The 72,089-nt window shown below is 44.2% G+C and overlaps 2 protein-coding genes across 3 annotated transcripts in view; both read left to right on the top strand.

Moving 5' to 3' along the window:
* LOC103637816 (protease Do-like 9) overlaps nt 1-7,401 on the top strand; it is a 12,594-nt gene extending 5,193 nt beyond the window's left edge. The window contains exons 2-6 of the mRNA XM_008660857.1: nt 5,150-5,382; nt 6,129-6,230; nt 6,337-6,387; nt 7,110-7,214; nt 7,303-7,401. Coding sequence (XP_008659079.1) covers nt 5,150-5,382; nt 6,129-6,230; nt 6,337-6,387; nt 7,110-7,214; nt 7,303-7,401 — 590 coding nt within the window. The remainder of the gene's footprint in view (nt 1-5,149; nt 5,383-6,128; nt 6,231-6,336; nt 6,388-7,109; nt 7,215-7,302) is intronic.
* Nucleotides 7,402-38,378: 30,977 nt separating this feature from the next.
* LOC542758 (Rho-related protein from plants 5) lies at nt 38,379-54,873 on the top strand. Of its 2 annotated transcripts, NM_001112267.1 has the most exons (8): nt 38,581-38,694; nt 39,064-39,151; nt 39,353-39,462; nt 39,610-39,673; nt 50,272-50,336; nt 50,483-50,548; nt 54,051-54,154; nt 54,570-54,873. In NM_001112267.1, the coding sequence occupies exons 1-8, from the start codon at nt 38,590-38,592 to the stop codon at nt 54,613-54,615; spliced, it is 648 nt and encodes a 215-aa protein (NP_001105737.1). In that variant the 5' UTR covers nt 38,581-38,589; the 3' UTR covers nt 54,616-54,873. The 2 variants fall into 2 exon arrangements, with proteins under 2 accessions (XP_020399447.1, NP_001105737.1); XM_020543858.3 differs by lacking the exon at nt 54,570-54,873 and having other exon boundaries at nt 38,379-38,694; nt 53,965-54,051.
* The last annotated feature ends 17,216 nt before the right edge of the window (nt 54,874-72,089 follow it).

Raw genomic sequence — 72,089 nt, 5'->3', positions numbered from 1 at the left:
GTCTGGGGCAATGGGCGAGCTCACCGCAGTAGCGCCGCCGTGAGGTGCGCACGGCGCCGCCGTCTCTGGTCGGGGTTGGGGTAGGCGTCGCGAGGACCGTTGATCCCTCACGCAACGGCCAGGATTAGAACTCCGTATACCCTTTCGACTTAAGCGATTTGGACCGCTGATCTGTAGATGGTCGCTGGGGATCGGGTGTAGGCGTGGCCGCTTCCGGGAGCGTTTGATCGCGATCCGACGATTGCGGGCGATAAGTCAATTCATAAAAACTCGGATCTAATCTATGTCGTTAGTTTGTGATCGATCGGTCCACGGGGACCGATACCCCTTCGGTCTATTCAATTAACAAATAGGCCCCTGTATTTCTGTTAAAACAACCCGCGATCCACTAGGTGTGTCGCCTGAGTCTGGAGTCTTTTGCGCGATAGCCCCTGTACTTTACAGAAAATGATGCGTAGTCCAGGGGGAAATAAAAATAGAGAATTAAATGAATTAAATATGGAAATTGATTTTTAATGCAAAAGAAATTCCCGAAACTTGTATAATTCGTATAAAATTCATTTTTGCTCCAAATTGAGTCATTCCAGAGACATTAATTTTGTTTTAATATTATTTATCACTTAGTAAATTTGTTTATTCACATGAATTATGCTATTCCAAGTACTTAATAACTTTAAAAATTCATAACTTAAAATCTATAACTCCAAATTTAATGATTCCAGTTCCAATGATCTTATTTTAATATCTAGATTGTTACTGTGTATTTTATTTACATGTTTGGTGTGATGTTAATTTTTGCTATACTATGTATGTATTGTGTTGATGCGAGTAGACGAGCAAGCCACTGGGAATCCTGAGGTTCAGCTGGTAGAGACTGCTGAGCAGGAGCTCGTTGAAGGCAAGTTGTGCCCTTGATCACTTCTTTTACCTATTCATGTTCTTATTAATCATAATGATCTGCATAGGTTAATTTTGATGGGACCCAATAGGATACCCTAGATTTTGACTATCTTTATACCTTGTTTCACCACTGGTTTTACTACTAAATTTTTGGGTAGTACATGCTATTGCTTTATATGGATTTGGGTATAAAGTTATTCATCACTCATTATTATACTTTTTATTATCTGTTTATTATTATTATTCATGATAAGATCATTATGTTAATGGGAACATGGAGAACCACCCGGGAAAACAGTGCTACCACAAGGGTTTATGGGACGCCCTTGGCTGATTAACTAGGAAAGCTAGTGGATGACTACCTTACCCGAAAGGGGCAAGGGCAGTAGGGGAGTGGTCAGTGTAGGGAGGTCCTTGGGTTGATTTTGCTGCGATGGCGGTCAGGCGAGGGATTCCTGCACTGGAGCTTCCTATAAACTGTAGCGGGTAGTCTGAAGCTAGTGGAACTTTGTAAAGGCCTCGTAGTGGTACCCTGCCTCGCTTCCTTGGTAGAGGTGTATGGAGTCTGATCAACTCCGTGGCAAATGGGTAACACGACTTGTGGGTAAAGATGCGCGACCTCTGCAGAGTGTAAAACTGGTATACTAGCCGTGCTCACGGTCATGAGCGGCTCGGACACTCACATGATTAATTTATGGAACTTAAACTTAATCTGTCATTTCATTGCATTTGTGATTATTTTATTATTACTTTTACTTATTATTATAATGGTTTGGTATTTACTTGCACTTAGTAATTGCTAATAAAATTTTGACCAACTTAAAAGCAATGCTCAGCTTCAGCCTTATATCATTGATCAGCCTTACACTTCATGAACTCCCACCTTTGGTGAGTTCATGCCACATTATTCCCCACAACTTGTTGAGCGATGAACATGTGTGAGCTCACTCTTGCTGTCTCACACCCCCCCCCCCACAGGAGAAGAGCAGGTGGTCGAAGAGGAGCCACCTAACACTGAGGCTTTCGACTTGATCTAGGTGGCGTCTCCCAGTCAGCTTTCTGGCGCCAAGGATAGATTTTAGTTCCTGCTATATTCATCTCTTATTTTGTAAGACTTCCGCTATGTAATAAAGTACTCTGATTATATTGTGACATTTATCTCTATACACTCTGTTATTATATATGTTGTCTCCTTTGGCGCATGTATGAGATGCACCCAGCTTTGTTCCTTAAAGCTCGGGTGTGACACTTTGGACATCTCCTATTGTGAGTGTGTCGGGCTACAAATATTATCTTGTCATTTTAGATGATTGCTCTCACTACATTTGGACTTTTCCGCTTCGCCTAAAATCCGACATGTTTGCTACTCTCTCTCACTTTTTTGCTTATGTCCGCACGCAGTTTGGCACCACCATCAAAAGCATCCAATGCGACAATGGCCGTGAATTTGATAATTCCTCGGCCCGCACGTTCTTTCTTTCCAACGGTGTTGCCCTTCCCTTGTCGTGCCCTTATACATCCCAGCAAAATGGCAAAGCTGAGCGCTCTCTTCGTACCATTAATAACATCTTGCGCTCACTCTTATTTCAGGCGAGTCTTCCTCCGGTCTACTGGGTTGAGGCACTCCACACTGCCACATACCTTGTCAACCGGCTCCCCACCAAAACCCTCGCCTCCTCCACCCCTTTCTTCCTCCTTCACACCACTACACCTTCCTATGAACACCTCAAAGTTTTTGGTTGTGCTTGTTACCCAAACATGTTCTCCACTACATCCCATAAACTCGCTCCTCGTTCATCTCTATGCGTCTTCCTCGGCTACTCCTCAGAGCACAAAGGTTATCGGTGTCTCGAGCTAGAGTCCAATCGCATTCTCACCTCTAGACATGTTGTTTTTGACGAATCCTCCTTTCCTTTCGCCAACATGTCTACCTCACCCCTGGCATCCTCTGCCTTGGATTTTCTTCTTGATGACAGTGATCTCACAGCTCCTCTTCCTGGAGCAACGTTTGCCCGTGCAGGTACTGATGACAGGGCGGCTGAGGCTCCCACGCCCCCTCACTCACCGCCGAACGCTCCTCCTACGCCTCCTCGCTCGCCACCGAGCGCTGCCCCGCGGTCACCACATCCGCGTGCTGGGCATGGGGCGCCCACCCTCGTCGGGCCATCCACCAGTGCTGCCCCCCGCAGCGCACCCCCTGTGCCCCCGGCCGGTGCTGCTGCCCCTGTGCCCCCTGCACAGGCCGTTGCCAGCAGCGCCACGGCCATCGGGCGCACGGTCTTCACCAGGCCGGTCTCCATCGCCTCCATCGTCAACGAGCACTTCATGCGCACCCGTGGCAAATCCGGCATTACACAGCCTGTGGATCGTCTCAACCTCCACGCTGTGCCAATGTCGCCATTGCCTCGCTCCGTTCGGGATGCCCTTGCGGATCCAAATTGGCGCTCAGCTATGCAAGCTGAATATGATGCCCTCATGGCTAATGACACCTGGAGTTTGGTACCACGTCCTCGTGGCGTCAATCTGGTTACTGGCAAGTGGATTTTCCGGCACAAACTTCATGCAGATGGGTCTCTCGATCGCTACAAGGCTCGTTGGGTTCTTCGGGGGTTTACACAACGACCTGGTCTTGATTATGATGAGACATTCAGCCCGGTTGTCAAGCCAGCGACGGTTCGCGTTGTTCTCTCTCTGGCTCTCTCTCAGGACTGGCCCATCCATCAGTTAGATGTGAAAAATGCATTCCTACATGGCACCCTCACCGAGACAGTGTATTGTGTGCAGCCTTTCGGGTTTGTGGACTCCTCTCACTCAGATTTGGTTTGTCGGCTAAATAAATCTCTGTATGGACTGAAGCAGGCTCCTCGTGCATGGCATCACAGGTTCGCCTCATATCTCTCCTCCATTGGGTTTATTGAAACCAAGTCGGATAGTTCTTTGTTTATTTGTCGCCGAGGGTCCGACACTGCTTATTTTTTGCTCTACGTGGACGACATCATCCTCACTGCCTCCTCTGCCGGGTTTCTTCGTCATGTTATTGGGGCTCTCCAGCATGAGTTTGCAATGACAGACATGGGTCAGCTTCACCATTTCTTGGGCATCTCTGTCACACGCTCAGCACATGGCCTGTTTCTTTCTCAGCGGCAGTACACTCAGGATATTTTGGAGCGCGCCGGGATGAGTGCATGCACTCCAAACTATCTGCAGATGGACCTCCTGTTGATGATGCTACTCAGTACCGCAGTCTGGCAGGAGCCCTTCAGTACCTGACCTTTACACGTCCTGACATTGCTTTTGCAGTTCAGCAGATTTGCCTCTATATGCATGATCCCAGGGAGCCTCACCTTGCTGCTCTTAAACGCATTCTGAGATATCTTCAAGGCACCACGGATTTTGGTTTGACTATGCGCCGTTCTCCCCCGTCGGAGCTGGTCGTCTACACGGATGCCGACTCGGCTAGATGTCCCGACACACGACGATCGACTTCTGGCCATGCAGTGTTCCTTGGAGACAACCTGGTATCATGGTCCTCCAAGCGACAGCACACGGTCTCACGGTCCAGCGCCGAGGCCGAGTACCGCGCTGTTGCAAACGGTGTCGCTGACGCGACGTGGCTACGACAGTTGCTTCTCGAGCTTCAGCACCCTCCCCGCCGTGCTACTTTGGTCTATTGTGACAACATTAGTGCTGTATATCTCTCTAGCAACCTTGTGCAGCATCAGCGGACAAAACATGTTGAGATCGATCTCCACTTCGTTCGAGAGAAGGTCGCCCTCGGTCACGTTCGAGTTCTCCATGTCCCTACGACATCTCAGTACGCCGATGTCTTCACCAAGGGTCTTCCTACTTCTGTGTTCCAGGAGTTTCGGTCCAGTCTAACAGTTAGCGATGCTCCAGATTAGACTGCGGGGAGTGTTAGCATGATGTAATTAGGCCTTGATTTGTGGATGTGATTGCGTCATCTATGGTAGGCTTGCATGCCTCCTATGCGCGTATATATGTACTCCAGTTCACCCTCTTGGAATACAATCAATCATTCACATATTTACAGTACACTCAGAGAACTTGAGTAATGGTTTCTTTTGTGCAAAAGACACAAGACTTGTTTCCTTTCCAATAGTGTTTTTGAGGCTGTCTTTGGTTTGAATGGCATTCTTAACAAGAAGCCACATGAAGATTTTAAATTTAAGAGGGAATTAGCCTCCAGATTTGGTTTTTGAGGCTGTCTTTGGTTTGCTTGGTCATCCAGTTCCTTTCAGGCGTGGTGAGCGCATTGGATTCAGCTACCTTGTTTCTCAAAAGTATACAGGTGAGAAGGCACGTGTGAAAGTACTTCCCAACTCAAATGTCCATGAATTTAACATAAAACTGGCAATCAACAAAAGACTCATTCCAGCTCATATCAAGGGAAGGCCACCGTCATATTACATTGTTGCTGGCTTTGTTTTTATGGTTGTGTCTGTTCCATATCTTCGGTCTGAGGTATGATGTCCTTCTTCTCCTCTGTTGTTTAGGTTAAGTATGGAATAACCGAGGCAGTAAATCTTTCCATATCTGTTTTCTTGCTTGCTCACTTCTGACTTTGTTGTAATCCTGGAAATCTTCATCTGGACTTCCAGTATCATGTGCATTTTTTTTATCTTAATGATATTTACTCCCTCCAAAAAGAAGTCGTTTTGGACAAGGGCTGAGTCAAACATATAAAATTTTGACTACTAATAACTGTTTTGTTATCTAGTTTTGAAATCTAATAGTCATATATAAAGATTTATCTTTAAAAGTACTTTTAGAAAATTATAAATATATTAAGAGTTTATTTGTATTTTAACAAAAAAATATTGGTTAAAGCTATATTTTGGAGACCGTGTTGATGTCCTAAACGACATGTATTTTGAAACGGAGGGAGTAAAAAACAACTCAATAGCTGCTACAGAAGCCATCTATAACCATTCACTTTAAGGGGAAGTTATTTCTATGTTGCACTTTGAAGTTCTTTTCTATCCTGGAGATTTTCTATTTGTGAAGCAGCTGTGTACATTGTTCCAAACTTATTCAATTCTTTATCATGGAGTAACCAACCCCTGTTCTGTTTGTCATACATTGGAATCATGCTTTGGCAATATGCCAATATCCACTGTGAATTGTTGCAGTTTCTTTTTTCAATTTAAATTTGTGGTGTATAAATTTTGTTCTATTGAACATTGACTAACTAGAGTGCTATCTGTCAGTATGGAAAAGACTACGAATATGATGCCCCGGTCAAGCTGTTGGACAAGCATTTGCATGCAATGGCGCAATCATCTGATGAGCAGCTTGTGGTGGTGTCACAGGTCTCTTTTTATATGATGGGTCATGGAAAACACAGCTTTGCATGTCTATCTGCTCTGTAGCTTATTGTACAATTAACACCAGATTTATTTGTTCATGAATCTTCAGGTGCTTGTGGCAGATATAAACATTGGTTATGAAGATATAGTCAACATTCAGGTAATAATAGCATCTATAACAGAACTTTAGTAAAACAAAATGCCATACTTAACTGTTCCATCTGCATCGCATGGTTATGTAATACTTTTGTTCGCATGCCAATTTGACATGAAAATTTGAAAATGTATATATTTTGTTAAGATAAAACAAGAACAAAGGACATAAACATGTCTGCGAATAAGTTCACAATAATATATTTTTTCTTGTGCAAGATACCAAAAATCAGCATTTAAAATAATTACATGTGATTGCATCAACTAAATAGAATTTCTTTTTTACTGGTGGGGGTTATATTTCAGCAGTGATACGAGTGCCTGTATGAAGTGTATGGTTATATAAACTTCTTACTGATGTTTGTGATTCTTAATGACATGAACCTTAAGGGCTAGTTAGTGAGTCCAAAAACCGGAGGGGATTAGAGGGGCTAAAATCCTCTTCTTATTCAAAATTGAATAAGGAGGGGATTTTAGCCCCTCCAATCCCCTCCGGTTTTGTGGCTCCCAAACTAGCTCTAATTGATATTTTGGAACTGGGAGGATTTTATCTCAGCAGTGATACCAGTTCCTTTATGAAGCTCAGTATGGTTATATAAACATTCTTGGTGTCATTTGTGATTAATTGATTATTAATGACATGAAGCTTACCCGATATTTTCTGTTGTTGGAGGTGTGCAGTGTAAATGCCCTTTTTAAATATACAATCGTATTTTTTTGTGTGTATAGGTTCTTGCCTTCAATGGCACACCAGTTACAAACTTGAAGCACCTAGCGACCATGGTAGAAGAGTGCAACGAGGCATTCTTGAAGTTTGATCTGGACCACGATCAGGTATCTGGCGCGCAAACAAAAGCCAGTTCTGTTTGCCTCCTGATCCATTGTCGAATTTGACGTTCTTACTGTTTATTGGATCTTACAGGTGGTTGTCCTGGAGACGAAAACTGCAAAGGCTGCCACTCAAGATATTGTGACAACACATTGTATACCTTCGGCTGTCTCAGAAGACCTGAGGAGCTGATGAAAGCTAGGTGCTGGCCGGCTGTCGGCTGGTAGAGCCAAAAGATCCTACAATCCTTCTGGGGCTGGGACTAGGGCGCTCGATTTTATTGATGAATGAATGCATCTCCCGTTCCACAAGGAGTGCCAGTTTAATTGCAGGTGAGGTTCTGCACGTCGAAGAGTGGAAGGTTGCACCAAAAGAAAGCCTACAAAGCATTACATACACTCAAAAGAAAGCATTACAAAGCATTACATACACTCAAAAAGAATAGTTCAAAAAAAACCAAAAAACAAAGTTTTGCCCGTATTGTATTTTCCAAGTTAGACAGCAGGGAAATCATCATGCGTATCCCCATTTGCCTTGGTTGGTCTGATGATTCTTTCGCTTTAGACGTGTGTGGTCCGGTTGTCAAGAGTATACTTTTGTGTATCATCATTTCTTTGTTGTGCGGAGTACTCAGTTCACCATCGAGGGAAAATCGTATCTGGGTGGCTTTTTTTGCGCCAGTTTTCTGTGTCGTTGGACGTTCTCGATTTCTTGAGGCTCGGTTGTTATGATGTCAGTTGCATCTAATAAAAGGGGGGACCTGGCTTCGATATCACGGGAAGTGGATTTGCTTGGTCCCTGGTGGCGTCTCTTTTGCCTGCCTGGTGTTGCTGTATCCCTTCGTTTGCAAGCAAATCCGCCATGACTTGTTGTCCCTTGTTTGGCATGATCCTGGTTGGTCGAATGTGATTCCCGCGCCCCCTTTCGCCCTCGTCCTCGTCCTCGTGCGTGCCCATCCAAATAGTACGGCCGCTGACAGGACATGAAATGCTTGCTATCTACGTAGCCTTTCTGCGTGCTACTCTCGCTCGAACTAGCAATGTGGGCAGCGGTAGCATTCGAGCTCTCGGAGAGGGCAAAGCTCATGAATTAGGTGCAGGCTAGCAAATATAACATTTGTTTCTATAGTTTTTTCATGGCTAGGAATGTTTAGGTTACCGGGCTAAAGTTTAGTGCACTATATGTGGACTAATTATTTTTTCTAATTAATTCTTGGCTTCGTACTTATTGACACCTTTTTAGGGCGTCAATCACTCAACAAGAACCAGCAGCGGTGCTCTCTTGTCAGACGCGGATGGTCCGCGACCTGACACGAGGCTAGAGTTTCCTGCCTAACGACCGAACGGTCCGCGCCCTAGGGCCGGACGGTCCGCGCCCTAGGGCCGGACGGTCCGCGCCCTAGGGCCGGACGGTCCGTGCGTGTGCAGGAGCGGCGGAGGATCGCCGGCGGCGCCTGGATCTCGCTCCCGGGAGGAACCCCGTCGGGGAGTAGAGATCCTAGGTGATGTCTAGGCTCGGGCAGGCCGACCTAGACTCCTCTAATCGACGTAGAGTCGAAGAGAAGCGGAGAATTTGGGGATCGAGAGGCTAAACTAGAACTAGACTAGAACTACTCCTAATTGTACTGGAAATAAATGCGAAATAGAAGTGTTATTGATTCGATTGATGATTACAAATCGGTCGTATACCTCTCTATTTATAGAGGAGGGGGTTGGACCCTTTACAAACTAATTTCCGAGTTATTTCCACGAATCTAGCTAACAACTGTAACACAAAACTCGGAACCCTAAACTGCTCTGCGCACGCGCGGACCGTCCGGCCCACAGGCACGGACCGTCCGGACTGTCCGCCGGCTCAAAGTGGCGCTCAACATATGCCCCCTGCCTTTTGGTGGAGCTGAGCAAACCAAAAGCAACTAACTCGATGTGATTACATCAGTTCTCTTAGGCATCTTGCCATATACTAGGATGGTACTGTTTGAGGAAACGCTCATTCAAAGCCTTGGGTAAATCCTTGTCTTGTAATGTTTGCAATAAATAGGCGTTACCAGACATTACCTGTTTTACTTTATAAGGACCCTCCCAGCTTGGCGACCATTTTCCAAACTTCCGGTCTTTATTCCTTAGAGGCAGGATGGTCTTCCACACTAGGTCCCCTACTTGAAATGACTTTGCTTTGACCTTCTTGTTGTAGGCCCTAGCTACCATGACCTTGTCCTTTTCTATTGCTCCCAAAGCTATCACCCTCTTGTCGGTCACCTCATCAATATTATCCATCATTGAATTGTAATAATTAGTGATGGTTAGATCATTTTGTCTGGCGAACCTGACAGCATTCAAACTTATTTCCACAGGCAACACTGCTTACTGCCTATAGACAAGCTCAAAAGGAGACATTTTAGTAGCACTATGTTTAGATATTCTGTGAGCCCATAAAGCTTCGGACAAAATCTTATGCCATTGCTTAGGATTATCAGATATCTTCTTTTTTATCAAGTTAATCAATGTCCTATTACTAGACTCGGCCTATCCATTGGCCTGAGCATAATATGAAGATGAATTAAGCAACTTAATTCTATATAATTCAGCAAATTCACGTACCTCCTTTGACATAAAAGAAGTCCCTTGATCTGTAGTCAAGGTCTAGGGAATGCCGAATCTATGAATAATATGCTCAGTTATGAACTCAATTACCTCCTTGTGTGTCATGTTCTTCAGAGCAACGGCTTCAGTCCATTTGGTAAAGTAGTCAGTGGCAACTGACACGAACCGATGCCCCTTTGATGATGAAAGATGAATTTCCCCAATAAAGTTTAATCCCCATCCTCTGAAAGGCTAAGGCTTGATAATAGGATGTAATTCGGCTGCAGGGACCAACTGTAGGTCGCTGAATTTTTGACACACTTGGCAACCCTTGTAGTACTTGAAACAATTAGCTATCATATCAGGCCAATAAAAACCAGACCTTCGCAACAGCCACTTCATCTTTGGAGCTGATTGATGGGTACCAAAAATTCCTTCATGTACTTCGACCATGGCTAATATAGCATCATCTGGGCCCAAGCACTTAAGCAGGACGTCGTTGACTGTTCGGCGGTAGAGTTCATCACTCATCAAAACATACTTGAAAGCTATACGTCGAATGTTCTTATCTGTCCTGACATTGGGATTTCGTAAATAATTAGTTATGGGCATCCTCCAATCACTTGCATCGGCTTCATTATCAACCGAATCGATTAGGAGAACTTCCTTGGTAACCCCGGACGGTCCGGCGTCTTCACGCGGATGGTCCGCGACCTGGGGATTTGGCCCTGCACTGGTTATCAGATTTTCAATGTTGTGAAATTTCTCTCGCTTTATCCGATAACCTGATGCATCTTGTGCCAAATTGTTAGCTCTATGATTCTCAACTCTAGAGATATGCCGAATACTGAATTCGTCAAAAGAATGGATTATGCTCCAACATTTTTCAAGGTAGCTATTTAGAGTACCATCAAAACATTGATATTCTTCTAACACCTGTTGGACGACCAGCTGAGAATCACCAAATGCCTTTACATGTTTTACTCCCATACAATTTAAAAGTTCCAAGCCAAACAAAAGGGCTTCATATTCGGCTTGATTGTTAGTGCAATAAGTTTTCAATCGGCTAGAGAAGTCGAAGGAGACATTACTTGGTGAAACAAGCACAATGCCAATCCCTTGCCCTTCATTGCAAACCGATCCATCAAAATATAAAGTCCAAGGAGTAATAGTGAGATATGACATGTCTAGTTTATGAGTATCATTAATCCGATGTTCTATAATAAAATCCGTTACGACCTGGCCTCTCAGAGATTTCAATGGTTTATAGGCCAAGTCATATTCTATGAGTGCATAAGCCCACTTACCAATTCTACCACTCATAATTGGGTTATGCAACATGTATTTAATTAGACAGTAAATAACATCTACACTTGGTGCATGCATAAAACAAGCATAAGCATAACTTCTCAATAAAAGTGTACCTCGTTTCAGCATCCACCAACCTCCGACTTAGATATGTCACCACATGCTCTTTTCCTTCAGTTTCTTCTGTCAGAACAGCACCAATGACCTTATCTTCAGCTGTAATGTATAATCGGAATGGTACTCCTGCTCGTGGTGCTTTTAATATGGGAGCTGAAGACAAGTATTTTTTAATGAGATAATGCTTCCTGCTGCTCTGCCCCCAAGCAAATTCGGCATCATTCTTAAGCCGAAGGATAGGGGTGAAGGCATCAATCTTCCCAGCTAGGTTAGAAATAAACCTTCGTAAATAATTCACCTTGCCGAGAAACTTCTGCACTTCGACCTTACAGGTCGGAGGTCCCACATTCCGAATAGACTTAATTCAGTCAGGGTCTATCTCTATGCCATGTTCATGGATGACAAATCCTAAAAACTTACCAGCCGACACCCCAAATGCACATTTACGTGGGTTCATTTTTAAACCATACCGACACATTTTATCAAAGGCTTTGCGCAAATCAGCTATATGAGAACTAAACTCGGCCGATTTGACTACAATATCATCAATGTAGACTTCCACAGTGTTTCCTAACAACTCATGGAAAATCAAATTCATAGCCCTCTGATAAGTAGCACCAGCATTTTTAATACCAAATGTCATGACAACCCATTCAAATAAATCAATGAAGCCTGGACATATAAAGGCCATTTTAGACGCATCCTCTTCGGCCATGAAGATCTGGTTATATCCGTCATTATCATCAAGAAAGCTAATAATTCTATTTTCTGATGCATTATTGATTAATGTGTCGGCTATGGGCATGGGATACTCATCTTTAGGGGTTGCTCTATTTAAATTGCGAAAATCAATGCATACTCTAAGCTTACCTGACTCCTTCTCTACCAGCACAACATTGGAGACCCATTCTGCGTATCTGCAAGGTCTAATAAACTTAGCTTCTAGCAGCCGGTGATTTCGTCCTTGATTTGTGGGAGAAGATCTGGACGAAATGTTCTAGCTTTCTGCTTGAAAGGTCTGAAACCGGACTTAATAGGCAGCCAATGCTCTACGATCTCTCGGCTTAATCGAGGCATCTCAGTGTAATTCTAAGCAAAGCAATCTGAATATTCCTTCAATAGACCGATCATCTCATTTCTAGGATCGGTCTCCAGGGTCTTGTTTACAAAAGTCAGCCTTGGAGTTTTACCATCTCCTATGTCAATCTCCTCCAAAGGATCAGCCGATGTAAACCCCTGTCCTAGTTTATCAAGATCTCTGAATTCCTCTATCATGTCCCCCACAGAGGAATCATATGATCTTTGTGTGATGGCGGACTTTCCGGTCTCGGGGATATGATTATCCGTAATACCGTCTTTACGCTACGGTAGATGTTCGGTCTTAAAGTCCGAACTGTTTTGTGAAAGACCAGACCATCCGGCCTTAAAAGCCGAACTGTTCGTGATCAAAGACTCATGAACTTTGTGTGTACTCATCATTTAAACTTTATTTAGGATTTAGCCGATTCTCCATCGGCTCTAGCATTACAGGAATAAAACCTTTCTTATCTATACTTATGAACTGATAATCAGAAAAATCTACTCCTGTGAGACATGTAGCAGTTTCATAAGTCCAGAGTATAGGGGGCATCGACCACAGCGATACAGGCCGATACATCAGCATGTACTTGTTCTACATCATCGCCTACCCATTGTATTAACATTTGATGTAATGTAGAAGGTATACATTGATTGGCATGAATCCAATCTCTGCCTAGGATTAAACTGTAATTTCCTTCTACATCAGCGACGAAGAATGCAGCAGCAAGGGTCTTAGTCCCGATGGTTAATTCAACGGACGTGACTCCCCTGGCTTTGATCGAACTATCAGTTCCAACACCGCTGAGGGTCATGTTGGTCTTGACAAGTTCGTCATCTTGTTTACCTAATTTTTTGTATAATGAATAAGGCATTACATTTACAGCCGTCCCTCCATCTACCAACATTTTAGCAATCGGTATCCCATCAATGTGACCGCGCACGAAGAGCGGCTTTAAATGATTTACCGATTCCTTTGGTTTAGTAAAGGCGGCTTCTTTAGGACCAAAATCAAACTGGGCAACAACAGGTTCATCGTCGCCGATAATAGTACAATCGGCGGAAAATGTAATAACATTTACATCCATACCTGGGCGCTCTGGAGAAGCCTCGTAGTCGACCAGGTCTTCTCCCAGTAGGTTGTCTTCTTCCATTGATGTTGGCATGTCGTTGGAGGCTTCCTGGTGTGGTGCGGACGGTCCGGACTCCGAGGGCAGACGGTCCGCGCCTGGTGCAGATTGTCTGGCCTTGTTGGCCAAGCTATCTGCCATACCTGCAGGGTGCTGCACAAGTGTTGTTTTATTTTCTATTTTCATGGTCGTTTGTTTTTCTTCAACGTCCTTTGGTCTCCATTTCTTTTGTGGTGGCGGGTACTGTGGATGTGTGTCATTGAATATCTTTTCCGCCTCCTTCTCCTGGCTCTCCTTTGCTCTTAGGCGCTGTAATTTTCGCTTTTGGGACCGTGTCAATCCCGCTGGCCACCATCGAGGCATGGAGTATTTTGGATCGGCTGTTTTGATGGTAGCCGTATCTTCTTTTTTGGTTGTGTTGGCCGATTCACCAAAAATCATCGACCCTTTACTATCTTCCTGTATGACAACATCTGCAGTACCTATTTTGATGATGTCCTTTTTTGTTGTTCTTTCAGTTGCTGCAGGCATATGCCCCCCTGCCGGATTGATCGGCCTTGGAGGCCGAGTAGTCCGGCAATCTTGTTGGGTATGTGCTTGGTGACCGGATTGAGCAGCGTTCAATCGGTCTTGTACTGGTGGTGCCAACCTGTTGAATACGGATGTTTGGGGTGCCCCCCAAGCGGGGTACTGTGGCAACCCAAACGAATATGGTGCCATGCCCCACATTTGATTTGGAACATATGGTGGAGGCATGTATGTGTATGGGTATGGCATAGGTGGATATGGAGGTGGAGGTGTCCATGCTGGTATGTTAGGTCTCAATTGCACAATATGACCTTTCATTTCTTTCGATTGGTGAGGTGGTCCAATCGGCCTTACCTGACGTTTCTCATGAACAGGTGAGCGGGTTCGCTTTGCTGGCCGGTCCCTGGGGCCGGCCCTCTTTTTCACGTACTTAGACAATAATTGATCGAAGGTCGGGCCGGTTTTGACCAACCGACCAACTGCCTTGAATGTATTTGTTTTCTACGTACCTATCTCTGGTCATCATGGTTTGAAGGTACGTGGCCGTTGCGAGTCTTGAGTGGGGCCGGACCGTCCGCTGGAATCCTCCGGACCGTCCGCGCCTGTGTGTCGGACCGTCCGAGATACGCAGCACGGGTTCTTGCTCCTTGGTCCGTGCCTGCCCTCCAGTGCCGGAGGTCGTGATGGTCACCTTAAGAGTTTCCCCTCCATCGGGAGTCTTCTCTGCCACCACTTTCCTGCAAGAAATTTTATGATTCTCATCGGCCTCTCTTGCATTGCCGATGACTATCTCCTTGCCTTTGCCTTTATCGGCTATGTTTGGCCAAACCAGGACTTTCTTGCCCTCGAAGTCGATCATGTTCATTGGAAAGGGCTCTGTATCCACCTGCATTTCCTGAAATTTCAATCGTCCCTCGTTAATGGCCGACTGAATCTGTCGATGGAATACATTACAATCAATAGTGGCATGAGAAAATGAGTTATGTCACTTGTAGTATGCCCGACGTTTTAGCTCATCGGTGGATGGAACAGTGTGATTTATTTTAATGTTGCCATTTTTGAGTAATTCATCAAATATTTTATCACATTTACCAACATTAAATGTAACTTAACTTCCTCTTGCCGTTTCTTCTGAACCGGCTGCAAGGAGGAACAAGCCGAAGATTTGGCCTACTTAGGCCAAACCATTTCAGTAGTATAAACTTCTGTTGATTCATCGTCCGAGCTACTTTGGCCGCATTCTACTATATGGACATTGTGACGAATGGTTTTGGCAGTTTCTTTGCTTCGGCTTTCACAGGCCAAAGCTCTCTGGTGTAACTGTGCTAGTGTGAAAAATTGGATGCCTTCTAATATTTCTTTTAAATAATATCGCAGACCATTAAAGGCTAATCCTGCCAGCTGTTTTTCTGCTAAATGAATTTGGAAGCATCAGTTTCTTGTATCTCGGAATCTCCGGATGTAATCATTAACCGATTCATCTTTCGCCTGTCGCAAAATCTACCAAATCTAACTCATAGTCACCAGAGAAAAAGTGGTCATGAAATTTTTGTTCTAAACCCCCCATGACAAAATAGAATTAGGAGGTAAAGTGGCGTACCATGCAAACACGGTTCCTGTTAAAGATAATGAAAATAAACGCACGCGAAATGCTTCTGCGTCGGCCAATTCCCCTAACTGTGCTAAAAACTGGCCTATGTGTTCGCGCGTGTTTTTTCCTTGGTCACCCAAAAATTTTGCGAATTCGGGTATCCTAGTTCCCTGTGGGTATGGGTGGTGATCAAATCGGCTGTCATAAGGTTTCCGATATGATTGCCCCCCAGGGACCATGCTTACTCCGAGCTTATCTCGGAACGCCCCGGCTATTTCCTCCCTTACTATATCAATGGCGGCCGGTGCAAGACCACCAGCTCTGTGGTCAAACATAGGTGGGGTTGGCTGGAAATTAGCGTGTTGTCTTCCCCCCACTGGTTATGTGGTGCATTGCCACTTGCCCTATATGGTTCATAGGTTTGATCGTTCCTTTCCGTCTTTCTAGGTGGGGCCAGAAAGCTTTCCTGGGCTCTGGATCTTGAATTAATGGGCTGATGCATTGCATAGTGTGATGGGAAGCGTTGCTGGGACGGGTGAGGATTCAGGTAACAATCCTCCTCAAAAAGGTCATGTGCGGATTGTCCGGACATTGGCCCGGACCTTCCGTGATTATATGTGGACCGTCCATCGTTGTATGAGGACAGTCCAACTGGGTAGTTCAGATTTTGTGCCATATATGGTGGCTCGGGTGCATGTCTGGGTAACTCATTAAAATGGGCCTGGCTGTGGCTGGCCCGGACGGTCCGCGATCATGGGCGGACGGTCCGGACATGTCCAGATCGGCTGATTTACTGCCGATTTGCTGTTGCTCAGGGTACGTGTCCATCGGCATCCCATAAAGGGGTTGGTCGTGACAACCTATAGCCGATGTATTACGTGTGTTACCTCCTAACTCAACCTTGTGCGAAGGAAAATTTGCAATGCTAGATTTATCAAATGCACGTGCTAGTCTCCTATAGTCGTTTTGCATACCCCCTATGATATTTTGCATTTGTTCTCGCTGCTCAACTACATAATTTTTAAGAGATTGCAGCTCGTTTGTATTACTTACATTAGGGATATCTGGTGTGGGTCGAAGCGAAGCCGGATCCGTTGCCCGTTGTCGGACGACCTTGTTGTTCCTGTCCACTTTGAAGTTGGCCAAGAACTTTGCTTTTGCCTCCTGGATCAGCTGCTCCTTGTGCTCCTCAAACTGGAGCTGTTCATCGTCCGGCAAGGTTTCCCAACTCGGCTCTATACTGTTGCTGGGGAAGACTTCATAGCTATCTCTTGAACCGACCATTGAGGGTCGATTTGATGGGTCTAGATATGTTGTCCCCAGTGGAGTCGTCAAAAAGTATGTTGACACCTTTTTAGGGCGTCAATCACTCAACAAGAACCAGCAGCGGTGCTCTCTGGTCAGGAGCGGACGGTCCACGGCACAGGGTCGGACGGTCTGCGACCTGGCGTGAGGCTAGAGTTCCCTGCCTAACGGCGGGACGGTCCACGCGTGTGTAGGGGCGGCGGAGGATCGCCGGCGGCGCCTGGATCTCGCTCTCGGGAGGGACCCCTCAAAGGGAATTAGGCTTACACCTGGTTCCTATATAATTTTGGTGGTTGAATTACCCAACACAAATAATTGGACTAACTAGTTTGCTCTAGAATATATGTTCTACAGGTGCCAAAGGTTCATCTACAACTATACTAAATCAACTGTCCGGAATACCGTAGATTATTCCGGACAGGAGAAGCTTTTTGGAAAAACAGGCCAAGCGCGGACCGTCCGGGCCCTTGCGGCGAACCGTCCGCACCACTAGGATGACCCTCGGACAGAACCAATGCAAAAATCTGAGTCTGCACTAAGAACCGTCCGGAGGAAAAGAGCGGACCGTCTGAGACCTCGCGCAGACCGTCCGGCCTCAGGCACGGACCGTCCGGTAGGTGAGGAACCGAAAAACCCGAAGGTGACGGGTTCGGAAAAATGAATTATAGCGTCCGCGCGGACCGTCCGGGGTGCACGACCGGACCGTCCGCGCCTGACTTTATCTGACATCTGACGACGCATTAAATGCAATATAGCCGTTGATATAGCCGTTACTACTGACCGTTGCATTTTCAGCCGTTGATCTACAGGCGCGGATCGTCCGGACCAGGCAGGCGGACCGTCCGCGGTCGGCAGAATGGAGCAACGGCTAGGAAGTGGTTGGGGGCTATAAATACCATCCCAACCACCTCCATTCACTTCACCCAAGCATTCCAACCTTCAACATTCAATACAAGAGCTAGCAATTCATTCCAAGACACATTCAAAGTCTCCATCTCTCCAAGTTTCACAATTGAGAAAAGAGATCATTAGTGATTAGTGACTTGAGAGAGAAAGTGATCCGTGTGCTATTTGTCGCTCTTGTCGCTTGTTTTTTTTTGCAATCGTGCTTTCTTTCAATCTTTCTTGCGATCAAACTCACTTGTAATTGAGGCAAGAGACACCAATCTTGTGGTGGTCTTTGTGGGAACTTTGTGTTCCAAGTGATTGAGAAGAAAACCTCACTCGGTCCGAGGGATCGTTTGAGAGAGGGTAAGGGTTGAAAGAGACCCGGCCTTTGTGGCCTCCTCAACGGGGAGTAGGTTTGCGAGAACCGAACCTCGGTAAAACAAATCCACGTGTCTCACTCTTTATTCACTTGCGATTTGTTTTGCACCCTCTCTCGTGGACTCTATTATATTTCTAACGCTAACCCGGCTTGTAGTTGTGATTATTATTGAGAATTTCAGTTTCGCCCTATTCACCCCCCCTCTAGGCGACTTTCAATTGGTATCAAAGCCCGGTGCTTCATTAGAGCCTAACCGCTCGAAGTGATGTCGGGAGATCACACCAAGAGGGAGATGGAGACCGGCGACAAGCCCACTACGAGCCACAGGAGCACTTCATCGGAAGAGTCCCGCACCAAGAGGAAGGAGAAGAGAAAAGACTCCTCCAAATGGAAGGAGAAAAGATCTTCCTCTTCTCACCACAAAGAGAAGAAGGAGAAATCTTCTTCCCACAAGTCGCATCGGAAAGGCGACAAGCACAAGAGGATGAGGAAGGTGGTCTACTACGAGACCGACACTTCATCAACATCGACCTCCGACTCCGATGCGCCGTCCGTAACTTCTAAGCGCCAAGAGCGCAAGAAGTTTAGTAAGATCCCCTTACACTATCCTCGTACATCTAGACATACTCCATTACTTTCCGTTCCATTAGGCAAACCGCCAACTTTTGATGGCGAAGATTACGCTAGGTGGAGTGATTTAATGAAATTTCATCTAACCTCACTCCACAAAAGTATATGGAATGTTGTTGAGTTTGGAGCACAGGTACCATCCATAGGGGATGAAGATTATGATACGGACGAAGTGGCCCAAATCGAGCACTTCAACTCTCAAGCTACAACCATACTCCTCGCCTCTCTAAGTAAGGAGGAATACAACAAGGTGCAAGGGTTGAAGAATGCAAAGGAGATTTGGGACCTTCTCAAGACCGCGCACGAGGGTGATGAACTCACCAAGATCACCAAGCGGGAAACGATCGAGGGGGAGCTCGGTCGCTTCCGTCTTCGCCAAGGGGAGGAGCCACAAGATATGTACAACCGGCTCAAAACCTTGGTGAACCAAGTGCGCAACCTCGGGAGCAAGAAGTGGGATGACCACGAGGTGGTTAAGGTTATTCTAAGATCTCTCATTTTCCTTAACCCCACTCAAGTTCAATTAATTCGTGGTAATCCTAGATACACACTAATGACCCCCGAGGAAGTAATCGGGAATTTTGTGAGCTAGGAATGCATGATTAAAGGCTCAAAGAAGATCAACGAGCTTGATGAACCCTCCACGTCCGAAGCACAACCGGTGGCATTTAAGGCGACGGAGGAGAAGAAGGAGTCTACGCCGAGTAGACAACCAATTGACGCCTCCAAGCTCGACAATGAGGAGATGGCTTTAATCATCAAAAGCTTTCGCCAAATCCTCAAGCAACGGAGGGGGAAGGATTACAAATCCCGTTCCAAGAAGGTTTGCTACAAGTGTGGTAAGCCCGGTCACTTTATTGCTAAATGTCCATTATCAAGTGACAGTGACAGGGATAACGACAAGAAGGGCAAGAGGAGAGAAAAGAAGAGGTACCACAAGAGGAAGGGCGGTGATGCCCACGTGTGCCGCGAGTGGGACTCCGACGAGAGCTCCACCGACACCTCCTCCGACAAGGACGCCGCCAACATCGCCGTCACCAAGGGTCTCCTCTTCCCCAACGTCGGCCACAAATGCCTCATGGCAAAGGACGGCAAAAAGAAGAAGGTTAAATCCAAATCCTCCACTAAATATGAGTCTTCTAGTGATGATAATGCTAGTGATGAGGAGGATAACTTGCGTACCCTTTTTGCCAACCTTAACATGGAACAAAAGGAAAAGTTAAATGAATTGATTAGTGCTATTCATAAAAAAGATGACCTTTTGGATTTCCAAGAGGATTTTCTAATTAAAGAAAACAAGAAACATGTTAAGGTTAAGAATGCTTATGCTCTAGAGGTAGAAAAATGTGAGAAATTATCTAGTGAGCTAAGCACATGCCATGACACTATTGCTAACCTTAGAAATGAAAATGCTAAATTAATCGCTAAGGTTGATTCTCATGTTTGTGATGCTTCAATTCCCAATCTTAGAAATGATAATGATGATTTGCTTGCTAAGATTAAGGAATTGAATGATTCTCTTGCTAGCCTTAGAGTAGAAAATGAAAATTTGATTGCTAAGGCTAAAGAATTAGATGTTTGCAATGTTTCTATTTCCAATCTTAGAGATAACAATGATATTTTGCGTGCTAAGATTGTTGAACTTAATTCTTGCAAACCCTCTACATCTACCATTGAGCATGTTTCTATTTGCACTAGATGTAGAGATATTGATATTGATGCTATTCATGATCATATGGTCTTAATTAAACAACAAAATGATCATATAGCAAAATTAGATGCTAAAATTGCCGAGCATAACTTAGAAAATGAAAAGTTTAAATTTGCTAGAAGTATGCTCTATAATGGGAGACGCCCTGGCATCAAGGATGGCATTGGTTTCCAAAGGGGAGACAATGTCAAACTTAATGCCCCTCCTAAAAACTTGTCTAACTTTGTTAAGGGCAAGGCTCCCATGCCTCAGGATAACGAGGGTTACATTTTGTACCCTGCCGGTTATCCCGAGAGCAAAATTAGGAGAATTCATTCTAGGAAATCTCACTCTGGCCCTAACCATGCTTTTATGTATAAGGGTGAGACTTCTAGCTCTAGGCAACCAACCCGTGCTAAGTTGCCTAGAAAGAAAACTCCTAGTGCATCAAATGATCATGGCATTTCTTTTAAGACTTTTGATGCATCTTATGTTTTGACTAACAAATCCGGCAAGGTAGTTGCCAAGTTTGTTGGGGGCAAACACAAGGGTTCCAAGACTTGTGTTTGGGTACCCAAAGTTCTTGTATCTAATGCCAAAGGACACAAAACTGTTTGGGTACCTAAAGTCAAGAACTAAAATTGTTTTGTAGGTTTATGCATCCGGGGGCTCAAGTTGGATACTCGACAGCGGGTGCACAAACCACATGACAGGGGAGAAGAAGATGTTCTCCTCATATGAAAAGAACCAAGATCCCCAACGAGCTATCACATTCGGGGATGGAAATCAAGGTTTGGTCAAAGGATTGGGTAAAATTGCTATATCACCTGACCATACTATTTCCAATGTTTTTCTTGTAGATTCTTTAGATTACAATTTGCTTTCCGTATCCCAATTATGTCAAATGGGATACAACTGTCTCTTTACTGATGTAGGTGTCACTGTCTTTAGAAGAAGTGATGATTCAATAGCATTTAAGGGAGTGTTAGAGGGTCAGCTATACTTGGTAGATTTTGATAGAGCTGAACTCGACACTTGCTTGATTGCTAAGACTAACATGGGTTGGCTCTGGCACCGCCGACTAGCCCATGTTGGAATGAAGAATCTTCATAAGCTTCTAAAGGGAGAGCACATTTTAGGACTAACAAATGTTCATTTTGAGAAAGACAGGGTTTGTAGCGCATGCCAAGCCGGGAAGCAAGTTGGCACTCATCATCCACACAAGAACATCATGACAAGTGACAGGCCACTGGAGCTCCTACACATGGATTTATTCGGCCCGATCGCTTACATAAGCATCGGCGGAAGTAAGTACTGTCTAGTTATTGTGGATGATTATTCTCGCTTCACTTGGGTGTTCTTTTTGCAGGAAAAATCTCATACCCAAGAGACCTTAAAGGGATTCATGAGACGAGCTCAAAATGAGTTCGACTTGAGGATCAAGAAAATTAGAAGCGACAACGGGACGGAGTTCAAAAACTCTCAAATTGAAGGCTTTCTTGAGGAGGAGGGCATCAAGCATGAGTTCTCCTCTCCCTACACGCCACAACAAAATGGTGTAGTGGAGAGGAAGAATAGAACTCTATTGGACATGGCAAGAACCATGCTTGATGAGTACAAGACTTCGGATCGGTTTTGGGCCGAGGCGGTCAACACCGCCTGCTACGCCATCAACCGGTTGTATCTACACCGAATCCTCAAGAAGACATCATACGAACTCCTTACTGGTAAAAAGCCCAATATTTCATATTTTAGAGTCTTTGGTAGCAAATGCTTTATTCTTGTTAAAAGAGGTAGAAAATCTAAATTTGCTCCTAAAACTGTAGAAGGCTTTTTACTAGGATATGACTCAAACACAAGGGCATATAGAGTCTTTAACAAGTCCTCAGGACTTGTTGAAGTTTCTTGTGACGTTGTGTTTGATGAGACTAATGGCTCTCAAGTAGAGCAAGTTGATCTTGAAGAGATAGGTATTGAAGAGGCTCCATGCATCGCGCTAAGGAACATGTCCATTGGGGATGTGTGTCCTAAGGAATCCGAAGAGCCTCCAAATGCACAAGATCAACCATCCTCCTCCACGCAAGCATCTCCACCGACTCAAAATGAGGGTGAAGCTCAAGTTGATGAAATAGAAGATCAAGCAAATGAGCCACCTCAAGATGACGGCAATGATCAAGGGGGAGATGCAAATGAGCAAGACAAGGAGGATGAAGAGCAAAGGCCGCCACACCCAAGAGTCCACCAAGCAATTCAACGAGATCACCCCGTCGACACCATCCTCGGCGACATTCATAAGGGGGTAACCACTAGATCTCGGGTTGCACATTTTTGTGAGCATTATTCTTTTGTTTCCTCTATTGAGCCACACAGGGTAGAGGAAGCACTTCAAGATTCGGATTGGGTGGTGGCGATGCAAGAGGAGCTCAACAACTTCACTAGGAATGAGGTATGGCATTTAGTTCCACGTCCTAATCAAAATGTTGTAGGAACCAAATGGGTCTTCCGCAACAAGCAAGATGAGCATGGTGTGGTGACAAGGAACAAAGCTCGACTTGTGGCCAAGGGATACTCCCAAGTCGAAGGTTTGGATTTCGGTGAAACCTATGCACCCGTAGCTAGACTTGAGTCAATTCGTATATTATTAGCCTATGCTACTTACCATTGCTTCAAGCTTTATCAAATGGACGTGAAGAGTGCCTTCCTCAATGGACCAATCAAGGAAGAGGTCTATGTTGAGCAACCTCCCGGCTTTGAAGATAGTGAGTATCCTAACCATGTCTATAAGCTCTCTAAGGCGCTTTATGGGCTCAAGCAAGCCCCAAGAGCATGGTATGAATGCCTTAGAGATTTCCTTATTGCAAATGGCTTCAAAGTCGGAAAGGCCGATCCTACTTTATTCACTAAAACTCTTAACAATGATTTGTTTGTATGCCAAATTTACGTTGATGATATCATATTTGGGTCTACTAACGAATCTACTTGTGAAGAATTTAGTAGGATCATGACACAAAAATTCGAGATGTCTATGATGGGGGAGTTGAAGTATTTTCTAGGATTCCAAGTCAAGCAACTCCAAGAGGGCACCTTCATTAGCCAAACGAAGTACACTCAAGACATTCTAACCAAGTTTGGAATGAAGGATGCCAAGCCCATCAAGACACCCATGGGAACTAATGGGCATCTCGACCTCGACACGGGAGGTAAATCCGTCGATCAAAAGGTATACCGGTCGATGATTGGTTCATTGCTTTATTTATGTGCATCTCGACCGGACATTATGCTTTCCGTTTGCATGTGTGCAAGATTCCAATCCGACCCTAAGGAATCTCACCTTACGGCCGTAAAACGAATCTTGAGATATTTGGCTTATACTCCTAAGTTTGGGCTTTGGTACCCTCGGGGATCTACATTTGATTTGATTGGTTATTCGGATGCCGATTGGGCAGGGTGTAAGATTAATAGAAAGAGCACATCAGGGACTTGCCAGTTCTTGGGAAGATCCTTGGTGTCTTGGGCTTCAAAGAAGCAAAATTCGGTCGCTCTTTCTACCGCCGAAGCCGAGTACATTGCCGTAGGCCATTGTTGCGCGCAATTGCTTTGGATGAGGCAAACCCTGCGGGACTATGGTTACAAATTAACCAAAGTTCCTCTTCTATGTGATAATGAGAGTGCAATCCGCATGGCGGATAATCCCGTTGAGCATAGCCGCACTAAACACATAGTCATTCGGTATCATTTTCTTAGGGATCACCAACAAAAGGGGGATATCGAGATTGCATATATTAATACTAAAGATCAATTAGCCGATATCTTTACCAAGCCACTTGATGAACAAACTTTTACCAAACTTAGGCATGAGCTCAATATTCTTGATTATAGGAATTTCTTTTGCTAATTTGCACACATAGCTCATAAGTATACATTTGATCATGTCTCTTTTATATATGCTATGACTAATGTGTTTTCAAGTATATTTCAAACCAAGTCATAGGTATATTGAAAGGGAATTGGAGTCTTCGGCGAAGACAAGGCTTCCACTGCACTCTACTACTCATCCACATCACTCTCCAACTTTGGTATAATCTTCACTCATTTATTTTATGACCAAAGGAGGAGAAAGTACTTCGAAAGGGCTCTAATGATTCCGTTTTTGGCGATTCATGCCAAAGGGGGAGAAAATATGAGCCCAAAGCAAAAGGACCGCACCACCACCTAATTTTAAAATTGGAGATTTTCAATTGATCAATTTCAAATTGGTACCACCACCTAATTTTAAATTTGGAGATTTTCAATTGATCAATTTCAAATTGGTATCTTTTTAATGTTCCAAAGGGGGAGGAAGTAATTGAATTCTAAGAGGAGAATCTCATTTAGGGGGAGTTTTGTTTAGTCAAAGGAAAAGCATTTGAAACAGGGGGAGAAAATTTCAAATCTTGAAAATGCTTTGTAAAATCTTATTCATTTACCTTTGACTATTTGCAAAAGAACTTTGAAAAGGATTTACAAAAGAATTTGCAAAAACAAAACATGTGGTACAAGCGTGGTCCAAAATATTAAGAATGAAAGAATCAATCCATGCATATCTTGTATTGGCTCAATTCCAAGCAACCTTTGCACTTACATTATGCAAACTAGTTCAATTATGCACTTCTATATTTGCTTTGGTTTGTGTTGGCATCAATCACCAAAAAGGGGGAGATTGAAAGGGAATTAGGCTTACATCTGGTTCCTATATAATTTTGGTGGTTGAATTACCAACACAAATAATTGGACTAACTAGTTTGCTCTAGAATATATGTTCTACAGGTGCCAAAGGTTCATCTACAACTATACTAAATCAACTGTCCGGAATACCGTAGATTATTCCGGACAGGAGAAGCTTTTTGGAAAAACAGGCCAAGCGCGGACCGTCCGGGCCCTTGCGGCGGACCGTCCGCACCACTAGGATGACCCTCGGACAGAACCAATGCAAAAATCTGAGTCTGCACTTAGAACCGTCCGGAGGAAAAGAGCGGACCGTCTGAGACCTCGCGCAGACCGTCCGGCCTCAGGCACGGACCGTCCGGTAGGTGAGGAACCGAAAAACCCAAAGGTGACGGGTTCGGAAAAATGAATTATAGCGTCCGCGCGGACCGTCCGGGGTGCACGACCGGACCGTCCGCGCCTGACTTTATCTGACATCTGACGACGCATTAAATGCAATATAGCCGTTGATATAGTCGTTACTGCTGACCGTTGCATTTTCAGCCGTTGATCTACAGGCGCGGACCGTCCGGACCAGGCAGGCGGACCGTCCGCGGTCGGCAGAATGGAGCAACGACTAGGAAGTGGTTGGGGGCTATAAATACCATCCCAACCACCTCCATTCACTTCACCCAAGTATTCCAACCTTCAACATTCAATACAAGAGCTAGCAATTCATTCCAAGACACATTCAAAGTCTCCATCTCTCCAAGTTTCACAATTGAGAAAAGAGATCATTAGTGATTAGTGACTTGAGAGAGAAAGTGATCCGTGTGCTATTTGTCGCTCTTGTCGCTTGTTTTTTTTTGCAATCGTGCTTTCTTTCAATCTTTCTTGCGATCAAACTCACTTGTAATTGAGGCAAGAGACACCAATCTTGTGGTGGTCCTTGTGGGAACTTTGTGTTCCAAGTGATTGAGAAGAAAACCTCACTCGGTCCGAGGGATCGTTTGAGAGAGGGTAAGGGTTGAAAGAGACCCGACCTTTGTGGCCTCCTCAACGGGGAGTAGGTCTAAAGCCCAAAAAATTGGTAGGAGAAAAAAAATAATAAACAAGTAAATTTATAAGTGGATGTTTCAAGGATCCCTTGATTTTCTCTACATATTTAACTAATGGCATTAAATTATGTAAATAACAAGTGAATAGATACATAAATGTGTATTTCATGAAGTTTTCTTATAAGTTTACACTTTGTATTCAAATTTGTGAAACAAGCTTAAGCTAGAAAACTAGAATTTGAAAATGGAAATATAAAATAAAAGAGAAGAAAAAAGAAAAGAATATGTGCTATGGAAAAAAATAGTAATAATAATATATAAATAAATATATATTCTTATACTGGTATTTTTGTGAACTTGAACTATGTGTAAAACTCACTAACAAATTCAAATTCAAATGGTAAACTTTGAAATGGAGAAAAAAAAATGGAAAAGAAAAGAATAAAGAAAACCTAGCCTAACTGGGCCCTGAACTCGAATTCAGCCCACCCAGGGAATAACACCGCGCGGCCCATCGGGGGTGTGCTCGCCCGCGCCGACCGGTGGGTCCCCTTCGTCAGTCGCGCCTGCTGTTCTCGCGCTCCACCGCGCCTGTGCGACTTACACCTGGGACCCGCGGATCAGTTGCAATGCGCGCTCACGCCACTGGTTGGCTCGCTGCGCGGTGGGGACCCTCTGTCAGCCTCGCCCAGCCTCTCTCACGCGCGCAAGCCTTCTGCTCTCTGGAACGCGGGGCCCGCATGTCAGCTCGTTCTCCTCAACGGATTCCTCCGAGCTCGGCGGTGACCGCGCGCGGAATCCGGGGTATGGGGAGGTTGTTGCGGGCGCTCGGGCCGACCTTCTGGGGATTTAAGGCCACATGATGAGTGCCTAATCCTCATCTCACCCGAAGATCGCCGACTCCACCGCTAACACCTCCGCGGCCGCAGCACACGACCGCCGTCGCCTGGTTCCACCGTCCCCGCCGTTCGGTGCCTATAACCGGGGCTCGGTCGTTCGCTGGAGCACGCGGATTGCGCTCGGGGGACAATCGGGGTGAGCAAGGCCTCGGCTAATCGCGAATTCGTCGCCGTAGTGAAGACCTCCGCCGTGCGCCGTGGGCAGGCCTCCCGGTGACCTAATCCTCGGTAAAAATCCCACCTCTGTGTTCGCCATCTTCCTAATTTCATTTTGCACCAACTGATTTGGCGAATCAACTCACGGGTGGGCGAATTTGGGTCGCTCCGGCGATGGCTTCGCCACGGCGTGGCGCGGTGTGCCGTCGGAGAGGATCGAACGGTAGAAGAACACTTGTGGCCGTTGGATCTCTAATATGCGGCCCAGATTAGACAATAGCGTACCGATTGGGTTGGGACAAGCGTGCGCCGTTGGATGGATGCTGGACGGCTCGGATTAGATCTCATACCGATCCAGCGGCACCTAACCACAACCGTTGATCCGCGATCCCGCGGCTCATATTGGTTCTAGATTCATTAAATCTGCGTGCTCGGTTCGGGATCTAACGAATCTGCGCGATTCGTGATCGGCACCGTTGATTTCGGATCCTAGGGTTACTGTCGCGTACCGTTTCATAATAGGTTAGGTATAATCCTGCGCGCTCGAATCGGATCGGACGGCTAGAAATCGTCGATACCCCTTCGCGGGTCAATTTTTCTAAAGAGACCCTCACCTCTCTGGAAATCAACCCGCAGTCCATTGGCCACTGTTCGCTGAGTCTAGGATTTTATTCGCGCAGACCCCTGCATTTTCCAGAAAATGACGCCCAGTCCAGTGATCGTTTAAATTGAATAAATAAAATAGAAAATAGATTTTTAATATGAAAATAATTGCTAGAACTTTGATAATTCATAGAAAATTCATATGAGCTCCAAATTGAGTCATTCCAGTTGCAATAATTTTATTTTAATATTGTATATCAACTAGTAACACTGTTTAGCCATGAAACTTGAAGCAAAATTGTTCATCTGAATTAATCTGTTCTAGGTGCTTAATAACTTCAGAAATTCATAACTAAATAACTATAACTCCAAATTTAGTGATTCTTGTTCCTACGATCTCGTAGCAACGCGTGGATTATTATTATTCAGTTTGTACTTATGTTTGGTGTAATGTTAATTTTGCCTATACAATGTTTGTTTGTATTGCTACGACTAGGGCGAGGTCACGTGTTACCTGAAGATCATCCTGGTACCTGGAATCTCAAGTCCCAGGCAAGTTGTGCCCTTGATCACTTCTTTTACCCACTCATGTTCTGATTAATCATAATGATCTGCATAGGTTAATTTTGATGGGACCCAATAGGTCACCCTAGTTTGTTCGTCCTGAATACCTTGTTTACCCCTGAATCACTTGGGTAGTTCTGCTACTGCTTTATATGGTTTTGGGTTAATATTTCATTACATCTATGTTCCAATTATGTTGTTATTCTATTTATGTTCATGACAAGATCATTAAATGTTAATTGGAACATAGAGCTTAACTTGAGAACCACGTGCCACCACAAGGGTTTAATGGGACGCCCTTGGCTGACTAATTAGGAAAGCTAGTGGAGGACTACCTTACCCGAAAGGGGCAAGGGCAGTAGGGGAGTGGTCAGTGTAGGGAGGCCCTCGGGAGGATTTTGCTGTGATGGCGGTCCTGCAAGGGATTCCTGGGAAGGCCCTCGGGAGGATTTTGCTGTGATGGCGGTCCTGCAAGGGATTCCTGGGGAGGCCCTCGGGAGGATTTTGCTGTGATGGCGGTCCTGCAAGGGATTCCTGCATTGGAGCTTCCTATAAACTGTAGCGGGTTTTCTGAAGCTAGTGGAACTTTGTAAAGGCCTCGTAGTGTTACCCTGCCTCGCCTCCTCGGTAGAGGTGTATGGGAAGTCGCGATCTCTTGGCAGATGGGTAACATGACTTGTGGGTAAAGGGTACCACCTCTGCAGAGTGTAAAACTGGTATACTAGCCGAGCTCACGGTCATGAGCAGCTCAGGACTCTCTGATGATTAAATTATGGAACTAAATTCAATTTGTCATATGCATTGCATCGCGGGTGAAGTTGTTATTTTTGTTCTACTACTTAATTGGGTTTGGTATTTACTTATACTTAGTAACTGCTAATAAAATTTTGACCAACTTTAAAAGCAATGCTCAGCTCTAACCATCTTCTTTGGTAAGCCTTACACTTCACGTGAGCTCCCACCTTTGGCGAGTTCATGCACATTATTCCCCACAACTTGTTGAGCGATGAACGTATGTGAGCTCACTCTTGCTGTCTCACATACACCACAGGTCAAGACCAGGTACTGCAGGATGATGCTCATGGAGGATGCTGCGATGAGTTCGTGAGTGGTCTAGGTCGTCGTCTCCCAGTCAACTTTGGGTTGCTGGACCGTTGTCTCCTTATAATGTAATTATTTATTTTGTATAGAACTCCTGTTATATATAAAGATGTGACATTCGATCCTGTGCCACTTTACATCATATGTGTGAGACTTGGTCCCAGCATACCTGGTGTTTATGTTAGCGCCCGGGTTTTGGACCCCTAAAATCCGGGTGTTACAGAAGTGGTATCAGAGGAATGTTGACTGTAGGACGAAACCTAGATAGAACTGGACAACCAATACTTACTTACCTTTGCTACTCTGATTCTTCCTAAACTTCTCTTAATCTTTTCTCATCTATTTCCGCTTTACTCTGATTACTCTTATTTTGTTTCCTTCTAAAGACAAATGTGGATTTCACACTTTGAAATCCTGTGCCTAAAGTGACTTTAGGAATAGGAGACCTACTCTTAGGAACAAAAACAAAACTATTTTTTTTTGTGGTTATCTATGCACTTGAATGTTTGTTCTTATGATACTTGTCTGATTTGAATCTTTGATTGAGTGTGATGATTTGTTGAGTAATGTCCACAATTACATGTGCATATACATATAGAAAAAAAATACTTATAGCTAGACAAACTAGATTATTCCTCATTAAAGTATCTGGCCTAACAATATCCATCTCATTCTATCCTACACTCATAGATCCATCTCATCTCAAAAGATCATAACTTATCCTAATTAAAATATATCTAGTTTGATACTTTATTACTTTAATAGATTCATCTTATCTTGAAAAGATAGATTTAACTAACCTCAAAAGATTTTACCTTATCCTTATGGATTCATCTTATCCTAACCTCTTTACCTATCTCATCCTAAAGTAACAACCATGATCTAATTAATGAGATCTTATCTAGTTTATTCTAGCCATATCCAATCCTATCAAATCTATTATGATCAAGCCTATCGGGATCACTCAAACAGGATTGGCTAATGCTGAGGAAATACATTAGACCCTACTCCTATAAACTAGTTTGATATCTTAGATCAACTCGACCATGCTACTAATCCACTTACGCTTAAAATGGTGACTTAGATCAACTTGGCCATACACAACAACTTGACCTATATAACAAGTTACATAACAACCCAACCAATAGAGTAATGATGGATTGTATAATCTATCAACCCCCACCTAAAACAAACTTGTAACCTACATTTTGTGGTCTATCTCACCCATATATATCCCTCATCTTGACAGATTCTATCTTACCCTTAGATATTCACCTTATACGACTGGTTACCTCAATCTGAACATAAAACAAAGATTAAGCCCTACTAAAGAATCTTCAGATTATAACCAGCTACTAGCTTATTTATTCCGCTTATTGAATAATTTCCTTTGCAAAACTATTACCATAAGCTTCTAACTTTCATGGTCAATACCAGGAAAGGAAAGATTATCACGCAACAGCAAACAGAAATGAATTCTCCAAATCCTTCACCTATTGAAACCGAACAAGTGGTTGCTGCCCAAAGACTGGTAATACAACAATTAACAGACCTGGTGACCGAGATGCAAAATCAGATAAGACAAGAACGCGAGGAAATACGTCAGGTCCGCCAAGAAATAAGGCAAGCGCGGTTGGAGAGACAACAACAACAACAACCTCCACCACCCCCACCAGTTCCACCAAGCTACATAAACATATATATAAATTATGATTATTTGTAAGATCTAAATGTTACTTTAGTTAGTAGATGATATGATATTATTTTAGAAGGAATAATAAGGTCTATTGACCCTATGTTTTGTTAAAGAATTATACCTCATGCTGAGATTTCTTTGTTTGTGCATATGTTCCGAGAACAATATGAGTGTAATCCCTTTTCTTACAAATCTCGAGGACGAGATTTCTGTTAAGGGGGGTAGGATTTGTAAAGCCCAAAAAATTGGTAGGAGAAAAAAAATAATAAACAAGTAAATTTATAAGTGGATGTTTCAAGGATCCCTTGATTTTCTCTACATATTTAACTAATGGCATTAAATTATGTAAATAACAAGTGAATAGATACATAAATGTGTATTTCATGAAGTTTTCTTATAAGTTTACACTTTGTATTCAAATTTGTGAAACAAGCTTAAGCTAGAAAACTAGAATTTGAAAATGGAAATATAAAATAAAAGAGAAGAAAAAAGAAAAGAATATGTGCTATGGAAAAAAAATAGTAATAATAATATATAAATAAATATATATTCTTATACTGGTATTTTTGTGAACTTGAACTATGTGTAAAACTCACTAACAAATTCAAATTCAAATGGTAAACTTTGAAATGGAGAAAAAAAAATGGAAAAGAAAAGAATAAAGAAAACCTAGCCTAACTGGGCCCTGAACTCGAATTCAGCCCACCCAGGGAATAACACCGCGCGGCCCATCGGGGGTGTGCTCGCCCGCGCCGACCGGTGGGTCCCCTTCGTCAGTCGCGCCTGCTGTTCTCGCGCTCCACCGCGCCTGTGCGACTTACACCTGGGACCCGCGGATCAGTCGCAATGCGCGCTCACGCCACTGGTTGGCTCGCTGCGCGGTGGGGACCCTCTGTCAGCCTCGCCCAGCCTCTCTCACACGCGCAAGCCTTCTGCTCTCTGGAACGCGGGGCCCGCATGTCAGCTCGTTCTCCTCAACGGATTCCTCCGAGCTCGGCGGTGACCGCGCGCGGAATCCGGGGTATGGGGAGGTTGTTGCGGGCGCTCGGGCCGACCTTCTGGGGATTTAAGGCCACATGATGAGTGCCTAATCCTCATCTCACCCGAAGATCGCCGACTCCACCGCTAACACCTCCGCGGCCGCAGCACACGACCGCCGTCGCCTGGTTCCACCGTCCCCGCCGTTCGGTGCCTATAACCGGGGCTCGGTCGTTCGCTGGAGCACGCGGATTGCGCTCGGGGGACAATCGGGGTGAGCAAGGCCTCGGCTAATCGCGAATTCGTCGCCGTAGTGAAGACCTCCGCCGTGCGCCGTGGGCAGGCCTCCCGGTGACCTAATCCTCGGTAAAAATCCCACCTCTGTGTTCGCCATCTTCCTAATTTCATTTTGCACCAACTGATTTGGCGAATCAACTCACGGGTGGGCGAATTTGGGTCGCTCCGGCGATGGCTTCGCCGCGGCGTGGCGCGGTGTGCCGTCGGAGAGGATCGAACGGTAGAAGAACACTTGTGGCCGTTGGATCTCTAATATGCGGCCCAGATTAGACAATAGCGTACCGATTGGGTTGGGACAAGCGTGCGCCGTTGGATGGATGCTGGACGGCTCGGATTAGATCTCATACCGATCCAGCGGCACCTAACCACAACCGTTGATCCGCGATCCCGCGGCTCATATTGGTTCTAGATTCATTAAATCTGCGTGCTCGGTTCGGGATCTGACGAATCTGCGCGATTCGTGATCGGCACCGTTGATTTCGGATCCTAGGGTTACTGTCGCGTACCGTTTCATAATAGGTTAGGTATAATCCTGCGCGCTCGAATCGGATCGGACGGCTAGAAATCGTCGATACCCCTTCGCGGGTCAATTTTTCTAAAGAGACCCTCACCTCTCTGGAAATCAACCCGCAGTCCATTGGCCACTGTTCGCTGAGTCTAGGATTTTATTCGCGCAGACCCCTGCATTTTCCAGAAAATGACGCCCAGTCCAGTGATCGTTTAAATTGAATAAATAAAATAGAAAATAGATTTTTAATATGAAAATAATTGCTAGAACTTTGATAATTCATAGAAAATTCATATGAGCTCCAAATTGAGTCATTCCAGTTGCAATAATTTTATTTTAATATTGTATATCAACTAGTAACACTGTTTAGCCATGAAACTTGAAGCAAAATTGTTCATCTGAATTAATCTGTTCTAGGTGCTTAATAACTTCAGAAATTCATAACTAAATAACTATAACTCCAAATTTAGTGATTCTTGTTCCTACGATCTCGTAGCAACGCGTGGATTATTATTATTCAGTTTGTACTTATGTTTGGTGTAATGTTAATTTTGCCTATACAATGTTTGTTTGTATTGCTACGACTAGGGCGAGGTCACGTGTCACCTGAAGATCATCCTGGTACCTGGAATCTCAAGTCCCAGGCAAGTTGTGCCCTTGATCACTTCTTTTACCCACTCATGTTCTGATTAATCATAATGATCTGCATAGGTTAATTTTGATGGGACCCAATAGGTCACCCTAGTTTGTTCGTCCTGAATACCTTGTTTACCCCTGAATCACTTGGGTAGTTCTGCTACTGCTTTATATGGTTTTGGGTTAATATTTCATTACATCTATGTTCCAATTATGTTGTTATTCTATTTATGTTCATGACAAGATCATTAAATGTTAATTGGAACATAGAGCTTAACTTGAGAACCACGTGCCACCACAAGGGTTTAATGGGACGCCCTTGGCTGACTAATTAGGAAAGCTAGTGGAGGACTACCTTACCCGAAAGGGGCAAGGGCAGTAGGGGAGTGGTCAGTGTAGGGAGGCCCTCGGGAGGATTTTGCTGTGATGGCGGTCCTGCAAGGGATTCCTGGGAAGGCCCTCGGGAGGATTTTGCTGTGATGGCGGTCCTGCAAGGGATTCCTGGGGAGGCCCTCGGGAGGATTTTGCTGTGATGGCGGTCCTGCAAGGGATTCCTGCATTGGAGCTTCCTATAAACTGTAGCGGGTTTTCTGAAGCTAGTGGAACTTTGTAAAGGCCTCGTAGTGTTACCCTGCCTCGCCTCCTCGGTAGAGGTGTATGGGAAGTCGCGATCTCTTGGCAGATGGGTAACATGACTTGTGGGTAAAGGGTACCACCTCTGCAGAGTGTAAAACTGGTATACTAGCCGAGCTCACGGTCATGAGCAGCTTAGGACTCTCTGATGATTAAATTATGGAACTAAATTCAATTTGTCATATGCATTGCATCGCGGGTGAAGTTGTTATTTTTGTTCTACTACTTAATTGGGTTTGGTATTTACTTATACTTAGTAACTGCTAATAAAATTTTGACCAACTTTAAAAGCAATGCTCAGCTCTAACCATCTTCTTTGGTAAGCCTTACACTTCACGTGAGCTCCCACCTTTGGCGAGTTCATGCACATTATTCCCCACAACTTGTTGAGCGATGAACGTATGTGAGCTCACTCTTGCTGTCTCACATACACCACAGGTCAAGACCAGGTACTGCAGGATGATGCTCATGGAGGATGCTGCGATGAGTTCGTGAGTGGTCTAGGTCGTCGTCTCCCAGTCAACTTTGGGTTGCTGGACCGTTGTCTCCTTATAATGTAATTATTTATTTTGTATAGAACTCCTGTTATATATAAAGATGTGACATTCGATCCTGTGCCACTTTACATCATATGTGTGAGACTTGGTCCCAGCATACCTGGTGTTTATGTTAGCGCCCGGGTTTTGGACCCCTAAAATCCGGGTGTTACAGTAGGTTTGCGAGAACCGAACCTCGGTAAAACAAATCCACGTGTCTCACTCTTTATTCATTTGCGATTTGTTTTGCACCCTCTCTCGTGGACTCTATTATATTTCTAACGCTAACCCGGCTTGTAGTTGTGATTATTATTGAGAATTTCAGTTTCGTCCTATTCACCCCCTCTAGGCGACTTTCAACCCCGTCGGGGAGTAGAGATCCTAGGTGATGTCTAGGCTCGGGCAGGCCGACCTAGACTCCTCTAATCGACGTAGAGTCGAAGAGAAACAGAGAATTTGAGGATCGAGAGGCTAAACTAGAACTAGACTAGAACTACTCCTAATTGTACTGAAAATAAATGCGAAATAGAAGTGTTATTGATTCGATTGATGATTACAAATCGGCCGTATACCTCTCTATTTATAGAGGAGGGGGCTAGACCCTTTACAAACTAATTTCCGAGTTATTTTTACGAATCTAGCTAACAACCGTAGCACAAAATTCAGAACCCTAAACTACTCTGCGCACGCGCGGACTGTCCGGACCACAGGCACGGACCGTCTGTCCGCCGGCTCAAAGTGGCGCTCAACAGTACTATATCAAAACGTCTAATTTATAATTTTTGGCTTCGCCACTGCAAATCCAGCGCAGGTGCACCATGGCAGGTTACTGAGATGATGGGCAGGAGATAGACCCACATGATAATGCCCGCGCGTCGTGTACCCGCGCGCATCGGTGATTCGGTGTGCATCGATCGTTGGGGTGCCTCACGGGCGCACGGCTCACGCACACTGCGCGAAGCGCTCGCTTCTGGTGCACCGGATTAGCGTGACACTGCCGCGCCCGCACCCACACCGCCGACGCACTGCTGGTGCCATGCATGCAGCCACTGCCGAAGTTATGGCGCCGGCGACAGTGCGACGGACAGTTGTATTGTAGTTGTACAGAGCAGAGCTGACGCTGTTTCAGAAATCACAAGCTGAAGCTGGCCTAGAAATGTTTTCCCTTCATAATGGGTAATGGCAGCTGCGCTAGTTCTAGGTCCGCAAACATATTTCTTTTCCTAAGTTAATTATTACTTATTATTATTTTTTTTAAAAAAAAATTCAAAGATTCAGATTTGTATATTACCTTCTAGTAAGTAAAGGGAGTACCCTATTTCAAATAAATGTAAACAGTTGAATGCATTCACACTATGAGTCTAGTTGGTTGTGTTAGAATATAATATTAAATTGCATTCACCAACCAATCTAACTCAAAACTTAAGCTTATGAGAGGAGGATGATGAATGCAACTTAATATAGTATCAAAGCCAGAGGTTTCAAGTTCGAATTCTGGTTAGCACAATTAAAAAAATAATTATTGCTCGCTCCTATATTCCACGTCAGAGATCGAAAAGAGGTTCGATATGAGGGGAAGTGTTACAATATAATATAGACGAATTGTTCACCTCCTCTCATAAGCTTTTGGATTGGATTAGTTGGTGAATGCAACTTAATAGGTCGACGACTACAACTTGCCACACTACAAGTTAGACGTGTCACATTTTATTAGGCATGTATTTGATTTATTGTCATAATTATAGCGTGTCGTACTTCCTTAGCATCCTATCTCACACATCGTAAACTTATTTCCTTACTAAGCTTGCCATAAATATAGCTTCAGTTTTTTCTCAATACACTTATGTGATAATCATAGTTTACCGAAGGTTAGGTGTGACAAACTTAAGCATAAATTAACGCCATGTTTGGTTCCTTAGTCGATAAAGTACATTGTTTGGTTCCAGTGACTAAATCGGACTAAAGAGCATTACTTGCTGTGAATAATGACTGTATTACCTCTATTAATTAGTGGATGTTTGCTTCAAGAAGAAAGTGGAGAGGACAAATAAGGTAAAAATCCTACTTTAGTCCCTTTTAGTCACCCACTTTAGTCACCACGTTTGTTTTTTTAGGGACTAAAAGTGACTAAACTTTAGAGCATCTCCAATAGTTATGTAAATTTAGCACCCTAAATTATAGATTCAGGCCTGTTTGGTTCCCTTAGTCACTAGACTAAATTTTAGTGGCTAAAGTTTAGTCGCTAAAGTACTCTGTTTGGTTCCAATGACTAAACCGGACTAAAGAACATTAATTGCTGTGAATAATGACTAGTTTACCCTTATTAATTAATGGATGTTTGCTATAAGAAGAAAGTGGAGAGGACAAATAAGGTAAAAATACTACTTTAGTCCCTTTTAGTCACCCCCTTAGTGACTAAAGAACTAAAGTTTAGTCACCCACTTTAGTCACTATGTTTGTTTCTTTAGAGACTAAAAGTGACTAAACTTTAGTCACTAAACTTTAGTCACCCAAACCAAACGGGGCCTTAAGAAGTTGCTAAAACATTTTAAGGAGTAAAAAAATGTATGTGCTCCGACAGTTCTCTATTTATTGGTTGCTAATTTTTAAAGTTGTCTACGTCAACAATGCTTTCTATTTTTAATTGGGTTGGCGGTGGAAATCAATATCACAACTTTCCATGATGTCTTGAGAGGTCAAAGTTATCGATGGAAGACCAGACGGTCGCGGTGATGGCGTGAAGACATCACAGGATGTGCTTTGACGATGCCTCGACATAAGAGATTGTCTAGTAGTGCGGCATCAAGACATCTGGGCGCTTGAGATGAATTTATGGTCAACAGGACAGTGGGACAGCACAAAACAGTGACAAAAGTATGATTTTTACGATGGATTTAGTATTAACGTTGATTTAGGGAGTCCCAACAAGGTTGGTAAATATAGGGATGAAATTGAGTTTTGTAGGGAGTTTGTATATTTAGGGAACTGATTTACATAATTGTTGTTGGAGAAGAGTTTTTCTCGAAAACTTGTTAAATTCATATTTAGGGACTTGTTTACGTAACTATTGAAGATGCTCTTAGTTACTAAACTTTAGTCACTCTAAACAAAAACGGAGGCCTAGGCCTATTCATGTCTCAAAAGTCATATGCCATTTTGGAACTTATGAATTTTACACAAGAATTTGAAGTAATTTCACGGTATATTTTGAAATCTTTTATGTTTCAAATTGTTCGTTTGGCTTTAATCCGAAACGGCTTCTACTGTTTCTATAATATGTTGTCTCTATGGATTGTAGCTAGTTCGAACAACTGACTTTAATACGAAGTGAACAGAATTTTTGGCTCCAAGACATACACATTCCATGGGAAATCTCTCCTAAAATTAATACTTCACATCATGAATTTCAGAACCTCTCACCATCAAATGGCCGAACAATATATTCCGGAGTTTAAAGAAGTGCAATTCCCAGTCCCAGCATAGCATACCCCACCGAGCCTGAGGAGACTGGAGAGGATCCAGATCCCAGTAGGCCATTGTCTGAAACAGATGCAGCACTCAGGACAGCGAGATAAAAAGTGCGGGAGAGACGGCCCCTCAAGCAGAACAGCAGAGGTGAGAACGGGAGAGCGACCCCAGCAGACAAGAGACAGACGAGAGAGAGCGAGCAAGCCGAGCATCGTGACCTCTCTCTGTTTCTCTCTCTCTTCCCTTCTCGTCTTCTGCAAGAAGCCAGTGACCGTCTCTGTTTCTCTCATTCCCTTTCATCACTCTGCTGGTCTCCCTCTTCCACCTCTGGTCTTGGCCATGGCCTCCAGCGCCTCCCGGTTCATCAAGTGCGTCACAGTGGGGGACGGCGCCGTGGGAAAGACCTGCATGCTCATCTGCTACACCAGCAACAAGTTCCCCACTGTAATGCTAAGGCGCCCTCGTTTTCCTTCTCTACATGCCCAGCATCCACTTATTGTAGTAGAGATTCGAGACTTTCTTGGATTCTTTTGGATTTTTTTTTGGGATTTATCGTATGTGATTGTAGGTTTGATTTTCTTCGCGTCCTTGATTTCTCGGGGTCCTGTAATTTGCTACTATGGAAACACAAACTTGTCCTTGGTATCTTTGTTGCAAAAATTCGCTTCAAAAATATCTTTGTTGTAAAAAGAAGAGAAAAAAATCTGGTCCGTCCATCTTGGGGATTCTCTTAGGAAGCTCGTTAAGATAACTGGTCTAGAACTACTACAGATTTTCCAACTTCATTTTCGCTTGTGTTCTACATTTTTGCAGGATTACATACCCACTGTCTTCGATAACTTCAGTGCAAACGTGGTAGTCGACGGTACCACGGTGAATTTGGGCCTTTGGGATACTGCAGGTACTTTCATTTCATTGTTAGACATGTGTTTCCCAGCTCTATAAACACGCAGCCGCATCCCCTGACTGGGGCAATGTGTTAGGCTCATTTAACACTTTCAAACTTACCTTTTGATAATGAACTTGCTGGTCTTGCACAGTTCTACTTTAATTTAGACTTGCGGTTGGTGGTCTTGACAATGTGGACATGAACTGTGTGCAGGGCAGGAAGATTACAACAGACTGAGGCCACTGAGCTACCGCGGAGCAGATGTGTTCGTGCTCGCCTTCTCGCTTGTCAGCCGAGCTAGCTACGAGAATGTTATGAAGAAGGTGCATTTTTCAATTCTAAAATATATTGGTTCTTGAATTTCAATCACGGTTACCTTTTTTTTCCAGTAATCTTGTCCGGATGACACAAATGGCTCATACTTCAGTTTGTTTTACAAGTTTCAGCTAATGTCCTTGTTTTTCATTCAGTGGCTACCGGAGCTTCAGCATTATGCACCGGGTGTCCCCATAGTGTTGGCCGGAACTAAATTGGGTGAGTTGTCTGACAACGATGTATTTCCTTTTTATATTTATGTGTAACAATGGGACTACTGAGGTGTACATTCTGTCTAGTAGACTACCTTAACAACTTGTTGGTGACCCTAGTGGTGGTTAGGGCATACTTGTCATTGCGTTGCTGGGATTGTGTTAGCTTTTAGTTTGCCAAGAACCATTTGTAGTTTGGAGGGACTAGAATACTAGATTGTGCTGTATTAAAATACTTCGTGAGCATAGGGGCGGGCAGCTGCCCCATCAATTGACATGGCTCAATCTCAGGCATTATATCAGCACCGGGTGCCTGAGAATTAGTTCGGGCCTACCTAGTACCTAACGGGTAGAGAATTTCACCCAATGACATACCTGTGGGCTGTGGGTACGCCATCGGGTATTCTGATGTCGGGTACCTATTTCCATCTCCGCCTCAGCCCTCTGGTTATATCACTGCCCTGAGACTCAGGTGCCAATCTGATGACTGAGGCTGAGCTACGTTTGTGGGTTGGGCAGCTGCCGCTATGCTCACAAAATCCATTCGACCATGTTTAAATGCTTCGAAGCATTAAGTATGAGTGAGGACGTGAGGTGTGTGCATGGAGCATAATTAGACAAGTGACTCATGGAAGCTTCATCCTTCACTCTGTTCTCATAGAGTGTTTGAATGATTAACAATGACGTCCTGAATCCATCATTCTGAAGCACGACTCATATACTTTCAACCACAATTTGTTAAAAAGATGTCATTTTGATTCAATACTGATAGACTACTTGGCATCTGTTGTTTTTGTTCCACGCTATTTCCCCAAGATAATTGTTCGCTCTCAATCATTTCGCCCTGTCATATAGTTCAGCTACTTTCAAAATTTTAAATGTGTATAGTACTATAGTTCTAGCATTTTCCACGAAATTAACTGCTGAAAAGAAATCTTTTGTAGGGTTTGTAAAGAGTCCCAAGGGATCCTCCACTGAGTTTATGTGATCAATTTAGTAGCTTCCTTCGCAATGAACGATAATGAATTATCACTAGTACACAGAGGCTCTATAGTGGAGCTTTTAGAGCTGTTTGCACTGGCGTTTTCAGTGCCGCCAGTGCTAGGGGCCAGTGGAAATCGCCATTTCCACTGGCGGTCCAGTGAAAATATAATTTCTATTGACGGTTTTCTTAAGCAAACCGCCAGTGGAAATAGCATTTTCACTGGCGGTTTTCTTAATAAAACCGCCAGTGGAAATATTATTTCCACTGGCGGTTTTTTTTATTTAGCCGCTAGTGAAAGTTTTCCCGCCTTTTTTTTAAATTTTCAATCAGTACTGAAATTTATATATATTTACACACACAAACATATATATATATATATATATATATATATATATATTGATATTGATAAACATGTAGTATTGATATTAAAAGCAACATGGAATTAAATTCTATCATACATTTATATACATCAAAGTCTTGTTTACAACCATGTATGCATCACACATTATATACATCAAAGTTTTCACTTAAGCTCTAATAACTATCTCGGCTAAGAGATAGTCTACTAATTTCTGTTAGTATTCTAAACTCTGGCAAAGCTAATGTTCCGGAAGCATCGTGATATTTGCCTTCTGCGGGAATGACCTCTTTCAATATGAATGTGCACAGGTCCTCAACTATGCCATACAATGCACCTTCAGTCAAGTTTTTCGGGCTTCCTTGTTGAAATTGCTGTAAAGGAAGTTTATAAACATCATCTATTTATACTCAATAATAACACATTTGCATCTTTAATGACATAAATACATACGTGACTATTACTAATAATACCTTGCCAGGGTTCGTGATGTATCGTCCGTTCATTCTCATGAACTCGCACACGTAGAACCCACATAGGACCGATTCGGGTGGTTGCTTGTGGCACTACATAACGGGAGATTGGTTATTTAGTTGCAACATTGTCCTATGTACGTACATGTATGATATGTATTCATAAATTCACATACTTACCGGCCAGTTATAATGGATGTCTAGTGGCACGCCTTTTTTGGACGTGTCGTACTTTCCACCTTGTAGCTTATAAAACCTAAATGCCCTGTGATCTCAAATAGAATCACCATGTTATTCTACAATCCTCATCGATATAAGTATGCATGCATAGAAAAGGCTTACAGCTCTAAGATGCTGAGGAATTTTGAATAGGCCGAAGGCTCGGTGTGCAAGGAGTCGAGCACCAGCACCTTTCCAACCTTAGGATAAATGATGAAGCATATCCAGTGGTCCCTGTACGAATCAAACTTGTGATACATGTGTATTGAAATTATTAATTTTATTTATGCAAAATCACACTTACTTAAAGTTGTACGGGGCCACTATGGATTCCCTGTCTTGAAATTGAAGCATTGCGTGTCCTATGTAGGTGGCGTATCTTGCTTCAAAATCCTTCTTCAGATCCTGGATACGCACCTCAATTTCTTCGTCCGTTAGTCCCTTTAATTCTTCGTTGTCTTTTCCGATTCTAAAAGTGTGGCTATCCTCGCATATCTTTATTGGGTTGAGATACCCAACCCTTTTACTGGCACTAGCATTGGGATTGGTACCATAAAGGATCTCCTGCTGATCATGTTGCATTCTGCAACGCACACGTGCATGTCAGATATTGAAAATTTATACAACTCACTAATAATAACACATATATGTGGAGTATGAGTGACACTTATAATGCAAATATGGTTACAAGTTGCACGTCGAGTCTCTGAAGGTTCATCATTAACCACATGTCCTCGAATGCAACAAAGACATTTTGATTTGAACCAATAAAAGCATGGGCTGGTATATTGACACTGATGGTGTCGATGCCAACTGAAGATGCCCGCATGTACCAATCATGCAACCTTTTAATATTAGCCGGGACCTTCCTTAGTTTCTCAAAAGTGAGTAGTGGTCTGCCCGACACATATTTTTTAGGCACGTTTTTATAATCTGCCTTATTTGGCTTCTTTATCTTTGCGGCCATTGCCTCAGCCTTTTTTGCGGATTCCTCGAGATTGGCCAAATCAACAGTGTCTGACGTGAGGCTCCGTCCAATCCTTTCAAAAGACGAGCTGTGCCAGCAGTGGATTTACTCTTCTTTTTCTTCTCGAACGGGGACACTAATTTTGGTATAGAAACTTTAGATTTCTTTGATAGTCGTGGATCCCTTGATGGCTGTGGAGAAGGTGGATTCCTGAAGGGCGATGTATGTGGCGGAGACGGTGGGCCACCATGAGGATGAGGAGAAGAAGGGTCAGAAAGAGGATGAGGAGCAGCATGTGAAGTTTGACGAGGTGATGATGGATGTACAATAGGAACAACAATTTGAGAAGGCGGAGATGGTTGGGCCTGCGACGACGACTGTCGTGGTGGATCAACCAATTCGACATCCCTTCGAGGACAAAGGATAAAATTCTTGATAGCTTGTCCAAGTGTCTCGATACCTTTGGGCCCAGGGATGTCTAGCATGTCGTCCTCGGATCCTTGGACGACTGTCGTCATTTCTATCCTGCAATATTCTTCTGTAATGTCGTTTCCATGGAACTTGCGTCCTGGGATCGCAAGGCCTATGGCTACTTTCTTTGTACGCTGATTGTTAATACCATATCTTATAACTAGTGTGCATGCCACAGGCCTTGTGATGTCATCAACTGGATAGCGGACCTTATTTCCCTTTGACGCGATAGAGCTTGTGATGGTCGTACCCTCGGTGGAAGCCGGCGGTTGAGCTGCTGGAATTATTTGCATCTGTGGAGTGGTCATCTGTTGAACAGACATCGCACTCGCCAATTGCTGCATCAATTCTAGAGTAGGATTCGATAGCATTTCAGACATCAGGCCTTTGAACTCTTTCTTGGCCTTCTCCTTAAAATAATTCGCCATCTCTTCCTTGTATCGATCATGTTTCTTGTACAGACCTTTCCATTGTGGTCCGAATCCTTCCTTCCATCCTTCCTTAGATGAGATTCCTCGTACACGACCAGGATGCTCAGGGTTACCGAGACCAGTCGTTAGAATGTCTCTCTCCCTTTGCGGCTTAAATGTTCCTTGGCTCTGCTTAGCTGCAATTGCATATATGTTTTTTGCCGCTTTTTCGACAGTGGGATCATCAAAAGATACACCAGACTCAGTTTCCCTTGGTTTTCTAGCACGGATCCAATTAGCTGTCCTTTCACCAAGTTGCTCGGACAGCGTCGGCAACCCTGCAGCCTTCTTCTCGACGTCTTCTTATCTCCATTTAGGAACCTGACGCTTGTAACCACCTGTGCCAAGGTGGTGGTGGTATTTGTTCTTCTTAGATAGTTCCGAATTTGCCTCACTTAGCGATATGAAATCAGGGCTGCTCCTTTGCTCTAGAAATACTGCCCACTGACCTGCTGAGATTTTATATTTTTCGTCGGGTCTAGGTCTTTCTTTGCAAACTTTGTATTCATCTCAGACCTCCAGTTTCGGAAATTGATTGCAAACTGCTTCATCGTGTATTTTTTCACGAGTTCTTCTGAACCCCGAGGCAAAACGAACCTCGTTATTAGCTTATTCCACATTTGATTCTTGACATCATCTGATACATCTCTCCACTGTCGGATTGTGATGTCAAGATTATCTCTAACTAAGAACCCAAGTGCATTCCGGAACTTAGGCAGTGCCTCTTCTGGAGCTAGGGGCTGACCATTCGGGCTCACGTCTGCGATTTTATATGTCTTGTCAGGAAACTTGTTTAGCCCCCCTGTCACCTCTGTTCCGATCGCTCTGCTTCCTTTTCCTTGACCTCTCGGTGGTTGTCTCGGTCGATTCCGGTGCGCCTTGAGTCGGTTCCGGTGCGCCTTGGGTCGGTTCCGGTGCGTCTTGGTATCGTGCCGCAGCTTTTTCGAGCATCGCACGAAATTGAGACAAGACCTCCTATTCATGTAATAAAATGCACAAGAAATCATGCATATGTAATAGACATTGTGAAATCAGCTAATTAATTAGGTACACACACGAAATTAAGTATGTGTAATTTACCTCATGGTCTTGTGGATCATAAGTAGGGTCACGTTGCAACTCACGGCGAGCGGCCCTATCTATGCTAGTGGTAGGAAAAGGGTCGCTAGGCGTTTCATATCCTTCACTGCTGGATTGTTCTTGAGCAACACTCTTGCCCATGTGGTCGGGCCCTAATCCTTGGTCCTTGATTGGAGAACTCATTGAGCTATATATATACAGATACATATTAATACATATTAACATAAGCAATAATTAAATTCATATTAACAAATACCCTAACCCTTAAACACTAACACTAACCCTAAGCCCTAACCCTAACCCCTAATATTGTGATACGAATATTATCGAGTTACGTATAGAGAGGGAGAGTCGTATAGGACGTAGATGTTGGTGATCTACTTTTCTACTTTTCTACTCCTCGTCGTCTATCAGTGTCGTCCAATCGATCTCCTCATCTTCATCGTCGGAGATGTTGGTGATCTACTCCTCTCTTCCCTTTCCCTCCCTCCTCTCCTCTCTCTTCTCCTCCCTCTCTCTCTTCCCTCTCCCTCCTCTCTCTTCTCTCTCTCTCCCTCCCTCCTCTCTCTTTCCTCTCTCTTCCCTTTCCCTCTCTCCTCTCCTCTCTCTTCCCTCTCCCTCCTCTCTCTTCCCTTTCCCTCTCTCCTCTCCTCTCCCTCTCTCTCACTCTCTGCAGAGACGCGCGCCCTAGGGTTTTTACACGCGCGCGGCGGCGGCGCGTGCACGGCGGCGGCGGCGTGCCCGAGCGCGATCGAAGTCGAAGAAGGGAGAGAGAGAGAGGGGAACGTACCTACATGGACAAGAAGGGAGAGAGTCGAAGAAGGGTTTTTATATGCAATTTAATTATTGCTTATGTTAATATGTGTTAATATGTATTTGTATATATATAGCTCAATGAGTTCTCCAATCAAGGACCAAGGATTAGGGCCCGACCACATGGACAAGAGTGTTGCTCAAGAACAATCCAGCAGTGAAGGATATGAAACGCCTAGCGACCCTTTTCCTACCACTAGCATAGATAGGGCCGCTCGCCGTGAGTTGCAACGTGACCCTACTTATGATCCACAAGACCATGATGTAAATTACACATCCTTAATTTCGTGTGTGTACCTAATTAATTAGCTGATTTCACAATGTTTATTACACATGCATGATTTCTTGTGCATTTTATTACATGAATAGAAGGTCTTGTCTCAATTTCGTGCGATGCTCGAAAAAGCTGCGGCACGATACCAAGACGCACCGGAACCGACCCAAGACGCACTGGAATCGACCCAAGGCGCACCGGAACCGACCGAGACAACCACTGAGAGGTCAAGGAAAAGGAAGCAGAGCGATCGGAACAGAGGTGACAGGGGGCTAAACAAGTTTCATGACAAGACATATAAAATCGCAGACGTGAGCCCGAATGGTCAGCCCCTAGCTCCAGAAGAGGCACTGCCTAAGTTCCGGAATGCACTTGGGTTCTTAGTTAGAGATAATCTTGACATCACAATCCGACAGTGGAGAGATGTATCAGATGATGTCAAGAATCAAATGTGGAATAAGCTAATAACGAGGTTCGTTTTGCCTCGGGGTTCAGAAGAACTCGTGAAAAAATACACGATGAAGCAATTTGCAATCAATTTCCAAAACTGGAGGTCTGAGATGAATACAAAGTTTGCAAAGAAAGACCTAGACCCGACGAAAAAATATAAATTCTCAGCAGGTCAGTGGGCAGTATTTCTAGAGCAGAGGAGCAGCCCTGATTTCATATCGCTAAGTGAGGCAAATTCGGAACTATCTAAGAAGAACAAATACCACCACCACCTTGGCACAGGTGGTTACAAGCGTTAGGTTCCTAAATGGAGACAAGAAGACGCCGAGAAGAAGGCTGCAGGGTTGCCGACGCTGTCCGAGCAACTTGGTGAAAGGACAGCTAATTGGATCCGTGCTAGAAAACCAAGGGAAACTGAGTCTGGTGTATCTTTTGATGATCCCACTGTCGAAGAAGCGGCAAAAAACATATATGCAATTGCAGCTAAGCAGAGCCAAGGAACATTTAAGTGGCAAAGGGAGAGAGACATTCTAACGGCTGGTCTCGGTAACCCTGAGCATCTTGGTCGTGTACGAGGAATCTCATCTAAGGAAGGATGGAAGGAAGGATTCAGACCACAATGAGAAGGTCTGTATAAGAAACGTGATCGATAAAAGGAAGAGATGGCGAATTATTTTAAGGAGAAGGCCAAGAAAGAGTTCAAAGGCCTAATGTCTGAAATGCTATCGAATCCTCCTCTAGAATTGATGCAGCAATTGGTGAGTGCGATATCTGTTCAACAGATGACCACTCCACAGATGCAAATAATTCCAGCAGCTCAACCGTCGGCTTCCACCGAGGGTACGACCATCCCAAGCTCTATCGTGTCAACGGGAAATAAGGTCCGCTATCCAGTTGATGACATCACAAGGCCTGTGACATGCACACTAGTTATAAGATATGGTATTAACAATCAGCGTACAAAGAAAGTAGCCACAGGCCTTGCGATCCCAGGACGCAAGTTCCATGGAAACGACATTCCAGAAGAATATTGCAGGGTAGAAGTGACGACAATCGTCCAAGGATCCGAGGACGACATGCTAGACATCCCTGGGCCCGAAGGTATCGAGACACTTGGACAAGCTATCAAGAATTTTATCCTTTAGCCTCGAAGGGATGTCGAATTGGTTGATCCACCACGACAGTCGCAGGCCCAACCGTCTCCGCCTTCTCAAATTGTTGTTCCTATTGTACATCCATCATCACCTCCTCAAACTTCATATGCTGCTCCTCATCCTCTTTCTGACCCTCCTTCTCCTCATCCTCATGGTGGCCCACCGTCTCCGCCACATACATCGCCCTTCAGGGATCCACTTTCTCCACAGCCATGGGATCCACGACCATCAAAGAAATCTAAAGTTTCTATACCAAAATTAGTGTCCCCGTTCGAGAAGAAAAAGAAGAGTAAATCCACTGCTGGCACAACTCGTCTTTTGAAAGGGATTGGACGGAGCCTCACGTCAGACACTGTTGATTTGGCCGATCTCGAGGAGTCCGCAAAAAAGGCTGAGGCAATGGCCGCAAAGATATAGAAGCCAACTAAGGCAGATTATAAAAACGTGCCTAAAAAATATGTGCCAGGCAGACCACTACTCACTTTTGAGAAACTAAGGAAGGTCCCGGCTAATATTAAAAGGTTGCATGATTGGTACATGCGGTCATCTTCAGTTGGCATCGACACCATCAGTGTCAATATACCAGCCCATGCTTTTATTGGTTCAAATCAAAATGTCTTTGTTGCATTCGAGGACATGTGGTTAATGATGAACCTTCAGAGACTCGACGTGCAACTTGTAACCATATTTGCATTGTAAGTGTCACTCATACTCCACATATATGTGTTATTATTAGTGAGTTGTATAAATTTTCAATATCTGACATGCACGTGTGCGTTGCAGAATGCAACATGATCAGCAGGAGATCCTTTATGGTACCAATCCCAATGCTAGTGCCAGTAAAAGGGTTGGGTATCTCAACCCAATAAAGATATGCGAGGATAGCCATACTTTTAGAATCGGAAAAGACAACGAAGCATTACAGGGACTAACGGACGAAGAAATTGAGGTGCGTATCCAGGATCTGTAGAAAGATTTTGAAGCAAGATACGCCACCTACATAGGACACGCAATGCTTCAATTTCAAGACAGGGAATCCATAGTGGCCCCGTACAACTTTAAGTAAGTGTGATTTTGCATAAATAAAATTAATAATTTCAATACACATGTATCACAAGTTTGATTCGTACAGGGACCACTGGATATGCTTCATCGTTTATCCTAAGGTTGGAAAGGTGCTGGTGCTCGACTCCTTGCACACCGAGCCTTCGACCTATTCAAAATTCCTCAGCATCTTAGAGCTGTAAGCCTTTTCTATGCATGCATACTTATATCGATGAGAATTGTAGAATAACATGGTGATTCTATTTGAGATCACAGGGCATTTAGGTTTTATAAGCTACAAGGTGGAAAGTACGACACGTCCAAAAAAGGCGTGCCACTAGACATCCATTATAACTGGCCGGTAAGTATGTGAATTTATGAATACATATCATACATGTACGCACATAGGACAATGTTGCAACTAAATAACCAATCTCCCGTTATGTAGTGCCATAAACAACCACTCGGATCAGTCCTATGTGGGTTCTACGTGTGCGAGTTAATGAGAATGAACGAACGATACATCACGAACCCTGGCAAGGTATTATTAGTAATAGTCACGTATGTATTTATGTCATTAAAGATGCAAATGTGTTATTATTGAGTATAAATAGATGATGTTCATAAACTTCCTTTACAACAATTTCAACAAGGAAGCTCGGAGAACTTGATTGAAGGTGCATTGTATGACATAGTTGAGGACCTGTGCACATTCATATTGAAAGAGGTCATTCCCACAGAAGGGAAATATCACGATGCTTCCGGGACATTAGCTTTGCCAGAGTTTAGAATACTAACAGAAATTAGTAGACTATCTCTTAGCCGAGATAGTTATTAGAGCTTAAGTGAAAACTTTGATGTATATAATGTGTGATGCGTACATGGTTGTAAACAAGACTTTGATGTATATAAATGTATGATAGAATTTAATTCCATGTTGCTTTTAATATCAATACTACATGTTTATCAATATCAATATATATATATATATATGTTTGTGTGTGTAAATATATATAAATTTCAGTACTGATTGAAAATTTTAAAAAAAGGCGGGAAAACTTCCACTGGCGGTTTGCTTAAGAGAACAGCCAGTGGAAATTATATTTTCACTGGCGGTTCTAGAATAACCGTCAGTAGAAATGGCGATTTCCACTGGCCCCTAGCACTGGCGGCACTGAAAAACGCCAGTGCAAACAGCTCTAGAACCGCCACTATAGAGTCTCTGTGTACTAGTGTATATCAGTTGTAGTCTTAGGTTCAATATTTCCTCACTCAGAGACAAAGGGCAGCGTTCAAAAATAAGAAACTGGAATTGAAAATAGAAACATTATTCTGCTTCTATGATTTTTGTATCACCTAGAATGCCAGGAATCCTTTTTTGTCTAATTGAAGTTTCTTCATGTTTGCTAGATGTCTGGTTCTAATTTTTTTATGTTGATAGTGTAGGCTTTTTGCAAAAGAGTCTCTAGATGAGTTGGTTAGGTGGTTTGAGTAGCACTCCTCGGGTTCTGAGTTCGAATCTCAGTGGGAATGAATTTTAGGCTGAGGTTAAAAAATATCACTCGCTGGTTCCTGGTGGTGTGCACACGAGATGTATTTGACCAGATCCTGGTGTAGGGGCTTGAAGGGCTCAAGCACGAATACAGATTTTGTGGCCTATAGGAGGCGGACCCTCATGTTGCAGGAGGGGCAGCTTTCAAGGCCTTTCTCGGTCGGGGCTTCTTCTACACATAGTTGTATTATTTGCAAAAGAGGATTCTTGATTAAAAGATTGAGTTTTATTTGAGTGGGTCATAACTTTTGTGAAAGAAGTTAGTATCTTATACAAAGGAATGTATTGTGTACAGATCTTCGTGAAGACAGGCACTACTTAGTTGACCATCCTGGTGCGGTACCTGTTACTACAGCACAGGTCGTATTCCTTGTTCCCATGCTTTCTGCTGAGGGCTAGAGAACTGCAGCAGCTGAACTTTGTCATAATTTTTAGCAATTTTGAGATACAAATGCCTCTCATCAGTATCTTATAGTTTGCCCTTTCCTTTCTGCCTCACCTTGCAGGGGGAGGAACTGCGCAAGCACATTGGCGCAACTTGCTACATCGAATGCAGCTCAAAAACTCAGCAGGTCAAATGCTCTGGTTCCATTCCTGTGCAACTTTTTTTTGGGTCTCTGGAGGCTTAAGTAATTATCCCTGTTGTGCTGTAATGGGTGCATCTGTTTTTTCGAAAAGGGAAGCATTATATTAAAATCAAGAACAATACATCAAAGTGATACAAAGCTTGGCTAAGAGACTTCCGGCCTCTGCTCGAACACACATAGCCCAAAAAGATAGAGCTCAAGCACCGTTCTAATGACCTTCAATCTGTAGCCTAGATTATCACCTATGTGCTTTTCCTTAAAAATCACATAATTTCTGCTCAACAAAAATCGATCAACATAAAGTGCCCCCCTCCAAAAACGACTTCTAGCAATTACTAAGACCTTGAAGCCAACTACCGAACATGTGATTAATGTCAATGGACAATGGATTGTGTTTTCCCAGTAGCTAAGTACATGATGTTCCAAACTGACTGAGCCAAATGACAATCAAGGAACAAGTGCCTAATAAATTTATTTTTGTGGCAAGAACAACAGGATAAATCTTCCTGCCAATTGCGTTTAACCAAATTATCCTTTGTGAGTGTTACAACACGGCTTAGATACCACAAAAATATTTTAACTTTTAGCAGGATTCTTAACTTCCATAGGTCACGATTAACATTGGGGAAATTATTTGACAACAAGGCAACATACATAGATTTTACCGAGAAAACTCCATTTGGAGATAAGACCCAGAAGAAGAGGTCCTGGTCTTGTAATAAGCTAATACCGTCTAGACGCATCCACAGACTGTTCCAAGCTAAAAGTTTAGAGCCGACGGGATTCCTGTGCCAAGAAAAGTTAGGAGGGGATGAAGCAAGAACTTCTGCCACAGTTGTATTTTTAGGTCTGGTGGTGTTGTAAAATGATGGATATTGCAGCATGAGCAGAGACCCCCCCAATCCCTGAATCCTCCCAGAAGTGGATTTACGATCCGTCTCTGACCATAAAAACTCCAAAACAAAGAAAGTGAATTTTCAATTTCATAAGGCTGGACTGGGAATGTGAATCTTCGTACTTCCTGACCACCTGTGTCAATGGTATTGATCCAAGATATTTATTCCATAAAATTTGCTGCCGAATGCCATCAGAAGTTAGGAGCTTGTACAACCACTTACTAAGTAGTGCAATATTCTTGATGTTTAAATCTTGAATACAAGGCCCCATTGGTCTTTTGGCAAACACAAATACTCCACTTAGCAAGCCTATACTTTCTATTTCGATCATCCTCTTGTCAATAAAATTTTGAGTGGAAGTTGGAGAATGAAACCCTAACCCTAATCAGGGTTGGGAGTGCATATATATAAGGCAAGTAATTGGACGAAGCCCATTACATAAAGGGGTATACATGTAATTACACAAGGACTGACCTAAAACCCTAACGGGATTCTAACACCCCTTGTAGTCTCAACTCTATCGTGTATAGATGTTGAGACTGGATTGAAACTCAACGAAAGCACTCGACAATAGCCTCTTGTTGAAGATGTCGGCGAACTGCAGCGTGGTTGGGATGCTGAGAACCCGAACGTCACCGACGGCGACACGCTCGCGTACGAAGTGCAGGTCGATCTCCACGTGCTTCGTGCGCTGGTGCATGGGATTAGTGGAGAGGTAGACCGCGCTGATGTTGTCGTAGTAGACGAGGGTGGTGCGTTATATAGGGGGCTATGGAGCTCCTGGAGAAGTTGATGCAGCCAGGAGACCTCAACCACGATGTTGGCCACAACGCGGTGCTCGTGCCTTTGTCCGCCCCACGCGCGGCCACGACAGCTTCGCTCATGCCACGCGTGGCCTTGTTGACCCCACATGCGCCACACGTGGCCCCATCGACCCCGCCAGTGCCATGCGTGGCCTCGTCGACCCCGCCTGCGTCATGCGCGTCCCCATCGACGAGCACGGTCCCGCCGCCTTTGCCTCTGCCCGGTGCGGCCCCGTCGCCTGCCCCCCATATGGCTCGCTTCACCGACCCCGCCCTCGTCTACCACCGTCGCGGGCGTACCTCTACCTCGGTCCCCGCTACCCGTCGACTAGTTCCTGCACCGAGCCACCAGTGTACCACCCGGTCGCCATCCATCGTGACCCCGACCACGTTCACCCAATAGTGACTCGTTGTACGACCGACGTTCACCCTGTCTACCGGCTGGTTCTGACGGCCGACGCTCCTCCAGGCGCCTTCCTAGTCCGTCCTCCGTTTGCGCCGCCCTCACTGATCCCCACCGGCGTCACGCCATGGAGGAGTACGTGGCCCTGGTGGCCAACCACACCTAGGATCTGGTGCTGCATCCACCAGGAACCAACATGGTTACCGTCAAGTGAATTTTCCGCCACAAGCTGACCTCGGATGGCTAACTCGACCGCTACAAGGCCCAAAGTGGACTACGACTAGACCTTCAGCCCCGTCGTCAAATTCGCCACTGTTCGGGCCATCCTCTCCCTCGCGCTCTCCTGGGACTGGGCGGTTCATCAGTTCGATGTCAAGAATGCCTTCCTCCACGTCACTCTGACAGAGACGGTATACTAGCCCACCGGCTTTGTCGACTTCACTCGTCCGAATCTGGTGTCGGTTGAACCGCTCCCTGTACGGCCTCAAGCAGGCACTGTGAGTCTAGTACAGTCGCTTCACTTTCTACTTGACCTCCCTTGGCTTCGTCGAGGCCAAGTCGGACACGTCTACCTCATGTTCTACGTTGACGACATCCTGCTCACGACGTCTAGTGCCGACCTTCTTCAACACACGATCGTAGCCCTTCAGCGGGAGTTTGCGATGAAGGACCTGAGCCTCTCCACCACTTCCTCGGCATCAGGATGAAACCCTAACCCTAATCAGGGTTGAGAGTGCATATATATAAGCCAAATAATTAGGCCAAGCCCGTTACACAGTGGGGGTATACATGTAATTACACAGGAATTGACCCAATACCCAAATGGGATCCTAACAGTGGAAATAGTCCAATTTCTTGAGAACTCCCTTTGGCATGGAGAAAAAAGACATCATATACATAGACTACTCAGATCTGAGTTAATTAAAACTAAACATCCTCCAGATGATAGGTGTTTTCCCTGTCAACTGCTATGTCTTTTCTTGAACCTCTCCTCTACCTGTTTTCGGTCTGAATTTCTTAATTTTCTGAAATGAATGGGCATACCGAGATAGATGAAAGGAAAGCTGCCCGCATTACACCCAAAGAGGGATTTATAGCGATCCTCAAAGCCGTGAGCTTCTCTAAAACAATAAATCTCACTTTTGTGAAAATTAATTTTGAGACCGGAAGCTTGCTCAAAAGCTAGGAGTAACTTCAAGTTGGGAGCTATATCTATATCATGATTCATGAACAAGACTGTGTCATCTCCGTAATTGGTGCATCTGTTAACCCCAGAATATTTTTCTGACATGTACACAGAATGTGAAAGCTGTGTTTGATGCTGCCATCAAGGTAGTAATTGGTGCATCTGTTAACCCCATAATATTTTTCTGACATGTACACAGAATGTGAAAGCTGTGTTTGATGCTGCCATCAAGGTAGTAATCAGGCCTCCGACGAAGCAGCGAGAAAGGAAGAAAAAGAAAGAACGGCGAGGATGCTCAATATTGTGAGTAACTTCTTGATAAATGTTTTATCTGATATTAGCGTTATCTCTGAAAACACTATGCGAAGATAAAGCTTTCTTTGGTTTCCCAATTGGAGTTACATTGACCTAACGACATGTGAAGCTATGAATGTCTTATGTGAAGCTGGATTAGGGCCATTAGAATGGTGTTTTTATATACCACTGCTGAAAGTTAATAAGCCCTTTTAGGCTCGTTATGTCTATGTACCCATGTCCTTTTCCAAGGTGGAAAGGTGCTTCAGATATTCAGTAGTATATCGATATATGATTGATTGGGAAATCATAAGCTCAAATTCTCTGAACTATGCTCCATCGCAACAACAGCGTACACAACATCTCTTTGGATTCTTAGCTTCCAGAATGTAAACAGAGTAAACTTTTCTTTTATTCGTTGCAGCTGCAGCCGTATCATGCACGCAAGAAGACTAGGATGCTTCAAGTGATAGAAGGCCTTCTTCGACGATAACGTAGGCTTCTAAGATGAATCGAGATCGTGTATAGTTTGTCTCCATGTTCCAAAGTGCTCGTTGCGCTTGTGCACTTGGGCTGGTAATGTGTATATTTAGTCTTTGCCAATTGATATTTAGGAGAAATATTAAGCACTTCGTTTATGTACCATTGGCTCATAATGAGCTGGGAAGTCCAATACATACTAAGAAGTAACAATATTTTCTTCCGATGATTTTATTATGGTTTCTCGTAAAATAATGTTGTCATTCAGCCTTGTTCTGTCAATCATAGATGAAGTGCCATATTCCAGTACATATATTACATGTCAACTGTTGTTTTTTTTCCTAGGAATTCTGTCAAAGAGATCAATTCCATCATCTGCAGAATCTGGTGGGCAGGTGTTTAGCAAGAGAGTCCTACTTCTCATGTTGCTTTCAGATCTTGGGAAAACATCTGCCAGTCGAAACAGAATGGGGGTCTGGGCATCAGAGATCTTTAAACGATCAACAAAATCCTAATCATCCAAGCTGCTTGGACCATTGCCACGAAACAAATTTTTTTCTCCTTCAGCCATTCTGAAGGGCCAAGTATTTCCCAAACCAATCCTTCTAGACTGCTACTCATAATGGACCACGGTCTGTCTTCTGGCCTTCATCCTGCAGATCAAGAAAGATTTCGTCCAGAACACAGTTTACCAAATCCGCTCTGGCAGTCCATTCATGACCACCTTATCCTGCCAGTTACTCAGAATCCGCTACCGAGTGTGGTAGCTGATCTCTTTCTACCCCATTCAAACACTTGGAACCGATCTGCTCAATAATGTTTTTGACTCTTAGAGCATCTTCAACAATACCTTAAACTGGTGTTATAAATTGAAACTAGTCGATTGCCCGTGCGTTGCGACGGCTCACAACAATACCCACATAAATTATCAACCAAAAAGATCTCAAAATTTTTTATTGATTGTCTTTGCTGTCCGTATAATATTATTTTATTTGACTAACCGAGTCGACATCGTGGTAAAGGAAAGACCATGTAGAAAGGCGATGCCGAGGTGGTAAAGCAAAGGCCATGTAGACAGGCGATGCCGAGCCATCGAATGGGTACCATAGGCAGCAAATTAGGGACCCCCATCCATCGCCTCCCCCACTTCCAAGGTTTCGTACAGCAGGAAGGGAAGGGAAGATGCACTCATACATGTTCGTTGTCGGAGAAGGACACGACGAAGACATGGACATCTGGAAGCGACATAGGTAATATACCGCTAGATACATAAAGGGAGAGAGCATGCAAGCGGAGAAAGAAGCCCAGCCAGACAGCTCCAAACCGAGAGGCAGTCGCACCAGGCGTCAGTCCGAAAAGGGCGAGAGAATGCGAGTGCCTTCCAACCCTGGACCTGTCGAGGCGACACAACACCACCACCAACTCCGTAGCATATGCCGACTGCTGCCGCGCTACGGGCCTTGGTTGTCCAATATCTCAGATCTAGACTCGTCATCGCCGAGATAACCTAAGCGTGGCAGGCGCTATTGTGTCCTCCTCAACGACAGGCACGAAGAAAAGTCAGGAGCAAGACCGACTCGCCCGTACCCATGTCGACGAGCGTTGGTCGGCTCGCGGTTGTGACCGTGGGCAGGGGCAGCAGGTTGGGGAGGAAGAACAGGGCGAAGGCCGGGAAGACAAACGAGACGTCCGACGACGGCGAAAACGATGGTGCGTGCATGCTATAAAACACCCTCGTGGACGTGCAATAGCCACTGCGCGGGTCGGTGTCGGGGCTGGTGTCGGACGAATACGGGGAGGAGGCGCCTGCTCCCACGCCCTCTGCTGAGAATGGGTGGCGTGGAGGCGGAGGCATGATGAGGGGAGAGAGAAAAGAAACAGGATGACAAACGAGGTGGCGACAACTGAGACGATGACCATCATTATCATGCAAAGTTATAGATGACCAAATAGGTCGTGTCTGGCGGGCTGGTCCGGGGCATGGCTCATTTAATAGTGCATGGGCCAGCCCGACACGATCATCGTGTCGTGCTTAGGCCGTAGCCTCGACCCGTTGAAAGTCGCCTAGAGGGGGGGTGAATAGGGCGAAACTGAAATTCTCAAAAATAATCACAACTACAAGTCGGGTTAGCGTTAGAAATATAATCGAGTCCGCGAGAGAGGGTGCAAAACAAATCGCAAGCGAATAAGGAGAGAGACACGTGGATTTGTTTTACCGAGGTTCGGTTCTTGCAAACCTACTCCCCGTTGAGGTGGTCACAAAGACCGGGTCTCTTTCAACCCTTTCCCTCTCTCAAACGGTCCCTCGGACCGAGTGAGCTTTCTCTTCTCAAATGCTTGGAACATAAAGTTCCCACAAGGACCACCACGAGATTGGTGTCTCTTGCCTTAATTACAAGTGAGTTTGATCGCAATGAAGAATCAAAGAAGAAAGCAATCCAAGCGCAAGAGCTCGAAAGAACACAAGCAAATATCTCTCACTAATCACTAGGGCGTTGTGTGGAGTTTGGAGAGGATTTGATCACTTGGGTGTGTCTAGAATTGAATGCTAGAGCTCTTGTAAGTAGTTGAAATGGGAAAACTTGGATGTCTTGAATGTGGGGTGGTTGGGGGTATTTATAGCCCCAACCACCAAACTAGCCGTTTGGTGGTGGCTGACTGTCGTATGGCGCACCGGACATGTCCGGTGCGCCAGCCACGTCACCAGGCCGTTGGGATTCTACCGTTGGAGCTTCTGACTTCTGGGCCCACCTGGCTGTCCGGTGTACACCGGACAAGTACTGTAGATTGTCCGGTGCACCGTCTCGCGCGTGCCTGACTTCTACGCGCTTCTGGCGCGCATTAAATGCGCCTGCAGGTGACCGTTGGCGCGAAGTAGCCGTTGCTCTGCTGGTTCACCGGACAGTCCGGTGTACACCGGACAGTCCGGTGAATTATAGCAGAGCAATTTCCCGAGGCTGGCGAGTTCCAGAGCCGCTCTTCCCTGGGGCACCGGACACTGTCCGGTGTACACCAGACAGTCCGGTGAATTATAACGGAGCGCCTCTGGATTTTCCCGAAGGTGAGGAGTTCGACTTGGAGTCCTCTGGTGCACCGGACACTGTCCGGTGCGCCAGACCAGAGGTGCCTTCGGTTATCCCTTGCTCTCTTTGTTGAACCCAACTCTTGGTCTTTTTATTGGCTAAGTGTGAACCTTTGGCACCTGTAAAACTTGTACACTAGAGCAAACTAGTTAGTCCAATTTTTTTGTGTTGGGCAATTCAACCACCAAAATCATTTAGGAAATAGGTGTAAGCCTAATTCCCTTTCAATCTCCCCCTTTTTGGTGATTGATGCCAACACAAACCAAAGCAAGTATAGAAATATATAATTGAACTAGTTTGCATAATGTAAGTGCAAAGGTTGCTTGGAATTGAGCCAATATAAATACTTATAAGATATGCATGGATTGTTTCTTTATTTTTGATATTTTGGACCACGCTTGCACCACATGTTTTGTTTTTGCAAATTCTTTTGTAAATCCTTTTCAAAGTCCTTTTTGCAAATAGTCAAAGGTAAATGAATAAGACTTCGAGAAGCATCTTCAAGATTTGAAATTCTCCCCCTGTTTCAAATGCTTTTCCTTTGACTTAAACAAAAAAACTCCCCCTAAGTAAAATTCTCCTCTTAGTGTTCAAGAGGGTTTTGATATATCAATTTTGAAATGCTACTTTCTCCCCCTTTTGAACACAAAAAGATACCAATTTTAAATTTATCAATTGAGAATCATACCAATTGAAAAACTCTTTTTTTTTAAAATTAGGTGGTGGTGCGGTCCTTTTGCTTTGGGCTAATACTTTCTCCCCCTTTGGCATGAAGCGCCAAAAACGGAGTCATTAGAGCCCTTGGGATTACTTTCTCCCCCTTTGGTCATAAATAAATGAGTAAAGATTATACCAAAGAACGGAGTCCTTTTCTCCCCAAAGATGGAGAGATGCTCGGAGTGATGGCGAAGGATGAGTTACGGAGTGGAAGCCTTTGTCTTCGCCGAAGACTCTAATTCCCTTTCAATACACCTATGACTTGGTTTGAAATAGACTTGAAAACACATTAGTCATAGCATATGAGAGAGACATGATCAAAGGTATATAAAGGAGCTATGTGTGCAAATCAACAAAAGAAGTTTCTAGAATCAAGAATATTTAGCTCATGCCTAAGTTTGTTAAAGGTTTGTTCATCAAGTGGCTTGGTAAAGATATCGGCTAATTGATCTTTAGTATTAATGTATGGAATCTCGATATCTCCCTTTTGTTGGTGATCCCTTAAAAAGTGATACCGAATGGCTATGTGTTTAGTGCGGCTATGCTCAACGGGATTATCCGCCATGCGGATTGCACTCCCATTATCACATAGAAGAGGAACTTTGGTTAATTTGTAACCATAGTCCCTAAGGGTTTGTCTCATCCAAAGTAGTTGCGCGCAACAATGTCCTGCGGCAATGTACTCGGCTTCGGCGGTAGAAAGAGCAACGGAATTTTGCTTCTTTGAAGCCCAAGACACCAAGGATCTTCCCAAGAACTGGCAAGTCCCCGATGTGCTCTTTCTATTGATTTTACACCCCGCCCAATTGGCATCCGAATAACCAATCAAATCAAAAGTGGATCCCCTAGGATACCAAAGCCCAAACTTAGGAGTATAAACCAAATATCTCAAGATTCGTTTTACGGCCGTAAGGTGAGCTTCCTTAGGGTCGGCTTGGAATCTTGCACACATGCATACGGAAAGCATTATATCCGGTCGAGATGCACATAAATATAGCAAAGAGCCAATCATCGACCGGTATACCTTTTGATCGACGGATTTACCTCCCTCGTCGAGGTCGAGATGCCCATTGGTTCCCATGGGTGTCTTGATGGGTTTGGCATCCTTCATTCCAAACTTGCTTAGAATATCTTGAGTATACTTCGTTTGGCTTAGGAAGGTGCCTTCTTGGAGTTGCTTTACTTGAAATCCTAAGAAATACTTCAACTCCCCCATCATAGACATCTCGAATTTTTGTGTCATGATCCTACTAAATTCTTCACATGTAGACTCGTTAGTAGATCCAAATATAATATCATCAACATAAATTTGGCATACAAACAAGTCATTTTCAAGAGTTTTAGTGAAGAGTGTAGGATCGGCCTTTCCAACTTTGAAGCCATTAGTGATAAGGAAATCTCTTAGGCATTCATACCATGCTCTTGGGGCTTGCTTGAGCCCATAAAGCGCCTTAGAGAGCTTATAAACATGGTTAGGGTACTCACTATCTTCAAAGCCGGGAGGTTGCTCAACATAGACCTCCTCCTTGATTGGTCCATTGAGGAAGACACTCTTCACGTCCATTTGGTAAAGCTTGAAGCCATGGTAAGTAGCATAGGCCAATAATATACGAATTGACTCGAGCCTAGCTACGGGTGCATATGTTTCACCGAAATCCAAACCTTCGACTTGGGAGTATCCTTTGGCCACAAGTCGGGCTTTGTTCCTTGTCACCACACCATGCTCATCTTGCTTGTTGCGGAAGACCCATTTGGTTCCTACAATATTTTGATTAGGACGTGGAACTAAATGCCATACCTCATTCCTAGTGAAGTTGTTGAGCTCCTCTTGCATCGCCACCACCCAATCCGAATCTTGAAGTGCTTCCTCTATCCTGTGTGGCTCAATAGAGGAAACAAACAAGTAATGTTCACAAAAATGTGCAACACGAGATCTAGTGGTTACCCCCTTATGAATGTCGCCGAGGATGGTGTCGACGGGGTGATCTCGTTGGATTGCTTGGTGGACTCTTGGGTGTGGCGGCCTTTGTTCTTCATACTCCTTGTCTTGATCATTTGTATCTCCCCCTTGATCATTGTCGTCATCTTGAGGTGGCTCATTTGATTGATCTTCTCCTTCATCAACTTGAGCCTCATCCTCATTTTGAGTTGGTGGGGATGCTTGCGTGGAGGAGGATGGTTGATCTTGTGCATTTGGAGACTCTTCGGATTCTTTAGGACACACATCCCCAATGGACATGTTCCTTAGCGCGATGCACGGAGCCTCTTCAATACCTATCTCATCAAGATCAACTTGCTCTACTTGAGAGCCGTTAGTCTCATCAAACACAACGTCACAAGAAACTTCAACTTGTCCAGAGGACTTGTTAAAGACTCTATATGCCATTGTGTTTGAATCATATCCTAGTAAAAAGCCTTCTACAGTCTTAGGAGCAAATTTAGATTTTCTACCTCTTTTAACAAGAATAAAGCATTTGCTACCAAAGACTCTAAAATATGAAATATTGGGCTTTTTACCGGTAAGGAGTTCATAAGATGTCTTCTTGAGGATTCGGTGTAGATATAACCGGTTGATGGCGTAGCAGGCGGTGTTGACCGCCTCGGCCCAAAACCGATCCGAAGTCTTGTACTCATCAAGCATGGTTCTTGCCATGTCCAAAAGAGTTCTATTCTTCCTCTCCACTACACCATTTTGTTGTGGGGTGTAGGGAGAAGAGAACTCATGCTTGATGCCCTCCTCCTCAAGGAAGCCTTCAATTTGTGAGTTCTTGAACTCCGTCCCGTTGTCGCTTCTAATTTTCTTGATCCTTAATCCGAACTCGTTTTGAGCTCGTCTCAAGAATCCCTTTAAGGTCTCTTGGGTATGAGATTTTTCCTGCAAAAAGAATACCCAAGTGAAGCGAGAATAATCATCCACAATAACTAGATAGTACTTACTCCCGCCGATGCTTATGTAAGCGATCGGGCCGAATAGATCCATGTGTAGGAGCTCCAGTGGCCTGTCAGTCGTCATGATATTCTTGTGTGGATGATGAGCACCAACTTACTTCCCTGCTTGGCATGCGCTACAAACCCTGTCTTTCTCAAAATGAACATTTGTTAATCCTAAAATGTGTTCTCCCTTTAGAAGCTTATGAAGATTCTTCATCCCAACATGGGCTAGTCGGCGATGCCAGAGCTAACCCATGTTAGTCTTAGCAATTAAGCAAGTGTCGAGTTCAGCTCTATCAAAATCTACCAAGTATAGCTGACCCTCTAACACTCCCTTAAAGGCTATTGAATCATCACTTCTTCTAAAGACAGTGACACCTACATCAGTAAAAAGACAGTTGTAGCCCATTTGACATAATTGAGAAACGGAAAGCAAATTGTAATCTAATGAATCTACAAGAAAAACATTGGAAATAGAATGGTCAGGAGATATAGCAATTTTACCCAATCATTTGACCAAACCTTGATTTCCATCCCCGAATGTGATAGCTCGTTGGGGATCTTGGTTTTTCTCATAGGAGGAGAACATCTTTTTCTCCCTTGTCATGTGGTTTGTGCATCCGCTGTCGATGATCCAACTTGAGCCCCCGGATGCATAAACCTACAAAACATGTTTAGTTCTTGACTTTAGGTATCCAAATGGTTTTGGGTCCTTTGGCATTAGATACAAGAACTTTGGGTACCCAAACACAAGTCTTTGACCCCTTGTGCTTGCCCCCAACATACTTGGCAACTACCTTGCCGGATTTGTTAGTTAAAACATAAGATGCATCAAGAGTTTTAAATGAAATGTCATGATCATTTGATGCACTAGGAGTTTTCTTCTTAGGCAACTTAGCACGGGTTGGTTGCCTAAAACTAGATGTCTCACCCTTATACATAAAAGCATGGTTAGGGCCAGAGTGAGACTTCCTAGAATGAATTCTCCTAATTTTGTCCTCGGGATAACCGGCAGGGTATAAAATGTAACCCTCGTTATCCTGAGGCATGGGAGCCTTGCCCTTAACAAAGTTGGACAATTTCTTAGGAGGGGCACTAAGTTTGACATTGCCTCCTTGTTGGAAGCCAATGCCATCCTTGATGCCAGGGCGTCTCCCACTATAGAGCATACTTCTAGCAAATTTAAATTTTTCGTTTTCTAAGTTATGCTCGGCAATTTTAGCATCTAATTTTGCTATATGATCATTTTGTTGTTTAATTAGAGCCATGTGATCATGTATAGCATCAATGTTAACATCTCTACATCTAGTACAAATGGTAGTATGCTCAATGGTAGATGCAGAAGGTTTGCAAGAATTAAGTTCAACAATCTTAGAACACAATATATCATTTTTGTTTCTAAGATCGCAAATAGTAGCATTGCAAACATCAAAATCTTTAGCCTTAGCAAGCAATTTTTCATTTTCAATCCTAAGGCTAGCAAGAGACATGTTTAATTCTTCAATCTTAGCAAGCAAATCATCATTATCATTTCTAAGATTGGGAATTGAAACATTACAAGTAATAGAATCAACCTTAGCTAACAAATTAGAATTCTCATTTCTAAGGTTGTCTATAGTCTCATGGCAAGTGCTTAGCTCACTAGATAAATTTTCACATTTTTCAACTTCTAGAGCATAAGCATTTTTAACCTTAACATGCTTTTTGTTTTCCTTGATTAGGAAGTCCTCTTGGGTGTCCAAGAGGTCATCCTTCTCATGGATAGCGCTAATTAATTCATTTAACTTTTCTTTTTGTTGCATGTTTAGGTTGGCAAAAAGAGTACGTAAGTTATCTTCCTCATCACTAGCATTTTCATCACTAGAAGACTCATATCTAGTGGAGGATTTAGATTTAACCTTCTTTTTGCCGTCCTTTGCCATGAGGCACTTGTGGCCGACGTTGGGAAAGAGAAGTCCCTTGGTGACGGCGATGTTGGCGGCGTCCTCGTCGGAGGAGGAGTCGCTAGAGCTTTCGTCGGAGTCCCACTCGCGACAAACATGGGCATCACCACCCTTCTTCTTGAAGTATCTCTTCTTCTCCTTTCTTCTCCCCTTCTTATCATCGCCCCTGTCACTAGAAATAGGACATTTTGCAATAAAATGACCGGGCTTACCACATTTGTAACACACTTTCTTGGAGCGAGGTTTGTAGTCCTTCCCCCTCCTTTGTTTGAGGATTTGGCGGAAGCTCTTGATGACGAGCGCCATTTCCTCATTGTCGAGCTTGGAGGCGTCGATTGGTTGTCTACTTGGTGTAGACTCCTCCTTCTTCTCCTCCGTCGCCTTAAATGCGACCGGTTGTGCTTCGGACGTGGAGGGGCCATCAAGCTCGTTGATCTTTCGTGAGCCCTTAATCATAAATTCAAAGCTCACAAAATTCCCGATTACTTCCTCGGGAGTCATTAGTGTATATCTTGGGTTGCCACGAATTAATTGTACTTGAGTAGGGTTAAGGAAAATAAGAGATCTTAGAATAACCTTAACCACTTCGTGGTCATCCCACTTTTTGCTCCCGAGGTTGCGCACTTGGTTCACCAAGGTTTTGAGCCGGTTGTACATGTCTTGTGGCTCCTCCCCTTGGCGTAGACGGAAGCGACCGAGCTCCCCTCGATCGTTTCCAGCTTGGTGATCTTGGTGAGTTCATCACCCTCGTGCACCATCTTGAGCACGTCCCAAACTTCCTTGGCGCTTTTTAATCCTTGCACCTTGTTGTACTCCTCCCTACTTAGAGAGGCGAGGAGTATGGTTGTGGCTTGGGAGTTGAAGTGCTCGATTTGGGCCACCTCGTCCTCATCATAATCCTCATCCCCTACGGATGGTACCTGTGCTCCAAACTCAACAACATTCCATATACTTTTGTGGAGTGAGGTTAGATGAAATTTCATTAAATCACTCCACCTAGCATAATCTTCACCGTCAAAGGTTGGCGGTTTGCCTAATGGAACGGAAAGTAATGGAGTATGTCTAGAAGTACGAGGATAATGTAAGGGGATCTTACTAAACTTCTTGCGCTCATTGCGCTTAGAAGTTATGGAGGGTGCGTCGAAGCCGGAGGTAGAAGGTGATGAAGTGTCGGTCTCGTAGTAGACCACCTTCCTCATCTTCTTTATTTTGTCGCCACTCCGATGTGATTTGTGAGAAGAAGTCTTCTTCTCCTTCTTCTTTTCCTTCTTCTTCTCCTTGTTGCGGGACTCTTCCGATGAAGCCTTCCCGTGGCTTGTAGCGGGCTTATCGCCGGTCTCCATCTCCTTCTTGGCGAGTTCTCCCGACATCACTTCGAGCGGTTAGGCTCTAATGAAGCACCGGGCTTTGATACCAATTGAAAGTCGCCTAGAGGGGGGGTGAATAGGGCGAAAATGAAATTCTCAAAAATAATCACAACTACAAGCCGGGTTAGCGTTAGAAATATAATCGAGTCCGCGAGAGAGGGTGCAAAACAAATCGCAAGCGAATAAGGAGAGAGACACGTGGATTTGTTTTACCGAGGTTCGGTTCTTGCAAACCTACTCCCCGTTGAGGTGGTCACAAAGACCGGGTCTCTGTCAACCCTTTCCCTCTCTCAAACGGTCCCTCGGACCGAGTGAGCTTTCTCTTCTCAAATGCTTGGAACACAAAGTTCCCACAAGGACCACCACAAGATTGGTGTCTCTTGCCTTAATTACAAGTGAGTTTGATCGCAATGAAGAATCAAAGAAGAAAGCAATCCAAGCGCAAGAGCTCGAAAGAACACAAGCAAATCTCTCTCACTAATCACTAGGGCGTTGTGTGGAGTTTGGAGAGGATTTGATCACTTGGGTGTGTCTAGAATTGAATGCTAGAGCTCTTGTAAGTAGTTGAAGTGGGAAAACTTGGATGTCTTGAATGTGGGGTGGTTGGGGGTATTTATAGCCCCAACCACCAAACTAGCCGTTTGGTGGTGGCTGACTGTCGTATGGCGCACCGGACAGTCCGGTGCACACCGGACATATCCGGTGCGCCAGCCATGTCACGAGGCTGTTGGGATTCGACCGTTGGAGCTTCTGACTTCTGGGCCCACCTGGCTGTCCGGTGTACACCGGACAAGTACTGTAGATTGTCCGGTGCACCGTCTCGCGCGTGCCTGACTTCTGCGCGCTTCTGGCGCACATTAAATGCGCCTGCAGGTGACCGTTGGCGCGAAGTAGTCGTTGCTCTGCTGGTTCACCGGACAGTCCGGTGAATTATAGCGGAGCAATTTCCCGAGGCTGGCGAGTTCCAGAGCCACTCTTCCCTGGGGCACCAGACAGTCCGGTGAATTATAGCGGAGCGCCTCTGGATTTTCCCGAAGGTGAGGAGTTCGACTTGGAGTCCTCTGGTGCACCGGACACTGTCCGGTGGCACACCGGACAGTCCGGTGCGCCAGACCAGAGGTGCCTTCGGTTATCCCTTGCTCTCTTTGTTGAACCCAACTCTTGGTCTTTTTATTGGCTAAGTGTGAACCTTTGGCACCTGTAAAACTTGTACACTAGAGCAGACTAGTTAGTCCATTTTTTTTGTGTTGGGCAATTCAACCACCAAAATCATTTAGGAAATAGGTGTAAGCCTAATTCCCTTTCACCCGTAGTGCTGATCCGGCCCGGCATGATTATTTTTTTATTTTACAAAACTCGTATATACGTATATACAATTTATATTCAATATTAAAAACAAATAACCATGATGCTCTACTGGTTAAGAGAGTGTTTGGATGGATAGATGAGGAAGGATGAAGAGGGATGGGATGGGATCATTCTAGGTTAACCCATGTTTGGTTTGGAGATTTAGAGTCAGAGTCAAGGAATATTCTTCAAAAATAGTGGATGAGGTCATCCCTCAAAAAATAAGGGACGGGGTCAACTCAGGGTTGATCCCATCCCATCCCTCATTGACACCGAACCAAACACATCATAAATGGGTTATATCAGTGTCTCTCGCCCTTCTTGCATCAAAGCTTGGGTTCGAACCCCACCTTCTACACCATTTTTTAATATTTTACGCTAATTTAACCACCCGATTGGCTAACGGGCCGGACGTGGGTTGTGTCCATGGAGGGATGCATCGGGTTAATTTGAGATAGATGTAAGGGGTTATTTGTAAAAATATGACGCAGGACGACCGTTGGTGCTTTAAGTATAGTAGAGATATAAGACTCTACGCAGGAAAAACTACTCCAATAGTATCTCATTTCATAAAATTTGGTCAAAAAATTATAGGGCAGCCTCTCAAGTGTCATAAATATACTACACTGTAGTGTGCTATCCTATAATCTAGATTTGAGGCTTTACTGTTGGAGCGGAATGTTTTATTGGTGACCTAAATTTTATAAAATATACAAATTTTTAAATTATAGGTCATTTTTATAGGTCACGTTATTAGAGATAGTCTTAAGGTTTGCAGGCAAAGGCGCAAGGTCGTTCCTAGAGGGGCGGCTAGGGGTGCGACTGCCCTGGCCCCGGTTCCATGGGCCCCACCTCAAGTACACACATCAATTAACGTGTCTCGTCTTTTCTGTCGCCTAACGGCTACCATGTGGCGTTATCAATTAGTAGATTGCTTTAAACGAGTTTGCGACGTGCGGCCTATGATTGAGCCTGTGCTAAAAAGAGCTTTTCAAAGTTGAAGTTGCTGAAGAATTATTTAAATCTAAAATGGCACAAGAAAGACTAAATAGTTTCACTGCTTAATATATCGAGAAGATATTATTGAATAAAGTTGATATTTGTGTCATCATCAATGACTTCACATCGAAACAAGTTAGAATTTTTTTTAATGTAACCACATATTATATAGTTTTTAACTTGAGATGAATAATTTTATACATGTTTGAGTATTTATTAGCAACATATATTAAGAATAAGGGTCTATATTTTAGGTCTTGATCTGGGCCCTCGTTCTGTCAGGATTGCCACTATGTGCAGGCTATCTTGCAGGTGCAAATTGTCCAAAGCCAAGATTAAGACATACTTAGGGGTGTTTGGTCCTTTAATCACCCTCCTAAACTTTAGGAACTAAAATTTAGTTTTTAGAATTTCTATGTGAGAGGACCTATTTAGTCATGTTGTTTGACAGTTTAAAAACTAAAAAACTAAATTTTAGTTACTAAAGTATAGGAGGTGAGAACCAAACCCCCTTATATGGACACCAACCAACAACTGGCGACCTTCTTCAATGGAGCTAACCTCTTTCACCTCCACAATGGGGCATCAAATATTTCACTCAGAGGCGACATCAAACATCATGCAGGAAACGGCTAAGGTCTACAAGATAGCAAGAAATCTAAACAACGCTACACATCTCCTAGCTAATAATAATGAAGCTTAAGAGTTCTCGGCACCTCAATAGCCAATGACAACTTCTTGCTCCAATCAGGTTTTAGGCTCATGTAAACAGTTGCCCACCATAAGGGCTTGTTCGATTAGGGATGGATTAAGGGGGTTGGAAGGGATTAATCTTGTTAAACCTGGAATAGGCAGGCGGACGGTCCGGCCCTGTAGGCCGGACGGTCCGCGGTCCAGATGGTCCGCATGTGCGCAAAATTAGTTAGGGTTCTGGATTTCTAGCGAGATTTGTTAGCAAAACCTGAGGGATTAACTCGAGAACCGACTTGTAACGGGTCCAGACCTCCTCCCTTTATATAGATAAAGGGTTACGACCGATTGAACCCCCACAATCGATCCAATCAATTCCACTTATCGTTTTTACCTTATGCATTAGGACTGGCCCTAGTTTAGCCTTCCTCCACCTCGAATCTTCACCTCTCTTTGGCTCTACATCGACTAGAGGCATCTTAGGTGGCCTGTTGACGACAAGACACACCCTAGGATCTCTCCTCCCAGATGGGGTCTATCCCAGGAGGCGAGATCTAGGTCTGCTGCGAAGAAGACGACTCTCGGCACCATCGCGGTTCGTCTGAGCCCCAGGCGCGGACCGTCCGGATGTATGCAGAGGAGGAACCACTCCTGCACAAGGTCGCAGACCGTCCGGCCCTGTGCCACGGACCATCCCCACCTCCGTAGAGAGCACCGCCAGGTGGTTCGTTCCAGTGTTTAGCGCCCAGATCGGCGTCAACACACTTTTTGGTGATTCCACTGGGGACCATGTGTCTAGATCTACTAAAAATCAGACCCTCAAATGGCCGGTTCTAAAGCTCACACCGATATCTCTAGACAATATCCTGAAGCCGGCTGTTGAAAGTCCGACGATCGATGAGCAAAAATAATATGAAGACTACATGCGTTAAGCGAAGAAGAAATTCTTATCACAATACATGGTGGATCGCCACCAGAAGGTTGTCAAACATGGAGAGGCCGATGTCACATCTCTTCTATCTTCGCTTCAAGTCCCCAACGTAAGTAAACCCGACGACATCCAATATATTAAACAACATGTAGATCAGCGGCAGAATCAAATGAAACAATAGATTGGAGGGTTAGAAGAATAAATTAGAAAATTAACACATTCGTTGGAGAAATCTGTTGCTCCTAGTTTTCCATCATATGAAACTAGTAATAGGATATCTATGTTTAATACATCGGCAACAAATAGGGATTCACAGCCCCAACCATTATATGGTACACTGATGAACTCATATCCAGGGCAAATACCACCACCCCCGTCCCTGCATGGTAGACCGATGCCCCTAGAAACAGTCGGACCGTCCGAGCTTTTGCCTAGACTATCCGGCCCTTACGTGAACCGTCTAGCTTTCCTTGCCGAACAGTCTAGGGCTGCATCAGGACCACCATGTGGTGCCCTAATAGTAGCAAACACAACCGGACAGTGCGGACTTAATATCACACAGTCCGGTATCACGCGGACCGTCCGGCCGCCTCGGCCGGACAGTCCGGATATGCATATGTAGAACCTATTGTTGCACACTATGCACCAATTTATCACACACCACAATAGCATTATGTTCCGCCCCCTACATATTTAAACCACATCACACCATATGATCACAGGCAGTTCAACATTATCGATCGGTCATGGCAAGAAGGTCGACATAACAATGTCTGACTAAATGATCCCCATAGCCCAGGGTCCAGTGGTTTGCCACCGAGCGCAATGGAGAAAATTAGGGAAGAGATAACTGAACTATTTTGAGATAGGCTCGGAGTTAGTGTAGCTAGAGTAGGGCAGTCATATCAAAAGCCATATGATCACCGGTTTGATAGTGTCCCATACCCATGAGGTGCAAGGATACCTGAGTTTTCTAAGTTTTTGGTGAAAGTGGTAGAATAACACACGAACATATAGTCCAGTTCCTAGCACATCTAGGCGAATTGACCGATGGGGAAGCCTTTCGTGTTCGTTTTTTTCTTTATCCCTTACCAGTACTGCTTTTGCATGGTACTCCACCCAGCCTCCTAATTTCATTAATTCCTGGATGATTTAGAGAGTAAATTTCATGAGCATTTCTTTTCCGGGGAATATGAATTAGGGTTGCCTAATTTAGCTTTAGTCCGATAGGGACGCGAAGAATTGATTAATGATTATATCCGGAGGTTTCGGGATACTAGAAACCGATGCTTTCAGATCCATGTCGCAGACAAAGAGCTATCAGGGCTGAATTTTAATGGGTTGCTATCCTAATTAAGAGACATATTAGATGGTGCTAAGTTCTTTTCAATAGCTCAGCTACATCAGCGGGCTTTGGCCTATGAAAGACGATGTAAAGAGACATCAAAATCGGTTGCCCGTACTATACATCTAGTAGAGTGTGATAGTTCAGATGATAAATCTTCAGATGTATATACCATTGAGCTTGTTTGGCCAACGAAGGCCAAATATTTTGCATGTTCTTCTTTGCAGCCGGTTCAAAAGAATCAAAAAGAAGAAGTTAAATTTACTTTTAATGTTGCCAAATGCGATAAAAATATTTGACGAGCTACTAAAAATGGCAACATGTCACACCCAGGTTTTAGGGGCACCAAACCCGGACGTGAACTTCATCAAGTGTCCACCCTTGTGGTAGCACGAATATCTCAAGTTAAGCTCCATGTTCCAATTAACACAATGATCTTGTCATGAACAATAATTAAAACAACATCATAACTGGAACATGATCATAATGTGACATTAATCCCAAAACCAAGTGGAGCAATAGCAAAGCTACCCAAAAGTTCAGTGATAAACAAGGTGTGAGATAAACAAGTCTAGGGAAACCTATTAGGTCCCATCAAATTAACCTGAGCATGTCACAGTGATTAACATGAACATTATTGGGTAAAGAAGAGGGATCAAGGGCACAACTTGCCTTAGACTCGAGATCCCTAGGTACCAACTTGGTCTTCCAGTGACTCGTAAGCTCGCTGCTAATCGTGGCAATACAAACAAACATGATATAGGAAAAATTAACATCACAACAAACATAAGCATAAGCTGCATAATAATGTTCTACGCGTCGTAACTAGAGCCTAGGTTCGAGAACCCCTGAATTCAGATTTACGGTCAAAGAGTTATGATTTTCTGAAGATTTAAGTGTCTATTATAAAACAAATGAGGTACAAGATTTTAACCATAGGTTTCATAGTAATACAATGTTACTAGATGATAAATAATATTAATATGAGATTAATGCAACTGGAATGGATCAAAAAGAAGTTAAAATGAATTAAATATGAAATAAACAAGTTTATAGAATTATTTTTATGCTAGAAAATATTTTCTGAATTGTTCAAATAACCTGAGATTTTATCTAGGTGTCAGATACAAAAACTCAAGAGCACAGGGGTCGGTTTATAAGTTTCCAGGGCATGAATGTAACTACTCTATACAAGTTGTGGACTGCGGGTTGATTCAGATAAACCACATGGTCTCTTTTATAATTTGGTGAGGGCGAAGCGTTATCGGCATATCCTAGCCGTCCGATCCCAATTCAACGACGACGATCAGATCAAGCCCTCACCCGAACCGGTACTAAACAGTGGTCATCCGATTTCCCATCTAAGGTCAAGGTTACACTGGCGCAAAGGGTATCACAGAATATAATCCCAATGGTCCATCTTTTGGTCTATGACCACAAAGGCCCTGATCGAAGCGTTATTCTCCCTTCTAATCGAGGCCGATCGCTACGCGATCAACAGCCCACGGTGGTTCTTCCCTACACCCGGTGGCCGGTCGGCGGCGCACGGTCTGGCGCGGTGGTGCCATTGCTGTGCCGCCCAACCCACAACCCCGAGCCTGAAACTTGCTACCGGTTGATACTATACGGCGCGGAGACTGGTACGAACAAGATGAGGAGAACATTCACCGGAGATCTAGCCGTAGCGGAGCCTGTCAATGGTGACCCACGGCCCGACGGTAATGATCTGGTAGTAGGGGCACTCTGAAAGGGAAATAGGGTCAAACCTTTTTCTAAATGATTTTGGTGGTTGAATTGCCCAACACAAATAATTGAACTAACTAGTTTGCTCTAGATTATAAGTTCTACAGGTGCCAAAGGTTCAACACAAACCAATAAAAAGTCCAAGAAAGGGTTCAAATAAAAAGGAGCAAAAGAAACCGAAGGCAGCTCTTGTCTAGCGCACTGGACAGTCCGGTGCACCACCGGACAGTGTCCGGTGCACCAGGGTGAATCCAGTCGAACTGCTCAGCTTCGGGTTTCTAGAAATGGCTCTCCACTATAATTCACCGGACTGTCCGGTGTAGCACCGGACTGTCCGGTGTGCCAAGCGGAGCAACGGCTAACAGCGC

The sequence above is a fragment of the Zea mays genome, chromosome 9 (assembly GCF_902167145.1).
Source record: "Zea mays cultivar B73 chromosome 9, Zm-B73-REFERENCE-NAM-5.0, whole genome shotgun sequence".
Lineage (NCBI taxonomy): Eukaryota > Viridiplantae > Streptophyta > Magnoliopsida > Poales > Poaceae > Zea > Zea mays.
The sequence above is the reverse complement of the archived record's forward strand: the minus strand, read 5'-3'. Positions and strand labels throughout refer to the sequence as shown.

Coding starts and splice junctions, on each gene's coding strand:
- LOC542758 (NM_001112267.1), top strand. CDS start 38,590: ATGGCCTCCAGCGCCTCCCGGTTCATCAAGTGCGTCACAGTGGGGGAC. Junction 39,674..50,271: donor GTTGGCCGGAACTAAATTGG/GTGAGTTGTCTG, acceptor TATTGTGTACAG/ATCTTCGTGAAGACAGGCAC. Junction 54,155..54,569: donor CGGCGAGGATGCTCAATATT/GTGAGTAACTTC, acceptor TATTCGTTGCAG/CTGCAGCCGTATCATGCACG.